This window comes from Amphiprion ocellaris, chromosome 18 (assembly GCF_022539595.1).
Source record: "Amphiprion ocellaris isolate individual 3 ecotype Okinawa chromosome 18, ASM2253959v1, whole genome shotgun sequence".
Taxonomy (NCBI): domain Eukaryota; kingdom Metazoa; phylum Chordata; class Actinopteri; family Pomacentridae; genus Amphiprion; species Amphiprion ocellaris.
In genome coordinates, this window is record NC_072783.1 from 13,333,823 (window position 1) to 13,405,911 (window position 72,089).

The 72,089-nt window shown below is 42.3% G+C and overlaps 1 protein-coding gene across 1 annotated transcript; it reads right to left on the reverse strand.

The window, feature by feature from the left end:
* Positions 1-27,035: 27,035 nt before the first annotated feature.
* On the reverse strand, positions 27,036-36,676 carry LOC118470660 (uncharacterized protein C6orf132 homolog). The gene is made up of 10 exons (XM_055004821.1): positions 36,481-36,676; positions 36,150-36,360; positions 35,526-35,749; positions 35,248-35,395; positions 35,027-35,136; positions 34,610-34,788; positions 31,570-31,583; positions 29,650-29,844; positions 28,242-28,845; positions 27,036-27,048 (listed from the first exon to the last, which is right to left on the reverse strand). The coding sequence occupies exons 1-10, from the start codon at positions 36,607-36,609 to the stop codon at positions 27,036-27,038; spliced, it is 1,827 nt and encodes a 608-aa protein (XP_054860796.1). The 5' UTR covers positions 36,610-36,676.
* Between the last annotated feature and the right edge of the window lie 35,413 nt (positions 36,677-72,089).

A 72,089-nucleotide genomic window follows, 5' to 3' on the forward strand; every position in this document is an offset into this window, starting at 1 on the left:
TAATATGAATTTTCAAGTCAAACTATCAAATAAATGCTTTTTAATATTTCATTCTTCAAAAACAACATAAAATGTGTGATACATTGTAGCATTGTAGCTAGCATGGTCGCCTCGTGGTATTTCCACATACACACTCATTAGAAAACAAGCAGAAGCTAGCTTACCAAGAAGGCAGTTTTCATTAGGAGAAGGCAGGACAATTAAAAGTGCGTCTTCAACGGTTCTCCAACCTCTAAAATGGAATTTCGATCAGTTTATAAAATCGACTAAGAAATTTCTTGATTTTCGTGCACGACGAACAGATTTTTATACCTCTTTCAAGCGAAAGAGGTATAAAAATCTGTTCGTCGTGCACGAAACAACTTTGGATAAGAATCCAAAGTTGTTTAAATCAATCCAACTGGACTTTAAGAAGGTTCAGTTGGATTGATTTAAACAACTTTGGATAACCATGACCTGGATGAATGAGAACCTACATAGACACCTCTTTCTCTTGTTTTCAACTCTCATGGTAGCAGCATTAGAGATGTTAAGTTATGTCGAATGTATTAGCGCACTACTTCCTGTCTCATCCAAAATAAAGTTCCGGTTTTCAAACTAAAACCCACAGTACTCATAAATGTAAGGTGAAAATAACTAATGATCAGAAATGAATAAAAATGGTTATTTAACAGTTCTTTAGGCGGGTTACACAGTCTTTGTCACAAATTTGCCACAAACTGCCAGTTTCCAGTCAACTCATGCATCATCCATGTATAGAAGTAGCCTATGCTGATGTTGGGATGATGCTGAAAATTCTCACAACTCAAAACAGTTCAGTTTAATAAGCTTATGTCCTTTTTTCACTTGTCTCTGTACATTGATAAAAAAGATATAAAGCCTTGAGAACATGAACAGGTTTAATAATGTGGATGCATCTTCACGTCAATTTCCATCACGCAGAGCTAAGTTGTTTGTTTGTTTTTTGGTTGTTTTTTTGTTTTTTTTCCATGTGTCCATTTGCATTGACTTTATATGAATTTGCAGTGTCACTAAAATTAGTGGTTCAGTTTTCCTGTCATCTCAGTTAAATAAATAGTGGTCCTGAATGTCATGCACCACTAATACATGTCTTCTGTAATTAATGTATTTTTGTTTGGACTCTTTCGTTGTTTGGAGCTCTAATTTAGCTGTGTGTCAAGAGCAGAAGTTGGAGATATTCTGTTTTCATAGCAAAAACGCTCTCTCTTGATTGTGAAGGATAAAGTAAATAAAACAACAAACTGTGGAGTGAAGCAGTGGAGAGCACTTGAGAGATTTTGTGAAGGAAGATGGCTTGGGAATGTATTAATGGCCTGGCAAGTTATGGAGGGTTGTTTTTAATCCCTTTGCCTGGTTTCATTAGAGCGAACCGTCATTCGTCATCGATCACTGGTTGTCACGGAGGATATGTGGCAGCCTTGAGCCCATCGGCTCTGTTCCATTCTGCAACATGCTGGGATCTTAATGGAATGATTCAGTCAGAGAGAGAGGGAGAAAGAGACAGTCACAGAGACGGAGAAAGGTCACAGAACTGTTTAACCCCTCTGGCTGACAGCAAAATAGTAAGATAGGCGCATGGTATCGCAGCATGGCCTTAATAGCATCCACTGGTATGAACGTGTGCCAGAAAGTACATTTCCTTCATGGGTTAAGAAAGTCTTTCAGTGGGCTAATTATCCATATTTTCAGAAATCATTTAAATTAACCTGCAAAAATCTTTAAGGTCAACTGTTTAATAGTGAGGGACAAAATGCATTTTAGGTCAACACTAATTTATTAGAAAGAAACCAAGAGGCGTAAACTTGACATCTTACGGACTCTTTGTTGGACAAATGTGCTGACTGTTATCAAACTCTGGCTCAGCTTTGCCTAAAGACATTAAATCCTGCTAAGAATGTCACTGTCCCTTTAGCTATACCATTATCATAGGCTGTTGTCTGATGATGGGGTTGCATATAACTGCTGTACAGTGAGTTGCCCTGTCTCTGTCTGACTGAGAAGTCCAAAATCAATTGCTGTATGTTGGTGCGCATAGTCATGTGTTAGTTTAGAAGTCTTTCGAAGATTTTAGGAAACTTAAGTTGGTGCTTCCAGCTATAGTCTTACCTAAACAGCCTTAAAAGCTATGTTTCCATCCATCCATTTAAAGACTGATTTGTCCTTTTGTGAAGGCATAGCTACGTACTATAGGGAAAAGTTGAACGTAGAATGTATTTCTGGGACCTACTCTTCTTGTACAGTTCCACTAAAAGTGTTGAAAGTGTGACAGTCCAAGATACCTAATGTTCAGGGTAATTGTAACCAAAAGATGAATAATTGTGAAACCTGCTAAAAATGAATTCTGTTTGAACGCAATTAATTAATAAATTGATTAAGTAATTCTACCTTTATACTGTATGTAGTGGCTGTTTATGGATCCAGCTTTGTTAGATATGTAACAATGGATTTAGGTATGATTATGTTAATTTACATTTACTTTATTTTGTTCATTATTTTGGGGTTTATTTATGTTGTGTCTTGAATCTTTATTTCACAGATTATTTTAAGTATTTGATAGTTACTGTTTTAGGGTTTCCTTATTACCATATTTAGTGTCCCATATATTTGTTCCGGTTTCATGTTGTTTCTGTTAGGACCTTTTTTTTTTTTTTTTTTTTTTTTTTTTTTTTTTTAAAGTTAATTTTTTTTTGGCCTTTTATCGGCTTTATTGGATAGGTGCAGTGAGAGAGAAACAGGAAATGGGAGAAGAGTCAGGGGAAGACATGCAGCAAAGGGCCGCGATCGGGAATCGAACCCGGGCCAGCTGCGTCGGGGACCAGGCCCTGTACATGGGTCGCCCGCTCAACGCGTTGAGCTATACGAGCGCCCTGTTAGGACCTTTTTGAGGGGAGCGCAGTGAGGGGCGCCAGAAAAGAAAAACGTTGTGCTGCCAAGCTGGAATAAAGCCGACTGATAACTGTCCTGCTGTTGTGGTGATGTTATAGCACAGAGACAGCAAAATATCAAAACAGGAAAATATAAGAACAGTACAAAATTGTAAGCCGCCTGACCCACAGCCCTGGAGAGGTGAGCATCAACTATTCAGGCTTACAGACTGGTGGCAGCGGTGTTTTTGCTCGTCTTCGTCGATGCTAATTAGCCACGGCAGTCAACTAGCTACGTCGGTGGAAAACTTGCACGGGCGATACAAGAATATTGTCTAGGGATATCTTTTTGTGCACACCCAGAGTTTCTACCTGGTCGTTTTAGTTGGACAGTGTTTTCATGTCGCAGCAGCAGCAGCAGGCAACGGCTGGAGGAGTTGAGGACAACTCCAGCGCTAATGGCGATGCTCCGGCGGGCGCGGCAGCCCTGCAGGACACATTCAAAGACAGTATTTCACTACCGAGTGGAATTGCCGCCATGTTTTCACGACGACGGTAAGGACAAAGAAAATTTTACTCTTTGGAAAACCAGGTTGGAGCTGGCAGTTAAAGCCTGCGCAGATGGACAGCAGCCAGATATTGCTACAATACTTCCCACTCGCCTTAGTGGAGATGCGTTAGCATACTGGTTATCACTTTCGCCACAAGTACAACAAGACTATGAACAATGTGTGGCAAAACTCGATGTTTTTGGCAGGAAGGAATTTTTGCTTCATTTTCAAACTTTTGTTAATGCAAGACAACGCCTGCCCAAAGAACCATTAGAAGTTTATGCTGCAGAAATCACAAGGCTAGTACTGGAAGCTTTTCCCAACTATGGTGAGGCAGCTATTGCCATGGAACGTTTCAGAAGATTTGTTGCCGGACTTGACCCTGTTCTTCAATCAAAATGTCATGAGCATGGTGCAGCTACACTGGAACAGGCTCTGGCAGTGGCATGTAAATGTGAACGTGCCCAAGAGGCTCTGAGACTCCTTCCACCTCCTTCCTCCAGGCACGGCAATTTTCCGCCGTTCCGCGGAAATCCGCCGTTTTAATTTTCAAATTGATCATTTCTGTGAATCGTCCAAATCCGTTGAGAAAATTTTAGGGGGGGTGAGGTATGTTTTTGTTACTCTTGCTCCCGGTTTTTGAGAAGCGCTCGGCGTTTCTCCCGCAGCGTAACAGACGAAGAGAACCAGTCTTGCTCCTGCTGCATTGTAAAAGGCCTTGCGATTGGTCGAAATTGGTTAGCTGCCAACGATTGGACCAATCAAATTGCTCGATGCATTCTTTTGTTACAATTCATGGCGGCATGTTCCTGTTGGAATTTTGAGCTATTGGGATCGTTTTCGGTGGAATCATGAGGTTTTTATCGAAAGATCAAGAGTCATCGGTGCTAGAAATAGATAAAAGTGTCAAAAACAAGTTCCGATGGAATTGGCTTGAGAGAAAAGTCATTAGAGTTAGTTAACAAAACACTGGGTATTTGACTCATGACTCAGGGCAAAATGAATCACTGATAGTGTTTAAAGAGTGTTCTGGAAATGTAAAGAAAACTGACACAGCTGACTCCATAGAGCAGGGGTTACTAACTGGCGGACCGCGGTCTGGATCCGGACCCAGATGCCGTCTTATACGGACCGGACCTGTAATGAGTAAATTGTAACGGGATTTTAAATTTGACCGGTCGCTTCTGTTTTACTGGCACAGCTTTCCCAGTGTTTACGGCATTAGTTAGCAGCTCAGGAAACACACAGACCAATTACGTACGAGTTCAGCCATCCCACGTGACGCTACTCAGCCAATGAAGTCTCTGCATTCAGCTGCTAAACATCACAGCTCTGTGTTCAGAAAACAGTTGAGAGATGAGAGACAGACAAAAAAGGAAATGAATAAAGCGACACCGAGAGGGAAATAGTACTGCACATGCTGACCATGTTTGGCTCAACATACAGCTGAAGGCACCTTTCTCAACTATGAACATAACAAACATGACAAAACTGAATATCGTTCCAGACTGACCAATGAGCTCCAAATGTGTTTGAGAATGACCCTGACACCATTCAGACCACAATATACAATTCAAAAAATACTGGCAGGGCAAACTGCAGCTCAGTTCTCCCATTAAGCAGCAGGGATATAAAGGGAGTAACAAGACAGGAAAAAAATGTTAAAGTGTTCAATTGTTTACATTTTTTGAGATTTAGGTATTGTTAAAGATGTATATAAGCTGGTTTGGGTTGTTCAGTCATTATTTTTTCAAGTTCTGCACTTAATTTTAAGATGTACAGTTATATCAAAAGTCATTTGTTAATAAATGTCAAAATGTTTTTGAACTGTACTGAATTTATTTGATTTGATGGTCAGCTATTGATTACATGCACAGGCTAATAAAACTTCTAGGTTACATCAACATATGTCGCACTAATTGAAGGCAGACTTTATGATGTTTCGGACCTTTGCTTTAATACATTTTCTCTGACTGGACCACTTTGAATTTTAGTTGAATACCCCTGCCATAGAGGAAACTGTGACATTAGAAGTGACTTTGTGACCAGTGTAGAACTCCAGTGTAAATAGTGTTAAAAGACCTATAGAACTGTAAAAATTGTAGGACTAAATGCAGTGAGACAACACTGAAGAAAAAGTAAGTTAACTTTTCATTAAATTAACATTCATTACAATCTAGTCTTCTGTAATTCTATGCATGTTTTTCATTCTAAATCACCTCTACTTTACTCAAAACCTCTCAGCTCAAGGGGGGGCTGCGCCCCCCTGGACCCCACCTGAAGGTTGTATACCGAACATTTTCAGCTGAAATCAAAATTTGCTGTTGCCATGCCTGTTCCTCAGTGAGTACCACACTGTATGCTACACCTCCTGTATCCAGAGAAGAGCCGCTGTCTGCTATGGTGTCCGCAAAAAATGAAAAGAGCCAGACAGACCGCTCTGATGAACTTTTTGATGCAATAACGCAGCTTTCCAAAGATGTTCAGACTCTGAAGCTGCATGTTGTTTCACAAAAACATAATGTGAGCCATTCCAGACGTGATGAACACTCTGACTACTCCAGAGGTGATCGCGGCAGAGAGAGGTATCGACGCACTCCATCAGTGTCTCCTGTTCGAGACGCCCGCTCAACTACACCCACCTACAACCGGTCCAGCAGGTCTCACAGTGACTACAGCTTCTCCTGGCGTTCACCAGACTACCCCTGCTGTCAACACTCAGGTGGACCATCATCTTCACCTCGCCACCAGGACCGTGCCTACGGCTATGAGAGGCGCTCCAGACCCCGTAGCCCAGAGAGATGGCACTCTCCTCATCGTGGCGGCTCTCTCTATGAATGTGAGGCTAGGCAGTGAGATGTTTACACACACAGTCCAGGTTGTCAGGAATGTTACACAGCCTGTCATATTAGGCTGGGACTTCTTACTTGCACATTTTGCTGTCTTAGATCTGAAAGAAGGTGTTCTCAAAGTGGGTAACCGTGCAAGTGTTCCACTTTTGTGTGCTACAGAAACAGCCCCTTTAAGTTGCAATGCCATTACTGTGACCCCACTCTTAGTGCCTGCCATGTCACAAATGACTGTTCTAGCTCAAGTACAACCCACCACTGGCGTGCCTGACTATAACATGGACTATACTGGTGTTATTGAACCAGGGCCACCCAGTTCCTACGGCTTACTGGCTGCACGTACTGTTGCTCCAGTTCAAGTAGGTTTTACATATGTTAGAGTTATGAATCCAACTACCTCTGACTTAAACGTACCTAGTGACACTAAACTAGGTGATTTTTATCCCGTAGGCCAGGACAGTGATGATGACTACTACATAGTTGAGACCAATGTAGATGCAGTTACTACCCATGTTGAGCCATCTACACAGCAGTTGTTGCTAGACGTTAACCTAAATGACTCAGTTTTAACAACTGAGCAGAGACAAAAGCTCCAGGCTTTACTTTTATCTTACTGTGACGTGTTTAGTGCACATGACCATGACTATGGGCGAACAGACCGAGTTAAGCACAGTATCAGGACTGGTGACACTCCCCCAATCAAGCAGAGAGCGTACCGGGCCTCCCCAAACATCCGAGCAGAGATCGACAGGCAAGTCCAACAGCTCCTGGAACAGGACGTCATCGAAGAGAGCTACAGCCCATGGTCCTCCCCGGTTGTTTTGGTATGTAAGAAGGACGGTACCTACCGATTCTGCATTGACTACAGAAAGCTAAATGCAGCCACTATCAAAGACTCATACCCCCTGCCACATCCAGCAGAGGAGGATGATGATGTGGAAATGATTAATGAAAACATTCTTGGCAAATGCTTTCACTTTCGTCCGTCTTGCGCCAGTCCAAGAATTTCACCTCTAGCGGCACAATACGAATGTTGGTTCAGCTTTTTAATCAACTTTAAACGTTGTCATGTTTTAATTTTTAGATTTTCATCCTCATCCTCGTCGTCCTCATCAAAGTCATTAACTGGTATCGGTCTGTCAGGCTCCTGTTGGTTCAGCACCTTGGACTTGTCAAGTGGATATTGGCAGGTTGAGCTCGAGCCGCAGGACAGAGAGAAGACAGCATTCAACACTGGGAGCGGTCTCTATCAGTTCAAAGTTATGCCAATGGGACTGACAAATGCCCCCCCAACATTCCAGAGACTAATGGAATTAGTCCTTCATGGCTTGCATTGGAAGGACTGCCTAATCTATTTAGATGATGTGCTAGTCTTTAGCCAAACCTTCAGCGACCACCTCAAGACCCTTAGTGAAGTTTTTGACCGGTTCAGATCGGCTGGTCTTAGACTAAAAGCGAAGAAATGTCACCTGGCCCAAACTGAAGTGACTTTTCTTGGACATGTTGTCTCCAGCCATGGACTCCAGCCAGATGTGAAGAATCTGGAAAAAGTATGCAAGTGGCCATCTCCTAGGACTGTCACAGAAGTGAGAGCATTTGTTGGACTGTGCTCCTACTATCGTAGGTTTGTTAAAAACTTTTCTATCATTGCTGCTCCACTTCACTCACTGACTCATAAAGGTGCTACTTTTAGATGGACAGTTGAGTGTGAGGATGCTTTTCAGTCACTGAAACATGCTCTTACTAACCCACCAGTTGTGGCACATCCTAGCTTTTCACATCCCTTCTTGCTATACACTGATGCATCACTAGAGGGCATAGGGGCAGTGTTAGCCCAGAAACAGGACAATAAAGAACATGTTATTGCCTATGCGAGCCACACCCTAAATCCCTCAGAAAGGAAATGGTCAACTTTTCATCGTGAACTCTTTGCAGTTGTTTGGTCTGTGAGAAACTTTAAACACTTTCTTTCAGGCAGTTCATTTGTTGTGATCACAGACCACAAGCCCCTACTAAGCCTGAAGAAGACCACAGTGGACAACGACCCCACAGGCAGATGCAGTAGATGGATCCTGTAACTGGACGTCTATGACTACACTATCACACATCGGAAAGGTAGACAGCATGCTAACGCTGATGCCTTGTCCAGATGTCCCAGCACAGACAATATTGACAAATCTGAACAATGTGTTGCTGTGGCTGTCACTGACACACATACCACTGCAGACACTGACACACATGACAGTCTAACTCGGGACATCAGCAGTACACTGTCTATTGACACTGAACACTTACAACGACAGCAACAGAATGATGAGTGTCTTAGTACAGTCATTTCCTGGGTAAAAGACAGGGAAAGTAGGCCCCCGATTGGTAAACTGAGGAAATCCTCCCCTTCATTGAGAAAACTGTGGCATGAGTATCCCAACCTTACCATTAGACATGGGATTCTCTGTAGAAAGACTAAGCGGAGTCCCAACTCACCTGTGAACTTTCAAGTTGTTCTTCCAAAAGTACTTGTCCCCACAGCCTTAGCAGCCTTACATGGGAATCAGTTAAGTGGACATTTAAATGCGGAACGCACACTTCAGAGAGCTAGACATATCTGTTACTGGCCTTACATTGCTCGGGACGTGCACACTTTTCTTCCACAAGTGGAACTTGCATATAACTCTAGTGTACATTCCAGCACAGGGTTTTCCCCACTCTTCCTGGTACACGGCAGGGAATCTAACTTGCCACTGGACGTTATATTGAACTGTAGTCCAACAGTGACCTCACCTACACCAGGTACACCTGCGGCTTATGCGGCTTATCTGTCTTCACGTCTGACACATGCATTTGCAGATGCAGCTCAAAGCTCAGCACTTAACAAGTTGCGTCAAAAGTTACAATACGACAAGAAGGTTGTTTTCCGTCCACACGAGCCAGGGGACCTTGTCCTCCTGGATGATCCAGTTCAGAAGATGAACAAACTGGCTCCAAGATGGAAAGGGCCATTTGTCATTTTGAAACGCATGAAAAAAGATGGACATCCCAGTGTTACCTATGAGATTACAGATCCTAGGAAAGCACATTCACAGACATGGATTGTACACCATAACAGACTCAAAGAGTACAAAGGGACTTTGCAAAATATCCCAAGAGAGACATTTTCACCCGGACTGGACAATACCCCCTCAGCAGCACCTCCTGTTACTGCTTTGTCAGGTGCTTTGCCTTTTCGGCCACCCACCCCTCCATATATGCCACCATGGACTGGGCAGTCCACTTCAGCACCTGTAGTTGAGATAGCTCCTCCGAGTGCACCACCCTCTCCTCCCCGTTCTCCCATGGTTTCCCAGCCCAGTGTGTCCCCACCTGCTTCTTCAGTTGCCCACCCTGTTGTGTCCCGCTCTGGACACAGGATTTGTCACCCACACAAGGACAGAGACTTTGTTACATGATGAGTTTCATACTGATGATGTTTGTAGTTTGTGCCCGTTGTTTATTGTACAGCACTGGTGTGGTACTGTTTTCTATGTATTTTCTGGTTAATGATGTTCTACAAAACTGAATGAGAAACAAAAAAGAAAAAAAAATTGTACTCCACTGTAAGGAAACGGTGAGCATTCATTGCGGATGTCTGCATCTGTTATATTGTTTACAGGGTTATACAAGACCTGTTTACCTGTATATATCGGTCATGTTGTGCCTTTTGCACACCTTTGAGCTCTTTCATTGAAATGTGGACATTTCATCTGTGGCAGAGGAAGACTGTAACAATGGATTTAGGTATGATTATGTTAATTTACATTTACTTTATTTTGTTCATTATTTGGGGGTTTATTTATGTTGTGTCTTGAATCTTTATTTCACAGATTATTTTAAGTATTTGATAGTTACTGTTTTAGGGTTTCCTTATTGCCATATTTAGTGTCCCATATATTTTTTCCGGTTTCATGTTGTTTCTGTTAGGACCTTTTTGAGGGGAGCGCAGTGAGGGGCGCCAGAAAAGAAAAACGTTGTGCTGCCAAGCTGGAATAAAGCCTACTGATAACTGTCCTGCCGTTGTGGTGATGTTATAGCACAGAGACAGCAAAATATCAGAACAGGAAAATATAAGAACAGTACAAAATTGTAAGCTGCCTGACCCACAGCCCTGGAGAGGTGAGCATCAACTATTCAGGCTTACAGATAGATATCTACACATTAATGCATCTCTTACCAAACCATCCATCTATTGTGAATGGAAAGATCAATACAGTAGATGATAGATATATGTAGATGTTATGTACACACGTGGACAAAATTGCTGGTACCCCTCGGTTAATGAAAGAAGAACCCACAATGGTCACAGAAATAATTTGAGTCTGACAAAAGTAATAATAAATAAAAATTCTATGAAAATTAACCAATGAAAATCAGACATTGCTTTTTAACCGTGGTTTAACAGAATTATTTTAAAAAATAAACTCAGGTCCCTGAAACAGACCTGGACAAAAATGATGGTACCCTTAGTTTAACATTTTGTTGCACAACCTTTTGAGGTAATCACTGCAATCAAATGATTTCTAAAATTGTCAATGAGATTTCTGCACCTCACAGCAGGGATTTTGGCTCTGCAAACTGCTCCAGTTGTCTCAGGTTTGAAGGCGTACCTTCTCCAGATGGCATGTTTCAGCTCCTTCCACAGATGTTCTGTCAGGAAATTATTTCTGTGAGAAAAAGACTGTATTTTCACTGTTAGTTCGTACCACAAAATTTCCCAACACAAAATCAAAACTCAGTGAGGCTTTAAAGTCTTTCTAATGGTTTACTTGCAGCAAGGAGTACAGGCAATGGGTTACACCTGCACTGAGGCAGTCTCAGTGTGTTCACGAATACATATACAAGAAATCTCCCTCCCCAGTACCCTTTATCACCTCTTTATCTCTGGAATGCTAGCTCAGCCGGATACATCTCAAACACTTCACTCTTTAGTCAGTATTAGGGTCACAACAACAATTCTCACACAGTTCAACAGATCAGGCTATAATAAAATTTCATGTTAATAAAGCAGAAATGTATTAATATATATAAACGTGTCTGCATATTTCCTAACATGTTCAATAGAATTTAGATCAGGGCTCATAGAAGGCCACTTCAGAATAGTCCAGTGTTTTCCTCTTAGCCATTCTTGGGTGTTTCTAGCTGTGTGTTTTGGGTCATTATCCTGTTGCAAGACCCATGACCTGCGACTGAGACCAAGCTTTCTGACACTAGGCAGCACATTTCTCTCCAGAATACCTTGATAGTCATGAGATTTTATTGTACCCTGCAAAGATTCAAGACACTCTGTGCCAGATGCAGCAAAGCAGCCCCAGAACATAACAGAGCCTCCTCCATGTTTCACAGTAGGGACAGTGTTCTTTTCCTGATATGCTACATTTTTGCGTCTGTGAACATAGAGCTGATGTGCCTTGCCAATAAGTTTCAGTTTTGTCTCGTCTGTCCATAGGACATTCTCCCAGAAGCTTTGTGGTTTGTCAACATGCAGTTTGGCAAATCCTAGTCTGGCTTTTTTGTGATTTGTTTTCAACAATGGTGTCCTCCTTGGTCGTCTCCCATCAAGTCCACTTTGGCTCAAACAACGACGGATGGTGCGATCTGACACTGATGTACCTTGACCTCAGAGTTCACCTTTAATGTCTTTACAGGTTGTTCTGGGCTCTTTTCTTACTATTCGTATTATCCGTCTCTTCCATTTGTCATCAATTTTCCTCCTGCAGCCACGTCCAGAGAGGTTGGCTACAGTCCCATGGATCTTAAATTTCTGAATAATATGTGCAACTGTAGTCACAGGAACATCAAGCTGCTTGGAGATGGTCTTATAGGCTTTACCTTTAACATGCTTGTCTATAATTTTCTTTCTAATCTCCTGAGACAACTCTCTCCTTGGCTTCCTCTGGTCCATGTTTAGTGTGGTACACACCATGTCACCAAACAGCACAGTGACTACTGTAACCCTATAAATAGGCTGACTGACTGATTACAAGTTTGTAGACACCTGTGATGCTGATTAGAGGACACACCTTGATTGAACATGTGTCTATGGTCACATTATTTTCAGTCTTTTCTAGGGGTACCATCATTTTTGTCCAGGCCTGTTTCATGAGTTTATTTTTTCAAATAATTCTGTTAAACCACGGTTCAAAAACAATGTCAGATTTTCTTGGTTAATTTTCGTAGAATTTTTATTTATTATTGGTTTTGTCAGATTCAAATAATTTCTAGGACCATTGTGGGTTTTACTTTCATTAACCGAGCAGTACCAACAATTTTGTCCACATGTTTATCTCTGTTCACCCATGATAGATGGTGAATAAACAGGAATAGGTGACCATCGATTTGTCCTTCCATCAATGGATCCACACACATCTATTTATCCATCATCTGTCATATCCATCATCAATGCATATTCAAATGGATGGACAGATGGATGTAGATGGATGAAGTATCTTCAAAAGACAGATTCCAGGTCCACAAATCATGAAATATTTATGAATATTGACAAGGGACTGTGCCAAACATTGTCATATTTATTTTTGTCTGCAAGGTCGAGAGCACACATAAAAATCATATATTAAAAACACATTTATCGGACACACAACACTGCTTGGGACTCAAAAGTCTAACAGAGCTCAATCTGATGGAGGGATGTCTCATACACTTTGGGTGGCTCAGGTGTAACACTGTACTACAACTAACCTCAAGGTGTGGAGTTCTTCTCAAATTTAGCCAACACTTTCTATGAGTTGGTTACAGGTTTAAAAACAGCACTATGGTTTACACAAGACAGTTATTAAGATAACATAAGGCTGCATTCAGATCCTTACATGCATTGTTTGTAAATTGAAAAAAAAAAGCAGAGGAAAAATATTTTCATGCTGCCAAAACACTATTTGCCATAGAGCTCCATGTATCTCCAACATGTGTAAACTCTCAAAAAAAAAGTTTGTGGAAAACCATCGTCTGGCAGTGTGCTAAATTGATCGGTCTGCTTAGCAGTGACGTGCATACAGTGTATTGATCCAATCCATGTATAGACTCAGTCAGCTCCAACATCATCTCTCTTTTCTGCTTTTTAGTAGTCTTGGTAAAAGTTATGACATTTATTACCTCCAGCTCCAACATGATCCGCTTCATTTCAGCCACCAAGTAAACAGAGAAACTCACCACAATCACAGAAACCCAACCGCTAACCAGTATTTTGTAACTGCAGAGTGACACTGAAACACCAGAGACAGAGTATAAATGCAAAGGTCACTTACATAGTTTATAGCTTAGATTCACTGCAGGAGTGTAAATCAAGGTAAAATTGCACAGACTAAATGTATAAATAATGACGTACATGAAGTGTGCAACTTTCCTCCAATGCTTTTATTCACAGGGACAGAAAATAGAATAAAACATCACATCTGTGTGGTGAAACCTGTAGCCCTCCTCATAGTGATACATGAAACAAACAGAAATATCATGTATTCCTTGTACTGAGCACTCCAGCTCTGTAGCTTCACAAGTCAACTCCTAATATATAATATAAATATAAATTATACAGAATATATCCCCTTTGTGCCCCACAAGTTGTGTCCTTTTCCACAGTGTAAGCTGATCCGTTCAAACCCCCCAGTATTTGGAATAGCATCCCCATCTTCCAAGCATGATATCCCGATTTTCCTAACTGGAATTCTGAATGGATGGCTGGTTTTATTCTTTTGGGAATCAAGAGAAAGAAAGAGGTAGTCATTTGCATTTTCTCTTTCCAGTTTTCTCAACATTTGCTAATAATTTGGAAAACTTAGTGCTCCCTTTGTATAGAAGTCTCATATGACCATGAGAGTCATCCTGTTCTCCCAGCTGTCTCCTCACCTCACTAATGATTGTCATTTGGACTTCACTGCCCAGCAACGTGTGTTCATGATCTTCACAGGAAGACTCAGACTGTCGCTCTATATGAACCCCACAATGGCAGGAGACTGTTTATATGCCTGACAGCAGCCGCAGCATCCAAAAGGAGATAATGGATCAGCTGTGCTGTTCAGGAAAAACAGGATCAATAATCTGTCTTTTCTGATGGGCATAAAGGGGCTGAGGGACGGAATGAGAGGAGGAGGGGGGAGGAATGAAAATGAAAATGAGCAAAAAATGTAGACCAAGAGAGTTACAAACTTGGCTCCTCTCCTCATCATACATCATTAGATAATATAATATCAGGCTGCCAGCTGGGATAAATATTAGGCCACGTCAAGTATCATCTTACATGTCAGGGCATGACATCAGAGATTAGAGACACCTTGGGAGGGTGACAGCGCAGATTTAGCATTAGTCTCAGGCATAGTTTAAAGCTCTTTACATTTACTGTCTCACACAGTCTTTGTCATCTTCTTGTAGCACTTAGAAACCTTTGACAAAAGGCTTTGTGTTTTTATGGCTGCAACACTGAGCTGTTGGCAGAAGGTTTTTTAGTTGGCTGTAACTTAACATATGAGTTAATGTTATTCTCACAGTGACAGTACCTCTGTGCCTTTTAATGCAGCATTTTGTTACGGGGTTAGCAGGGGAACCCAAGTGCAGACTGACAGACAGCTGAATGAAGGCTTATAGATTTATTTAATCAAAAAAACAAAACCAATACGTAAATGGAGAACTGAACTGAGAGAACAGAATTAAACCAAACAACTCAAAGCTCGACAATAAACACTATGAATACCAAAATGGAAGTCAACCAAAACTAAACTGAACTTACAAAACTAAATAAAGGAGGAGTACTCACTAGATGGGGAACTGAATACAGAGGGGAAAACAGGCTGAGGTAATCCAGGGGCAAATGGGGAAGAGGAAGGAACAACAGGCTGGAGACTGAAGCTGAGCTGATGAGAAACCGAGAGAAAAACCGCGTCCATGCGTGAGAAAATCCAGGAGGGGGGAAAACGGAGTCCAAAAGCAAATTCAACAGAATATCTTGAGTCCGTGACACGATGTGAGTCTTTGAGGGTATGTGGGTCGATGATCCGGCAGGGAGTGAATGAATGAGTAGGGTTTAAATAGTGGAGGTGAGGTGGAGAACAGGTGAATGGTGTGACCTGATTGCTGCAGCTGAAACTCATTGTAGCAATCAGCAAACCAGAGTGCAGGCAGGTGAAGCAGGTGAAGCAGGAGGACGAGAGACAGGGAGAGAGAGAGAGAGACATGAGGGAGAGGTGACAGACAGAGGGAGCCAAAGAGACAGGTCAACACAGAAACAAATCAGGACTCGGGAGAAAGGAGGAAAAAGAGGAAGAAGGGAAAGAAGGGCAGGGGCTAGAGCAGGATCCTAACAGTACCCCCCCCCTCTACGTGCGCCTCCTGGCGCACGAAAAAAAAAACGAACAGGGAGCTGGTCACTGAAGAGGAGGGGATCCAGAAACAAAAACCCAAGAAGAGCAGGGCGGGCGGAGGGGGTCAGGACGGAGGGACAGAGACGAAAGTCCAAGAGGAGTTGGGTGGGTGGAGGGGATCAGGACGGAGGGACAAAACAAAGTGTCCAGATCAGTCTGGGGCAGCACTGAGGCTGCAAAACAAAGTTCAAAACCAAAAACAGACCAGAGAATAGTTCAAAGCCTGGTCAAGCCCAAAACAAAAAATTCCAAGGCTGAAGGACGGCCCGGGTGCTGGACGGGCAGACGAGGCCATTCCGGAGGACGGCCCGGGTGCTGGACGGGCAGACGAGGCCGTTCCGGAGGACGGCCTGGGTGCCACTGTGGAGGCCGGCGACGGAGGCGGCGGAACCACTCTGGAGGCCGGCGCGGAGGCGGCGGAACCACTCTGGAGGCCGGCGGCGGAGGCAGCGGAACCACTCTGGAGGCCAGCGGCGGAGGCGGCGGAACCACTCTGGAGGCCGGCGGCGGAGGCGGCGGAACCACTCTGGAGGCCGGCGGCGGAGGCGGCGGAACCACTCTGGAGGCCGGCGGCGGAGGAGACGAAACCACTCTGGAGGCCGGCGACGGAGGAGACGAAACCACTCTGGAGGCCGGCGACGGAGGAGGCGAAACCACTCTGGAGGCCGGCGACGGAGGAGGCGAAACCACTCTGGAGGCCGGCGACGGAGGAGGCGAAACCACTCTGGAGGCCGGCGGCGGAGGACGAGACGGGGACCCTCTGGAGGCCGGCCTGGGAACCGGATCAGGTGAAGGCGGGGACCCTCTGGAGGCCGGCCTGGGAACCGGATCAGGTGAAGGCGGGGACCCTCTGGAGGCCGGGCTGGGGGCCGACGAAGGCGGGACCCCTCTGGAGGCTGGGCTGGGGGCCGACGAAGGCGGGACCCCTCTGGAGACCGGGCTGGGGGCCGACGCAGGCCACTGCAGACAGAGACTCAGGAGCAGGGGTGGCCACTGCAGACAGAGACTCAGGAGCAGGAGTGGCCACGGCAGACAGAGACTCAGGAGCAGGGGGTTTGTCAGCTGGCACAGGCTCACTCTCTGGGCCTGGGAATAGAACAGCAGATTTGTGGAGAACAGTCTCTTGGCTGGGGAGTTGGTCAGCAGACTGAGGCTGCACAGTCTCTTGACTGGAAGATCCGTCGGCTGACGAGGGCTCAACAGTCTCTGGGCCGGGGATGCTGTCAGCTGACGAGGGCTCAACAGTCTCTGGGCCGGGGACGCTGTCAGCTGACGAGGGCTCAACAGTCTCTGGGCCAGGGATGCTGTCAGCCGACACGGGCTCTACAGTCTCTGGGCCGGGGATGCTGTCAGCTGACACGGGCTCTACAGTCTGTGGGCGGGAGGATTCTTCAGCTGATATTGACTCGACAGTCTCTAGGCCGGGGGATTGGTCAGCTGGCTCAGGCTCGACAGTCTCTAGGCCGGGGGATTGGTCAGCTGACTCAGGCTCGACAGTCTCTAGGCCGGGGGATTCATCAGCTGACTCCAATTTAATTCCTCTGCCGGGAGGAACACCAGCAGATTCTGGTTGGTTCCGCTCGGAAACTAAGACGGAGGCGGCGTCGAAAGCGTCGACCTGCTTGGGAACTGAGACAGAGGCGGCGTCGACAGTCTCTGGGCCGGGGATGCTTTCAGCTGACACGGGCTCGACAGTCTCTGGGCCGGGGATGCTGTCAGCTGACACGGGCTCGACAATCTCTGGGCCGGGGATGCTGTCAGCTGACACGGGCTCAACAGTCTCTTAGCCAGGGGATTGGTCAGCTGACTCCATCACAATTTCTCTGATGAGGGAATCATCGGCTGGCCCTGGATGGTCCGAGGCAGCGTCGACAGCGTCGACCCGCTCTGGAACTGAGGCGTGTGAGGCGGCGTCGACAGCGTCGACCCGCTCTGGGACTGAGGCGTGTGAGGCGGCGTCGACGGCGTCGACCCCCTCGGAGACGGAGGCGGGTGAGGCAGCGTCGACCCCCTCGGAGACGGGTGAGGCGGCGTCGACGGCGTCGACGGCCTCGACCTCCTCGGAGACGGGTGAGGCGGCGTCGACGGCCTCGACCCCCTCGGAGACGGGTGAGGCGGCGTCGACCCCCTCGGAGACGGGTGAGGCGGCGTCGACAGCGTCGACCCCCTTGGAGATGGGTGAGGCGGCGTCGACAGCGTCGACCCTCTTGGAGATGGGTGAGGCGGCGTCGACGGCGTCGACCCTCTTGGAGATGGGTGAGGCGGCGTCGACGGCCTCCTCGGAAACGGGTGAGGCTGCGTCGGCGTCGTCGACCCCCTCGGAGACGGGTGAGGCGGCGTCGTCGACCCCCTCGGAGACAGGTGAGGCGGCGGCGTCGACCCCCTCGGAGACAGGTGAGGCGGCGGCATCGACCCCCTCGGAGACGGGTGAGGCGGCGGCATCGACCCCCTCGGAGACGGGTGAGGCGATGTCGGCACCGTCGACCCCCTCGGAGATGGGTGAGGCGGCGTCGGCGCTGTCGACCCCTCCGGAGATGGGTGAGGCGGCGTCGGTGTTGTCGACCCCCTCGGAGATCGGTGAGGCGGCGTCGTCGACCCCCTCGGGACAGGCGGAGATGAAGCATTGATGCCGCGGGACCTCAGCGACGCTCGGCGGTGGCGGGACCTCTGCGGCGCTCGGCGGCGGCGAGGTCTGGGGTCTCCTTGAACCTCTCTTCCTTCTGGAAGACTTTCTGGAGGGTGGCTTGTCGGAGTGCTGGGGTCCAGGTTCAGGCGGGGAACTGATCTGACTGGGGTGGAAATTGTCCAGTCCAAGGGCTCTATCGAGCAGGAAGGAACACAGGGCGCTAGAGGAAATGGAGATGGGGGGTGACTGGGAACTCCTGTGTCGGGGACCCCGCTTTCGACCAGAGCTGGGCTTAAAGGCAAGACGGGTTCCCCAGAAAGGAGACTTGCTGCAATCATCGGCCACGGGGCAAGGGGAAACAGGATATGATGGGTAATCAGGTGGTGGTGTAAGTCCATCATTACTCGCCAACTGAAGGTTTAGTACACCAACACTAACACAACGTGGAGTGGACTCAGTGTTCGCAGGAGAACTGGTGGGCTGGTGGCTAGCAGGTGAACTAGCAGGCGGGTGGCTAGCAGGTGGATTAGCAGGCTGTGTGCAGGTAGGATATGTGGCTGAGTTAGGATGGGTAACGAAAGGCAAGGGAGTGTTCAAGAACTCTAAAACGTAATCAGGCAGGTGGCTCATTAGCCAGGGCATCTGGGAGGCCGCCCTGCGACCCAAAGACACAATTTCACCCTTGAATTCCTGGTCCCGAGCCTTCGTCCACTCACCCCACAATTCAAGCAGGAGGTCGAAATACTTATGGTATTCCTCACAAGTAAAGAAAATGTCTAGGGGGGAACTCAAGCACCAGGACCGAACAGGACTGAGCGACTCACCCTGGCCGGTTACAGCCACCCTGCTCAGCGGGGAGGTTGGTGACGGGTCAGAGCCAGTCTGTGAGTCTGCTAGGTTCATTTCTGGCCGGATGTTACGGGGTTAGCAGGGGAACCCAAGTGCAGACTGACAGACAGCTGAATGAAGGCTTATAGATTTATTTAATCAAAAAAACAAAACCAATACGTAAATGGAGAACTGAACCGAGAGAACAGAATTAAATCAAACAACTCAAAGCTCGACAATAAACACTATGAATACCAAAATGGAAGTCAACCAAAACTAAACTGAACTTACAAAACTAAATAAAGGAGGAGTACTCACTAGATGGGGAACTGAATACAGAGGGGAAAACAGGCTGAGGTAATCCAGGGGCAAATGGGGAAGAGGAAGGAACAACAGGCTGGAGACTGAAGCTGAACTGACGAGAAACCGAGAGAAAAACTGAGTCCATGCGTGAGAATATCCAGGAGAGGGGAAAACGGAGTCCAAAAGCAAATTCAACAGAATGTCTTGAGTCCGTGACACGATGTGAGTCTTTGAGGGTATGTGGGTCGATGATCCGGCAGGGAGTGAATGAATGAGCAGGGTTTAAATAGTGGAGGTGAGGTGGAGAACAGGTGAATGGTGTGACCTGATTGCTGCAGCTGAAACTCATTGTAGCAATCAGCAAACCAGAGTGCAGGCAGGTGAAGCAGGTGAAGCAGGACGGCGAGAGACAGGGAGAGAGAGAGAGACATGAGGGAGAGGTGACAGACAGAGGGAGCCAAAGAGACAGGTCAACACAGAAACAAATCAGGACTCAAGGGAGAAAGGAGGAAAAAGAGGAAGAAGGGAAAGAAGGGCAGGGGCTAGAGCAGGATCCTAACACATTTTACATTATGACACCTTTTCCTTTATTACAGTAAATTATCTGAGTACTTCTACCACTGAAAACATCCATTTGAGACAGTTACCGACATGCAATTCAGACTGGAAATAAATTCAGATCCAGATTCAGATTTGTCATTGGTTACATGATACAAACAACAATTAGATAGCAATAATAATGGCAGACAATGGTACCAGGCTGGAATGAAGTGGAACATCATTCATGTAAACAAAGGTAGAAGAAACAAAAGAAGCACTGTAGTATCTGATATGGAATCTGGGATGTATGGCCTATCACAATGGAATGCGTTCTCCTTTTAGAAGGTACCCTTATTAGGGTACCTATGTCCAAGATATTGAATGCCAGGGCTCTTGGGTCTAGGAGAAAGATCAGCGGGGCTCTCTGTTTGCTATTTTGGTCTTTTAGCTGAAACCATTTGTTGTGACTGCATATTTGACCTCCTTGTCTAGAGCATATAAAAGTGATCTCCAGTTGTGGTTCGGGGAGGTTCATTTGGCTGAATTCTCCCAGACAGTCTCTGTCTGACTGATGCTGTTCTTTCTTATAATAAACATATTATTGAGTAAGTCAGTGTCAACGGACGTTTCTTCTTCACCTGCACTTCACGGACATCAGAGAAACCATGACAGCACCTCATTTAAAAGAAATTGAGACTCAAAATGAAAAAAACAAAAAACATTTGAACACAGTTTGGTCTACAAAGCATGTGAGGCAATGTTGCATGTACAGATAACAACATCAACAAAGAAATTACCAGTTTCTAGTTTCCATTACTGGGCTGGATGATGGATGACCAGTTAGATCACTGAAAAAACATACAGTGTAATCATTTCCTTCCTGTCTTTAGTACATGACTTCTGAGGCCTAGAGATGTCATGATAAAACAAAATCATTTGTGGACACAGTTTGACTATTTATGCTCTCCAATGTATACTGTGTATACAGTACTAGGTTGTCTCAACCAATCAGGAGTGTGATTTTTTTTAGTTAGACTAATCTTGCCAGCAAGAGCAACCAAAACAAAAGAGAAAATGGAACGAAGGAAAAAGATTCTAAATTCTAAGTATGCTTCTATTTTATGAATAGAGTAGGTCCCTCAAGTCCCAGAAAATGAAACCTTCACCATATTCATAGAGGTCATTCCAAAACAAGAGACAGCGCATCAGGTCTTTGTGCTGCTTAAGAACACAACAGTCTGCCAGCTGAGTGGTGATCGCACAAGTTTGGGACCTGGGTCAGAACACAACTGAAGACAAGGAGTTAAAGGTTGGTGTGAACAAGAGAGACAGTTTTAATAACTGTTCAGTCTCATGAAATCAAAAAACATAACAGTGCTAATACGCCATCAGTATCAGTATCAGGGTGGGAGTTCATTTTAATTCTGTAGGATGCTAAAGGCATGACCTGACCGAATCTGCTTGTCATTGGTTTAATCTCACATTCTTGCCCTTAACCGTAACCAATCATACTCCTCACATCCTTATTCAGTGGCCAATCAGGTAGCACTTTGTACATGAATGTTAATGAGTTGTCCCCAGACACCCTGCACAAATAAAATCTGCATCTGGGATTTAGCTCTCTGTGTGAGGAAAATCTGAAGCAACCAGTCACAGAGCAACCTCTGGGATGCGTGGTGTTTTGTAGTGACCAAACTGCATCACTATGACTTTTGCTTTCATCACATGAAACATTAATGTGTCTGTACAATGGAGCGCACAAAAACTGGTGCAAACCCGCAAATTCTCCAACTTTCTTGGCTGATTTGTTAAGTGATCAGTTTTCATTCGTAGGAACAGACACCATCTTTAAGTCCAGTATCCTGTTATCCAGTATGTTATGGCCACAGCCCCTGGTTCTAGGTAATTGCAGCTTTCTCCCTTCCCCCTCCCTTCCCTGTCCTCCTCAGGTGGACGCGTGTGTATGTCACTGGAGATGGCAGCGGGCCAGCGGCCTCTGAGCATGAGCAGGTGGGAGTGATCCAATCAACCACTTCTTCAGTCATAAAAGCAGACACCGCTCACCACTTGATGCTGGACTGAAGACTTTCTTCAGTCTTGCGCACTTTGCTTTTGAGCCCTGTTAGTTCCTATTTGTGCTTCTTTCCAGTCTGGACTCTTGCCTGCTTGTACCTTTCTCTGGATCCACCTGCTCCAAGCTTCTGCCGTCCATCGCCACTTCAGAGTTTTGGAATCACCATTCATCCCCCCACCATCTCTGGACCTTCCCCTCACACCAACCTGGTTCCAACCGCTGCATTACCATCTCTGTCAATGCCACGCCAATGCCACCCTGGCGCCACAGACCCACCGCCAACCACTGCCACACCAACGCCACATGCCAGCAGCCCTCTCGACTTCAGCCTCCCTTACCCTCCTGTCCATATCCTGCTCAGCTAAATTCCCAATAATTTCTGAGCCAGACTGGTGGTTGCCTTAGCATTTCATATTTGTATAGTTACTTTTCTTGTAGTGTTCTTCTGTTTAGTGTAACATTGCATTCCTGCCCGGGTATTACCTATTGCGGGCCTATGTTAATGAATTTGTTCTATTTGTATCTAGTGTGATAGTTCGCCAGCCCTCTAGAGGGCTCCTGTTCCTCTTGATGCCTTCTGCAGGTTCTAGTTGTGATGTTTCGTCACTTCTGTTTGTAGTCATTCTGTGTCAGTTGTAGTTCCCTTGTTGAATGGATTTTCCATTTGTAAAAATTAAAGCCTGTTGCCATTTATTCTCTCGTGTCGTGTCTCTTACCCTGCATATGAGCTTAATAGGAATTTGTAACACAATATCCTTAAAACTCCAGCTCATGACTGCAGAAACAGTGATGATTTTGGCCTTGTAGTTAAACACATCATGACTACTAGATGCACACTAAGCCATTAAGCATTATTCCCATTCACATTGAAAAGGGAAGGACTCAAATTTAGTGAATACATTTTGTTTTCACAATCTCCTGAAAGTGACTCATCAATAGACTCGGTTCTCTAACACTGGGGAAGTCTAGAAACCATATATGTTTTATCCTGTTCATGGTTGAGTCACCAATTCATTGGCTGAGAAGGACGCTACTAAGCATGCTCTATGGATCCAAAATTGTACAAGTATATGGAACAGAAGTGGCACCATCTTGTAACTGATTGCTGAGATCTCCTTACAACATCCAACACCTACGTGCACACTTACATTGCTGGCACCCTTTACACAGAATACATACACTAGAGTTCAAAAGTTTGGAGTCACTCAAATGCCCTTATTTTTGAAAGAAAAGCAGCTTTTTTTCAATGAAAATAACATTAATCAGAAATACAGTCTAGATATTGTTAATGTGGTAAATGACTATTCTAGCTGGAAATGGCTGATTTTTAGTGGAATACCTACATAGAGGCCCATTTCCAGCAACCATCACTCCTGTGTTCTAATGGTACATTGTTAATTAATCGTGTTGAAAGGCTAATTGATGATTTCAAAACCCTTGTGCAGGGTTACGTGAGTACATGAATAAAAGTGTGAGTTTTCATGGAAAACATGAAATTGTCTGGGTGACCCCAAACTTTTAAATGGTAGCATATTCACATAGATATAAATGAATCACACACAAACTAAAAACTGCTTTTAAAAATAAATCCTGACATGACTGCTAGATGCATAGAACAACTAAACTGCTTTTAATTCAGTATCATTTTACAATATTGATTTATTTTCACCCTTCATCTCTGCATAATTAGATCTAGCTGACACTGGTCAAAGGCAGCATATTGCCCATTAAAAATAGATTATTTGGCAAGTTGACTTCAATCATGTACCACATAAAGCCCTCCTTGTCATCTTCTCACTTACTCAGTGGACATGACAGTGTGACAGTAACAACGATATGCCTTAGTCAGATAATGAAGGTATCAACTGCTTTGGTCGACTTTGTTTAGAGCTGACTGAGCCAATTCACACTAAATGTGATAAACCTTTCCTTAACGGCTGTCATTTTAAAAGCTGCAGTCTGTAACTTTCTTTCTTCCACTGACATTCTGGGGGATCCTGTTGTTGAAGTTACAGGTTGTCTATGATCTGTTTTCATTTTACTGTTTAAACCTGACATAGAGACATACCATACACCCTGCTGTCTCTCTCTGCTCTAGTGTTTGAAACTTTGTTCAACAGTTGGTTTCAATCAAATGATTTTGTCACGTTTGCAAAGACAGAAAGTAAAGCAAGCAGTCATACCTGATCTGACCGAGCTGAGTTTCTTTACTTTCCAGCAGAAGTCAAGAATTCTCTGTTTAACTTTGGTATTTCTCTTCTGATCATCTCATGAACCACATCAGCAGAACCATTCATTACTAGAACTGAAGGTAAACACACAGTTTACCCAAAATCCAAAAATTTGCTGTAAACAGTTGAATGTTGAAGCTTGGTCACTGGATTGGTTTGTTTGAAGGGCACCTTGGGAGTTTCTCCTAAAGCTTTCACCTCATATCGCTGATGTGTCATCAAATAACTGCATATTTTCAAGTGGAGCTGGGTATCTTTTGTACTTGTAGAGCCTTGAAGACCTGGAATAACACAAACAGAGGTATTCTACCTTTTAAGGGAAAGTTTGTCTCTCTGCTGAGTTTTAAAAAAAGTATTTGCTTGGTGGTGAAAGGAATGCTTGGATGAGTGTGTGCTGATGGACTCATATGTGGGTTTGTATCACTCCATTTATTGCTGCTCTTTCTCACACTAAAACCTGGGCTGCACTTCATACTGTATGTTTTTTTTTTAATTTGTAGAATAAAGATCTCCTCAGTTTCATGGAGACTTGAAGTGCACTCATGTATTAGAGATTTGTGCTATAATTCATTTTCTTTGTGACACAAACAAAAATGCAGCATAGATGCTGGTAATGTACTGGTGGTGCAATACATGTTGCTCCCTCTAAATAAGCACCATACCATACTGTATGATACTATTCTTTAGAGGAAATGCACAGAACAAAAACACAAGAGTTTGACAGAAGATGTCTCGAGGCTATGGATGAGATGATGCTGGGAGCCACAGTGCAGGGAAATTCAATCCCTCACAGTGAGACAAATTGTTCCATTAGCGGCTCGCTGTCCTTTCAATTTCTCAGCCTGTTGATTAATAGCTAAGGAGCACTGTCTGTCACAACAAGAGTCTAACTTGGCATGTCTTCCCAGCTACTCCTCAGCCAAGGCCCCCTATAATGAGCCTGTGCTCTCGGCGTCCAGCAGCAGATTGCTTTGATGCTCCTATTTACCCGGCTTCTCTTGGCTCACCATACAGAAACGCACAAATCCACCCACTCACCCGCCCCTCCGACTGGAAATTAGAACAGTGCAGTAATGGAAAAAAATGAGACAGTACGATCGCTACAAATGAAAATCAGCGTGGTATTGTCACTCACTTTAATGTAATGCAGTAAGACGTGCATTTCCAATTTCCATCACCTCCTTGGTTAGAGTTGTGCTCCTGTGGCTCGACCAAGCTCATCAAGAGCTTATATTTAGTAGACGGGCGAGCGCACAGAGCTGCATATTTCACCCGTAAGGATGAAATAAGAGAACGGCAGCAAAAATCAATTGGCTCTGGCTTAGACGTTCAGTAAAGCCCCAGTGTCAGGGTGGAATGCTAATGTTGTTCTAGCTCTTGATCAGTGCCCCGTGGAGACGGACAGCCAGTTCTCTCAATCTGTCTTTCCCTCTTTTTACTGGTCTCACTTTACCTTATTGACTTTCAGGACAATTTAGCCAATTTTAACGCAAATCTTATTTTCTTATTACAGAATTATTGTTCCTTTTTATTTCTATTTTGCATGTATTACTGAAAGATATATATGAAAATGTGGTGACATAGAAATATAGAAATGAAATTAACTTCACAAATGTGACATAAAGCTTTCTGTATCATGAACTCACTCACAGAAATCAGCACTTCAGCATAGGTAGAATGTAACTAAGTACATTTACTCAAACACTGTACTTAACTCTTTCCAGGTCCCTGTTCTCATATCTCTACCTGTATCTGACTTAAAACAACTAGAAGGCTGCAGTGTGTGTGTGTGTGTGTGTGTGTGTGTGTGTGTGTGTGTGTGTGTGTGTGTGTGTGTGTGTGTGTGTGTTTGTGTGTGTGTGTGTGTGTGTGTGTGTGTGTGTGTGTGTGTGTGTGTGTGTGTGTGTTTAGAACAGGTTCAATAACGTCAGTGCGTGCGTCTGACTCATTGCTATAAAGCTCTTATTTACTCTGTATTTTACAGTTTGACAAGGTTGAATTTAAAAGTTCTTTTTGGCCTCAGCTATCTGACTAGACTTGGGGATGTTTTGAAAAAAATGTGTCACGGGGGGCGAGGAGTCAGAGAACCCAGGCGCAGACACAGATAGTGGCCGACAGGAGGTTCAAGGGAAAAAGGGTTTTATTTTAACAAAACAGGAACTAAATCAGTCACAGAACTCACCAACACAAAGATTACAAAAACGAAAGTCTGCAATACAAACTAAGCTAAGAGGGATACTCACAAAAATGGGGGAACTGAACGGAAGGGGGAAACAGAGTCCAAAGCTGAGTCCAAAAGCTGAGTCCAAAAGCAGAGTCCAAAAGCAGAGTCCAAAAAGCAGAGTCCAGGTGGGAACAGAGTCCATGAATGTATGTGGGTTACTGAAACTCAGAGGGCAACAGAATCTCGAAGGGAATGGGAATCTATGATCCGGCAGGGAGTGAAAGAACGGGCAGAGCTTAAAAAGGTGCAGGAGAGGTGGAGAACAGGTGAATAGTGTAAACTGATTGCTGCAGCTGAAACTCATTGCAGCAATCAGCAAACAGAGTGCAGGCAGGAGAAGCAGGTGAAGCAGGAGGGCGAGAGACAGGGAGAGAGAGAGAGACACATGAGGGAGAGGTGACAGACAGAGCCAAAGAGACAGGACAAAACAGAAACAGATCAGGACCCAAGGGAGAAAGGAGGAAAAATGGGGAAAAGGAGGAAGAAAGGCAGAGGCTGGAGCAGGATCATGACAGTACCCCCCCCTCTACGTGCGCCTCCTGGCGCACAACAAGGTTGAACAAGAAAATGAACACAAAGGAGGAGGGGGCCTAACATAAAAATTCAAGAAGAGCAGGGCGGGCGGAGGGGGTCCGGAAGGAGGGACAGAACCAAAAATCCAAGAAGAGCAGGGCGGGTGGAGGGGGTTTGGATGGAGGGACTAAAACAAAGTGTCCAGATCAGTCTGGGGCGGCACTAGGGCACGCAAAAAACAAACAAGTCCAAAACCAAATCAGACCAGAGGTCAGTTCAAAAAGGCTGGTCAAAAACTAAACATTCCAAGGCAGGCAGGCAAGGCACCCAAGGCCGTTCCGGAGGACGGCCCGGGTGCTGGACGGGCAGACGAGGCCATTCCGGAAGACGGCCCAGGTGCTGGACGGGCAGACGAGGCCGTTCCGGAGGACGGCCCAGGTGCTGCTCTGAAGGCCGGCGACGGAGGCGGCGAAATCACTCTGGAGGCCGGCAACGGAGGCGGCGGAACCACTCGGGAGGCCGGCGGCGGAACCACTCGGGAGGCCGGCGATGGAACCACTCTGGAGGCCGGCGACGGAGGACACGGAACCACTCTGGAGGCCGGCGACGGAGGACACGGAACCACTCTGGAGGCCGGCGACGGAGGACACGGAACCACTCTGGAGGCCGGCGTCGGAGGACACGGAACCACTCTGGAGGCCGGCGACGGAGGACACGGAACCACTCTGGAGGCCGGCGACGGAGGACACGGAACCACTCTGGAGGCCGGCGATGAAACCACTCTGTAGTCCAGCGACAGAGGAGGCGAAACCACTCTGGAGGCCGGCGACGAAGGACACGGAACCATTCTGGAGGCCGGCAACGAAACCACTCTGGAGGCTGACGACGGAGGAGGCGGAACCCCTCGGGAGGCCGGCGGCGGACGAGACGGGGACCCTCGAGAGGCCGGCAGCGGTGGACGAGACGGGGACCTTCGGGAGGCCGGCAGCGGCGGACGAGACGGGGAGGCCGGCAGCGGCGGACGAGACGGGGACCCTCGGGAGGCCGGCAGCGGCGGACAAGACGGGGAGACCGGCAGCGGCGGGCGAGAAGGGGACCCTCGGGAGGCCGGCAGCGGCGGGCGAGACGAAGGCGGAACCCCTCTGGAGGCCGGGCTGGGGACCGATGAAGGCGGGACCCCTCTGGAGGCCGGGCTGGGGACCGACGAAGGCGGGACCCCTCTGGAGGCCGGGCTGGGGACCGACGAAGGCGGGACCCCTCTGGAGGCCGGGCTGGGGACCGACGAAGGCGGGACCCCTCTGGAGGCCGGGCTGGGGACCGACGAAGGCGGGACCCCTCTGGAGACTCGGGAGCAGGGGTGGCCACTGCAGACGGAGACTCGGGAGCAGGGATGGCCACTGCTGATGGAGACTCAGGAACAGGGGATTTGTCAGTGGACACAGGCACAGTCTTTTGGCTGGAGGGTTGGTCAGCCGACTGAGGCTGAACAGTCTCTTGACTGGTGGATCCGTTGGCTGACATGGGCTCAACAGTCTCTGGGCCGGGGATGCTGTCAGCTGACACGTGCTCAACAGTCTCTGGGCGGGGGATGCTGTCAGCTGACACGTGCTCAACAGTCTCTGGGCGGGGGATGCTGTCAGCTGACACGGGCTCAACGGTCTCTGGGCCAGGGGGTTCGTCGGCTGACCCGGGCTCTACAGTCTCTCGGCCAGGGGATCGGTCACCTGACCCGGGCTCTACAGTCTCTGGGCCGGGGGATTCGTCAGCTGACCTGGGCTGGTTTGAGGCGGAGGCGGCGTTGACAGCGTCGACCCGTTCGGGAACTGAGGCGGAGTCGACAGCGTCGACCCGCTCGGAGACTGGTGAGGCGGCGTCGACAGCGTCGACCCCCTCGGAGACGGTGGAGGCGGCGTTGACAGCGTCGACCCGCTCGGGAGCTGAGGCAGAGGCGGCGTCGAAAGCGTCGACCCGCTCGGGAGCTGAGGCGGCGTCGACCGCGTCGACCCGCTCGGGTGCTGAGGCGGCGTCGACAGCGTCGACCCGCTCGGGTGCTGAGACGGCGTCGACAGCGTCGACCCGCTCGGGTGCTGAGACGGCGTTGACAGCGTCGACCCGCTCGGGTGCTGAGGCGGCGTCGACAGCGTCGACCCGCTCGGGTGCTGAGGCGGCGTCGACAGCGTCGACCCGCTCGGAGACGGAGGCAGGTGAGGCGGCGTCGACAGCATCGACCCGCTCGGGTAATGAGGTGGGGGCGGCATCGACAGCGTCGACCCCCTCGGAGACAGAGGCGAGTGAGGCAGCGTCAACAGCGTCGACCCCCTCGGAGACGGGTGAGGCGGCGTCGTCGACCCCCTCGGAGACGGGTGAGGCGGCGTCGTCGACCCCCTCGGAGACGGAGACGGGTGAGGCGGCGTCGTCGACCCCCTCGGAAACGGAGACGGGTGAGTCGGCGTCGTCGACCCCCTCGGAAACGGAGACGGGTGAGGCGGCGTCGTCGACCCCCTCGGAAACGGCCAGAATGAAGCTCGGCGGCGGGCCCTCAGCGACGCTCGGGAGCGGCGAGGTCGGTGCGCCGGGGAGCGGCGAGGTCGGTGCGCCGGGGAGCGGCGAGGTCTGGCGTCCTCTACAGCCACGCTTCCTGGGGCGAGGCTTCCTTACAGGTGGCTCAGTTGACGGCTGGGGGGCAGGTTCTGGGAGGTAGCTGGGTGGTGAGGGACTTACTGGCGGAGTGGCAAGAGGGTGGTTAACTGACGGACTAGCTGGAGGGTGGCTAACTGGATGCGTTAAAGACTGGGGAGGTGTCAGACGGGTCAGAGGGGGGTCTACAAATTCAAAAACAAAATCAGGCAGAGAGCAAAGGAGCCAGGGATTTTGGGCAATTTCCCTGTGTGCCAGCGATGAATAAAGTTTCTTTTGGGGAGGATCTGTTGCCCCCTTCCACAACCCATAAAAGCGGGCAAGGGAATTTAACAAGTCGTTATACTCTGACCCGAACAGGGTCTTGTGGAGAAACGGAAGACTGGGGCTGACTACTGCGGTAACAGTCCAATCCAAGGGCCCTGTCCAACAAAAAAGAGCACAAGGTGCTGGAAGAAATGCTGACAGGAGGTGACTGGGAATTTCTTGTCTTTCGGGAACCACGCTGTCCCTTAGAAGGAGTTTTTATTGCTAGACGGGTCCCAACAAAAGCAGACTTCCAGCCAAAATCAGCCATGGTCTATGAATGGGGAACTGAATACCGGAATCTAAAGAGGATCTAAACTCGACAATGGTGAATAACAAAAATGCCAAACTAACTAAACAAATTCTGGGCTGTGAACTGTGTCTGCTGGGTTCTTTTCTGGCCGGATCATACTGTCACGGGGGGCGAGGAGTCAGAGAACCCAGGCGCAGACACAGATAGTGGCCGACAGGATGTTCAAGGGAAAAAGGGTTTTATTTTAACAAAACAGGAACTAAATCAGTCACAGAACTCACCAACACAAAGATTACAAAAACGGAAGTCTGCAAAACAAACTAAGCTAAGAGGGATACTCACAAAAATGGGGGAACTGAACGGAAGGGGGAAACAGAGTCCAAAGCTGAGTCCAAAAGCTGAGTCCAAAAGCAGTCCAGAAGCAGAGTCCAAAAAGCAGAGTCCAAAAAGCAGAGTCCAGGTGGGAACAGAGTCCATGAATGTATGTGGGTTACTGAAACTCAGAGGGCAACAGAATCTCGAAGGGAATGTGAATCTATGATCCGGCAGGGAGTGAAAGAACGGGCAGAGCTTAAAAAGGTGCAGGAGAGGTGGAGAACAGGTGAATAGTGTAAACTGATTGCTGCAGCTGAAACTCATTGCAGCAATCAGCAAACAGAGTGCAGGCAGGAGAAGCAGGAGAAGCAGGAGGGCGAGAGACAGGGAGAGAGAGAGACACATGAGGGAGAGGTGACAGACAGAGCCAAAGAGACAGGACAAAACAGAAACAGATCAGGACCCAAGGGAGAAAGGAGGAAAAATGGGGAAAAGGAGGAAGAAAGGCAGAGGCTGGAGCAGGATCATGACAAAATGTGCTTTGGGCCTATGGGTTAAATTACCCAGCAGCAAGCAGAAACAACTATTTATTTGATAAGTCGACTTAAAACTGACTGATAAAACCAACAAAGTCATCAAAATACCAAAATACCCCAAATTTCATGGGTACAGCTGTTGAAATGTCAAGATTTGCTGCAGATCCTTTGTAGTATTTTCATAATTTGAATTTCTTTTATTATTTTGTGAGTTGGGCTGTTGGTTGGACTAAACCAAGGGTGTCAAACTAATTTTAGTTCAGCGGGTGACATTCAGCCCAATTTGATCTTAAGTGGACCAGACCAGTAAAATCATAACAACCTGTAAATAATGACAGATAAATTTTTTCCCCTTTGTTGTAGTGCATAAAAATACACGTTTGAAAATGTTCACATTTAATGAACTATCATTTACATTATGAACAACCTGAATTTTTAAATTTTAAGTTCAATTTCATCAATATTAAGCCTCAGTTTTTCACTGACACATTACAACTTACAGATCACAGTGCATCTGCAAGGGCACAAAACATTTAGTTGCAGGTGTCTGGAACTGAACAGTATAGTATTTTACACCTTGTCAAGATCTATAAATGATTTTAAATTTACATTAATTTCCACATGTGTTTAGTAATCCTGACCACATGAACTGACACACTATACAACGTAAAGTGGGAACTCCATCCATCCATCCATCTTCTACCGCTGGTCCGGGTCGGGTCGTGGGGGCAGCAGCTTTAGGAGGTAAGCCCAGACCTCCCTCTCCCCGGCCACATCATCTAGCTCCTCCCGGGGGACCCCAAGGCGTTCCCAGGCCAGCTGGGAGACATAGTCTCTCCAGCGTGTCCTGGGTCTTCCCCGGGCCTCCTCCCAGTGGGACGTGCCCTAAACACCTCACCGGGGAGGCGTCCGGGGGGCATCCTAATTAGATGCCCGAGCCACCTCATCTGGCTCCTCTCTACGCGGAGGAGCAGCGGCTCTACTCTGAGATCCTCCCGGATGGCCAAGCTTCTCACCCTATCTCTAAGGGAGAGCCCAGCCACCCTGCGGAGGAAACTCATTTCAGCCGCTTGTACCCGCGATCTTGTTCTTTCGGTCACTACCCAAAGCTCGTGACCATAGGTGAGGGTAGGAACGTAGATCGACCGGTAAATTGAGAGCTTCGCCTTTCGGCTCAGCTCCCTCTTTACCACGACGGACCTGTACAGCGCCCGCATTACTGCGGAGGCCGTAGCAATCCGCCGGTCGATCTCTCGCTCCATCCTTCCCTCACTCGTGAACAAGACCCCGAGGTACTTAAACTCCTCCACTTGGGGCAGGACCTCATCCCTGACCCGGAGAGTGCACTCCACCCTTTTCCGGCTGAGGACCATGGACTCGGATTTGGAGGTGCTGATCCTCATCCCAACCGCTTCACACTCGGCTGCGAACCGATCCAGTGAGAGTTGGAGGTCCTGGCATGATGAAGCCAACAGGACCACATCATCCGCGAAAAGCAGTGACGGAATCCTGAGGTCACCAAACCGGACCCCCTCAACACCCTGGCTGCGCCTAGATATTCTGTCCATAAAAATTATGAACAGAATCGGTGACAAAGGGCAGCCCTGGCGGAGTCCAACTCTCACTGGAAACGAGTTCGACTTATTGCCAGAGATGCGGACCAAGCTCTGGCACTGGTCATACAGGGAACGGACAGCCTGTATTAGGTGGTCCGTTACCCCGTACTCCCGGAGCACTCCCCAGAGGGTTCCCCGAGGGACACGGTCGAAAGCCTTCTCCAGATCCACAAAACACATGTGGACTGGTTGGGCAAACTCCCATGCACCCTCAAGGACCCTGCTGAGGGTGTAGAGCTGGTCCACATTTCCACGGCCGGGACGAAAACCACATTGCTCCTCCTGAATCCAAGGTTCGACTATCCGGCGGACCCTCCTCTCCAGTACCCCTGAATAGACCTTCCCGGGGAGGCTGAGGAGTGTGATCCCCCTATAGTTGGAACACACCCTCCGGTCCCCCTTTTTGAAAAGAGGGACCACCACCCCAGTCTGCCAATCCAGAGGCACTGCCCCCGATGTCCACGCGATGTTGCAGAGGCCTGTCAACCAGGACAGCCCCACAACATCCAGGGCCTTGAGGAACTCCGGGCGGATCTCATCCACCCCCGGGGCCCTGCCACCAAGGAGCTTTTTAACTACCTCGGCGACTTCGACCCCAGAGATGGGAGAATCCACCCCCGAGACGCCAGGCCCTGCTTCTGAATCAGAAGGCGTGTCGGTGGGATTGAGGAGGTCTTCGAAGTACTCCCCCCACCGATTCACAACGTCCCGAGTTGAGGTCAGCAGTGCACCATCCCCACTATACACAGTGTTGACAGTGCACCGCTTTCCCCCCGAGACGCCGGATGGTGGACCAGAATCTCTTCGAAGCCGTCCGGAAGTCGTTTTCCATGGCCTCACCAAACTCCTCCCATACCCGAGTTTTTGCCTCGGCGACAGCCGCAGCTGCAGCCCGCTTGGCCAGCCGATACCTGTCAGCTGCCTCCGGAGTCCCACAGGCCAAAAAGGCCCGGTAGGACTCCTTCTTCAGCTTGACGGCATCCCTTACCGCCGGTGTCCACCAACGGGTTCGGGGATTGCCGCCGCGACAGGCACCGACCACCTTACGGCCACAGCAACGATCGGCCGCCTCAGCAATGGAGGCACGGAACATGGTCCACTCGGACTCAATGTCCCCCACTTAAGAATTTATACCTTAATTAAGATTTTCAGTTAATAAAAAAGCTTACAATAGGACAAATTTTCTTGAAACAGAACATTTTCATTCTTGATTGAACTGATTTTGAGAAATTATACCTCAACAATAAGAATAATAATTAGCTAAAAGTAGCTTAGTATAAGACACAATTTCTTCCAAAAGGATACGACAAACAAGCTACTTTTTCTTAAATTAAGTCACCAGAAGCATTCTTCATTTATTCATTTTTTACTAAAGCAAATCAGGACAGCTGAGTTTGACATCACTCAAGTCCAACAACTGCATAATAAATCCAACTGCCACTCTCAAGAAGTGCATTTTCCAACTACTTTAACATAGTACTATACAGTACAACGTTGTCAGTCACAAGTGCTTATTCCAGATATTTTAACAGGATACAACACTGCAACTGTCAAAAAGTGTGTATTCCATTATTCTAGCAACATAACAATTATGTAACATTCTAGCTGCCAGTGTCAAAAAGGATTCCAGCACCATATGTATGTTAAAAGAAAAGACATTCCCACTGCTGGTTTGCAAAGTATCTCAGAAGAACTAATTTAAAATGACACCAACAAACATGTGGCTAACATTTGACTAACTTTTTTTGAAACACCTTCATGGCATAGAGAAGGAAAAAACAAGAAAAGACAAACTCACTCAATGAATGACTTCCACTCAGCAAGAGCTTTTTTGTAGGAGGGGGTTGAATCTCGGTCATGGATGGAATCTTGAAGAATTTCAGTTTGCAGTACAGACAGTAGTGTGGAAATACACTTTGGGTACGTGAGGTGGAGGGCATAATAATATGCCATGACATAGAACAGTCCCTCATAAAGATCCTCCCGGTCGAACGTCGTCACTGGTGTGCTTCCCACGGTGATCATGCAGTTGTCTTCAGAGACAAGCACAAATGGACAAGACAGAGGTCGCTGGCGCAGGAAACAATCAGGGTCTTCTGAAGTCTACATGACAGAAGACAAAGAAAAAAATTAGAAAAAGACCACAAGAAATGCACCTGACTAGAACACTGAATAATAAGATGATTATCAAAAAAAAAAACCTAGCCACATGAATCCATCTAAGGAAAATGAATGTGAATGTCGATTGCAAATACTAAACACACCACAGCAAGCTCCAATGAAGCTACACAACACATTTGTAAAAATCACCATAACAAAACAACAGTGCATACAGCCCCACCGTAAGGACATGGAAAAGAGCCTCACTGCTGGCACCCAACTTCTTAGGAGGCACAGTGCTGGATGGGAAGAGCTGTGGCAGGGCTCTGAATACAGCTGTGGCATGCTCCACTGGTTTGAGAAGAGTTTTGAGTTTAGAAGAAACAAGACAAGATGTCACCATAAATAACTGCTTATTATGCAATCTCAAAAACTAAAGAGATCAAAGTACTGTGACCATACCTCCATTCAATGTGTTTGGAGGCTTCACGACTTTTTTCATCACACCATAGAACTGCACCTTTGAGTAGAAGTTTTCCCATCTTTCCTTCATCTCAGAGATGTACCGGGAATTGGATGGTTGAATAATTCTCCGCAATTCATCCAAAACCTGAAAAATACATTAAAATACAGAACGAAAAAAGAAAAAGAAATATGAAAACCATGCCAAGATGCCCCCAAATGTATAATGGGACAGCTAAAATGTGAGGACTGTTGAAACGGGGAAAGCAACAACTTACATGATCCACTTCTCTGAAACATGGGTAAGCTTCGAGAATCTTTGTTGGTCTGTCTTGTTCCTTTACAGCATCGGAGTCTATGAAGAGTCTTCTAGACTGAAACTCCAGGTCCATTAGTTGGGTCACTGCAGCTTTGTTCGGCTTCTTGGTCTTGTACAATTGTTGGAGAGTCTTGTAGTGTCTTGCCTGGGTTTTCTGGCTGCTGTAGAAGTCAGTTGAAGGAGCTGAAAGCATAAAGCAGGGGTGAAGATGTCAGAAACAAAATCATGATTTATTGCCAAGTAGGTCTTTACATATTTGCTGTGGTACATCGGTGCATAAATAATACACAGAATGTAAGCAAACAACATCAAAAACATAACAGAAAATACATATAAAAGAAAATGTGTAAAATATGACTGTAGGGAAACATTAGATTTCCAAGTTAACAAGTTAACAGTTAGGAGGAACTTGAGAAGGACCAGATTTATTACTTTATGTGTGTAACTCGTCACAATATGGAATGGAATACAAACATCCCTTGAGAAAAAGTGATGTAGTTATGTTCATTTGGTAGTGTTTCAAAATGTTTTGTCTACCCCCAAACCCACAGATGCTTACAGGATGTATTAATGCAATACATACATGCTTCATCACTGCTACCCTGTTGTTCCACTGGGGTGCTGGCTCGAGCAGGTGATAAAATAATAGTTGATCCACTGGAATCTCCATCGTAGTCAGTTGTTGCAGCATCTGCATCCCCATCCTGTCGTGGCTTCTTGGAAGGAGGGCCCTTAGCCTTTCTTGGACTTTTGACATTTGAGAGTCTCTTCATGAGCTTTTTAGCAACGTGCTCCTGTCAGGTACAGATAATGAAAAATTGATGATGATTTTTATCATCTTAAAAATATGACAAAACACCCAAGCTAACACCATGAACATAAACCAAAGTATTAGTGTGCCAATGACTACTTACCCATTCACCACACCTTCCTGTTATCATCGGGTAGTACTCCACCAATCGCTTCGCCATAGCATTCACCTCATGTTTGCTGGGGTATCTGAAGTCCTCAGTGGCTCTTGCTATTGAAATCATGTTAGTCATTGTGTTTCTGATGAGTCGGCAGAAGAGGTCCTTTGATAAAGGCTCAACGTGGTCTGTCCCCAGTCGTTTCTGCTCAAAGCAGTAGCGCCGTGCTTGTTCAAGCTCACTGTCTGTGAAGACTATATATTCTGGGTTGGATATCGTCACAAACTTCGAAGTGTTAGGCTCCTCTTGGGAGAGGTCACTGGCTCCAGTGGTTGATGGTGGTACTTTCTCAGCATGAGTCTCTTCCTAAAATACATTTACATTACACGAACAACTTTAAAGAATTTGAAGAAAACTGCATAAACCAGGAGAGAGTATGGTCCTGTGCAGTGCCAGGAAAAATGTTAAATAAGTACAAATGCTGTACATTTAATACATTATTTGTTTCAAGCCAAAGCACAAGAAGATCACATTCACTCCTCTTAGGCATCTGCTGAAATTTATTTATTTTGTTGAAATAATTACAAATTAATTACTTTTAATTGTAATAATGAAATGTTTTGTCATACTGCAATAGACAAGGAACCGACCTCTTGTTTATTTACCACAAGCCACAGAGCCCGACGCCTGAGGAAATTTTCAGGACCAGGAAACAGATCTTTGATGTCATCTCTGGAGAGTGAAGGCAGTATGTCTTCTCCAATATTTGCATCTGCAACATAGAAGTTCCAAATTATCACTAGATTAATTCAGCCAAATGTAAATAACAGGTGAGGATCTATTTTAGACTGATTTCTACATTGTGACACTTTCTGTACAACTAGCATAGAATTCTGATATTTCACTGATTACATGCATAAATGTTGCACTCTTAAAACAGGGGAGATAGTAACTGGAGAAGATGGATGAAATGCACACGCAGCTTCATCTTCACTCCTCTATAATGGGTGTAAAACATCTCTTATCTGTTTGTTTTCTGAAACAGAGAGCTTACCTCTGACTATACTGTGCAGTCTAAACAGAGAAGAGATGTACGTTGGAATAAAACCCCAAAGTGAGAATTAAAAATAACTTCAGAAAAGGAAAATAATTCAAATTCTTACTTTGAAAACTACATGTACTTCAAAACAATAATTCACATAATGTACCCACACATTATTGTACATCACATGATGAAAAATAGTTTTAGGTTCTTTACAGAAACTAGTTTTAACCAGTGCTTTTAAATGGTCTCATTTACTCACTTAAATGCAACTTAAAACAATGAAACAATGACAGTAGATGGAGTTAGCTTACACGGTGACCAAGCTAGACTAATATGTTTTACTCCACACTACTCCACGTTAATCATGAACTCTATGTAAAAAAGATTCACTAAAATTGTTTAAAGATGAAACAAAGACGGTTACAATCCTTATATGCCCCCCACCTCCCCTCCCCCCAACTATGGCGGGCGACGAGCGGCACATGAAGGCCAATGCCATGTCTACCAAACAACTTCTATGCATTACAACGCCTCTTTTTACATCATGAAAAATAGCTAAAAGCAGTAAAAATAAATGATAGAACAACACCCTGCAACAAAATACAGTATAAGTATCGAAAGTCACTATATTCGACAATCGCCCCCAACCTGCCAAGTTGGTTTAGCTACATACAAGATAGCAGAATGTAAAGACATAACGACTTACCTTTAAGTGTGGCGGTTGTAATTTCATCCAGTGTATCCATAGCTTGACTTCACTTGAATCCACAAACTAGAACTCACCAAACAATCCTGAAAACAGCAGCAGTTTGCGTAGCTTGCCCATATGTATGTTCCACTCGGCGCTCTTCTCGTTTTTTTCGGTAACGGTCTTCTCCTCCGGGCGCGCAGTACATTGGACTATACCATCTTCTCCAGAAAGGCGGGTGGGGGGGGGATGTCATCAGCCGAAAAAAATACTTTGCATTTCCCCAAGTAAATTTTAATGAGTAAGACTGTTTAATTAGATTACAGTCAATATTTATCTACGTACACATGTCATGTAGGGTATGATTATTTATCGCAGGCACACAATTATGATAAGAAGCCCGTCTTACCCCCTAATGGACTAAACCATATAATCTTGGGTTCACGGGAAAAAACGCGGTTCATCATGGGACAAAAAGCCGGGCAGCTTAGTTCAGACAAGGGTACAGAAAATGATTTGGCGCTGTGTTATTTGCTTTGTTTTTGTGGGTCTAACCCTCAAATCTTTACTGAGTCATATTAATTCTGCACATAGCCGTAGTCCAGATTTTCGTGTCATTTGCGGGATTGATGGTTGTGTCAAAGAGTATCGAGTTTACAACTCTCTTTGGTATCACATTCGAAGAGGCCACTCTGAACACCTTGACAATGGAAGCAGCAGCAGATCACGGAGCGGGAGGACACTGACATCAAAACGGTAAGGCTGTTACTGTTACTATTATTATTTTATTCATCTGTCAAATATTCTTAAAACATGTGGAAAAATATAAAATATGTATGTGAATATTACAATACTACATATGATAATATCTAAAAAACAGAGTAAATCATTTATTGCTTATTCATCCTAGCCTTGAATTGTTAGATACTTTTTCGGATTTAGTAGCAGACTAGCATGTGTCTGTATGGGATTGGATAAAAAGACAACAAATCACAAACAGCTAAGGAGGACTTTTAGCTCACGTTAGTTTAGAAATCATACGTTCAACCCCAACCAGCAGTAAAACTGTGACTTAAGTTCACATTTACTATAATTTATTTTCCCCCATGTCACACACATATTTCCTGTGAACAAAAGCCGTGCGAGCAGCTGTTTGTCCTTCTAAAAATACAATATAGAGCGTCCAGTTCGTTCATTTCCGTTCTGATGGCGGCTGCCATATTTGTTTACAAAGATGCTTCAGTGGTGCTGCCCTGTCAATCACCACATAAAGCCCGCCTCATTTCAAATAAACGACTGTCATTTGCTACTGGGCAAATACACAAAACTCAGGAAAAAAAACAGGATCACTTAAAAGATTGTTTTTTAACTGTTTCACTCAAAATCAAATCTGACAAACGTATTTCACAATAATTAAATATCTAAATGTTGTAGACATGACTTGACTGTCTATTACAAAAACACATAATACTTATTTCTTACTTGAATCTTTACAAATCCTGTCCAAAAATATTTGGATGTTAGGTTAAAGTGATGGAATTTTGCAAATGTGGATCTTACAGGGTAAATGAACTGAAACCTGATAATATTGACATTTTTTCCTTGAAAAATGAAAATACGCAAAATACTTTACAGTTAATTTTCTTTTTCTCATCTAATCAATTATTCAATTCATCCTAATTGCAGTTCTACAAGAAGGGAGCCCCCATCAGTGGCAGACAGAAACACCAGCAACCTTTGGACATGCAGGCCTGCTGATTCAGTGGTGGAAAACAGACACCAACTAACAGAGTGTACAACATTGGAGAACAGAGGCCAACCAATGACGGATGCAGCGGTGGACAACAGAGTACAGTCAGTGGAAGATGCAACAATGGAGGATAACAGAGTGCAACCCTATCCGGAATGTGACGATCCTGAACATTTTGGAACTTTTGATAGTAATGTGTCATTGTACTCCGGTTTCGACAATGGTCTCCATACATCTCCAAAGCACCCTGCACTGTCCCAGACCAATGACGATATTCTGAACATCCCGGCGGCTTGTCCAAGTGAGTTTGCAGATGGCTACCCATCTGGCCAACCTAAGGCAAGTCTACTGATAGTTTTCTTCAATGCACAATAACATGCAATTAAGTAAGTACATACCTATATTTAGGCTGCACAGTGGCGTAGTGGTTAGCACTTTCGCCTTGCAGCAAGAAGGTCCCTGGTTCGCGTCCCGGCTTTCCCGGGATCTTTCTGCATGGAGTTTGCATGTTCTCCCTGTGCATGCGTGGGTTCTCTCCGGGTACTCCGGCTTCCTCCCACAGTCCAAAAATATGCTGAGGTTAATTGATTATTCTAAATTGCCCGTAGGTGTGAATGTGAGAGTGCTTGTTTGTCTATATATGTAGCCCTGCGACAGACTGGCGACCTGTCTAGGGTGTCCCCTGCCTTCGCCCGAGTCAGCTGGGATAGGCTCCAGCCCCCCCGCGACCCTAGTGAGGATTAAGCGGTGTATAGAAAATGGATGGATGGATACCTATATTTATTTCCCCCTTTTTCCCTGAAGGATGTCCAATGCTGCAATGTTCTGACAAGACAAGCTACTGCTATTGTGCTGACTGCCAGAGAAAAACACCATCTTTCACAGGTTTGTCTTCATGCAAAATTATTATTATTATTATTATTATTATTATTATTATTATTATTGTTATTATTATTTTTATTTAATTTTTTTCAACAAATGGTGATAGTTATGTGTTTAATCCAAATATAGAAACATATAGGTGACAATAGTTACTTCTGTTGCATACCATGCATCGCATGCATGTGCTTTCAGTTTTACTGTCTGCTTGTGTAACTTATTCTCTTTGTCCCAGCCTGCATGGACATAAAGGCCACATGTAGCCCTCCTATCTCGTTTTTTTTTTTTTTTTAACTACACATACCGTCTGTATTTGCGTTCTTTTTCTGTTACACCACTGATATATTTATCAGAGATATAATATTTTAATGGGTATTTTCTTTTCTTGCTCAACACAATCTAGATACACATTTTATAATATTTATTTCCCCATCATTCAGATTATAAGTTGAGGTTACCTGGTTGTTTATCATAGAGTTACTCATACTATCATTAATCCTTATAAAATGGGGTACCTAGTCTATAGGGGGGCACACTACAAAATATTTTTTTATCGTCAAATACTGTGATCTAATTTATTGTCATTTCTGGTTTGTTTTTCAGAGTGGTGTAAATGATGTCTTAGTGGCAATGCAGCAGTACCAAGCTCTCTTGGTGAAAAATCTGAGAAGTCAGCTGCAAACAGTCTTCCAGCAACATCAAGGAAGTGGACTTGAAAAGGAAGCTATGGAAGTATTTGACCAGATCAAGGACCCATTTGCCTCTGTTTCAACAACGTACAGGCAGGATAGTGTGATTAAGGAGAATTTCAATTTTGTTGAGTCACAGGAGATTTCTGTTGGGTATAAAGCTTGCATGGTGAAAAAAGGGAGAAAAAGACACCTTGCTACAGTGCCCAAATGTTTTCATTATATACCCCTTATCAGAAGTTTGGAACAGTTACTATCCCATCCAAAGGTTTTGGCAATGATAGATGAGCCACAGAAATACAGTGGTGCGTATTTGTATGACATCAGTGATGGCGATCTCATGAAGTCACATTCTTTATTTTCTGTTCGACCTTCTGCTTTACAGATAATCCTTTACTCTGATGAAATTGAAATTTGCAATCCACTTGGGTCTCATGCCTCCAAAAATAAGTTGCTAATGTTTTATTATACTTTGGGGAATATTAATCCTAAATATCGATCAAAACTAGCTGCCATTCGCCTACTTGCCATTGCCAAAAAGAGTGAGCTCTCTGAATGTGGTGTAGATGGAATCTTGGGAAGGTTGCATGAGGATTTAGTAATGCTATGTGATGGAGTTACAATTCAAACAGGGAATGGTGAACGTGAAATATTTGGAGCATTGGTTTCAATATGTGGTGACACTTTGGCTCAGCATGAGGTTTGTGGATTTAAAGAGGGTGTTGGTTTTGCTTATAGTAAATGCCGGCAGTGTGAATGTTCATTTGAGGACATGCAAATCCATTTCGATGAGGATAACTTTGAGGGAAGGACAATAGAGAGACATGTCCGGCAGTGTAGCAACATTGAGAAGGCCAGCACAGAATATCTCAGAAACAGCTTAAAAACAACATATGGTATCAATAGAAGAAGCAAACTGGTAGATTTCCCAGCCTTTAACTTGATCCAGCAAACACCCCAAGACATGATGCATATCATTCTTGAAGGGATTGCCCCATTAGAAATAAAATGTGTGATGAAACAGGTAATTCTTTTGGGACAACTAGACTTGGATGTCTTCAATACTGCATTGACTGGGTTCCCCTACTCTCCAGTTGATATTAGAGATAAACCAAGCCCTATCGCTTACAGCACATTGGCCCCCAGTGATAATAAGTTGAAGCAGTCCTCAGGGCAAATGATTGTACTCCTAAAGATACTGCCATTTCTGATTAATACAGTCAAAGATACTGAATACTATGCAGTTATTGTTGAACTCATAGAGATTGTTCAAATATTGTTTGCTCCTGTTATTGGTCTACAGACAGTTAACAAGTTGAAAATACTTATTGAACAGCACTTAAAACATGTGAAGAACATTTTTCCACATAACAACATCACACCAAAACAACATTATTTGATTCATGTTCCATCACAAATTAAACTGCTGGGACCAATGGTTCGTCACATGTGCATGAGATTTGAATCAAAACACTGCTTTTTCAAACAATGGGCTTCAAAAGTCAATTTTAAAAATGTCTGTAAGTCATTAATAAGGCATAATCAAATGTATGAATGTTGTCAGAATGTAAGTAGTTTTGACCACACCATTTTTTCAAATGAGTGTGCATTGGGACCAACATCAGAAATAAGCAATATGTCATACTTAAAAGAAAAAAGTGAAGACCTTTCTTGGAAATGATGAAATAAAACATGCAGTATCTGTTAAATGGATAATTCTAAATGGCAACAAATACATGCAGGAGAAGTCATTAATTGTGAGTGCTGTTAATTCTAATGATTTACCTGAATTTGGACTTGTGAGAAATATCTACATAATAAATTCATCACTGTATTGTTTTGAATTTCAGCAGCACGATACCATTTGTTTTGACAGAGATTTCATGGCATATAAAATAGAGATTCCAAACATGGCACAAGCAACACAACTAATATCTGCTGATAACCTTGTAGACTTCACTCCATTTTACAGTTTTTCTCACAAAGATATGACATATGTCACTACAAAATATTACCTGGGTGATGTCATTGGACTACACAAAGCCTCTCTCTCTCGACCCTATAGTGCCTAAGTGGCACATAGGGCTCATTCCACTTCTACAGATTGCCACAGTGTTACCACTCTTGGCAGTTGGTTGTTTGGCATCTTTGTCATCCTCCAGCATTCACTTCCATGGAGTTACAATCTTTGTTTTCAGACTTGCTTTTAAAAGTTCAGATTTTGGTTGTGACTTTCAGATGAGTGTAGATCAGTGTATGGTTCTGTTAATGTGAAATGTGAAGCTTGTTGTCAGTGTTGACAGTGAATAAAAACAGATGAATTCAAACTTCTTAAATTGAGAACGTGCGATTTGTCTTACTCTTAAAATAAGAAAAACAATCTTGTTCCTCTGCTGGGATTAAATGTATACCGTTGTTGTAGCTTATTACTAGTAATTCTAGCTCAATATTAGCTGTAATATCTTATTGAGAAAAAGCTAGATATATTTTCTTAAAATTAGACTCATTTTCTAGAACAAAACTTGCTTGTCAAGATTATTTTACTTTTTAGACAAAAAATAAGAACAATTTCCCAGAAACAAGACTTTTTTACTTTCTTAAAAGTCCTTTTTTGCAGTGTATGGAGCAATTAAGACACACTACCGTTAAAAAGTTTGGAGTCACTTAGAAATGTCTTTATTTTTGAAAGAAAAGCATTTTTTTCAATGAAGATAACAGTAATCAGAAATACAGTCTAGACATTGTTCATCTTGTAAATGGTTTTTCTAGCTGGAAATGACTGATTTTTAATGGAATATCTACATAGGGGCCCATTTTTAGCAACCATCACTCCTGTGTTCGAATGGTGCATTGTGTTAGCTAATTGTGTTGAGAGGCTGATTGATGATTAAGAAAGCCCTTGTGCAATTATGTTAGCAAATGAATAACATGAAATTGTCTGGGTGACCCCAAACTTTTGAAAGTAGATGTTATAACGTGCAGATGTTGGAACCAGAAACTGGTTGTGAAGAGGAATAATCAGACAGAAAGCCCCATTCTGCAGGCTGACAGGTTGGTTCTTTAGGTTTATCATGTATGACACTTTAAAAGTCTGAATCTGTGGTTTTCAGACTGACTCTGGTACACTGCAGTTTCAAGGTGGAAATACTCATTCACGGTGTTAACTGCCTATTTCATACATGAAAAAAAACACAGACATGTTAACAAGGTAAAAACAGCATCACAATGTTTGTATCAAATCTGGATGACATTATGCTTCTTGCAAAATATGCTTGCTGCCATAATTCAGTACAATAGTAATGTCATTTTAATGAGACAGGGTTGATTGCTTGTAAAACAACAGACAGCAACTTCTCATTAGCGCCTCTCTGCCTGATGAATCTTCATGCCCTCATCAGACATCATCAACAGTAGTGGTGGAGGAAATATTCAGATCTATTACTTAAGTAAAAGAACAAATACCACACTTTAAAAATACTAGAAATTATGTCCGACAATGAAAATATTGCTTAAATATGTGGGTATAATCAACGCACTTAAACATTTCATGTTGTTAAGAGGTTAAATAGTATCATATTTCATAAGTTGAAGGCTAAAATGATAAAAGTAACAAAAGCCGTGCATCTTTAGTAAATGACCTGAGTAAATACACTTCGCTACATTCTACCACTAAGGTTAGTTTCTCACAGGAGACATTATAGTGCTGTTTTCACTCACTGAACAGAAAAATCCAAGCAGATTTTACTAGATCTCTGTCAAATCTTCGGTTTACTGTGCTCTGCTGTGTTTAGTCCACGTTAGCGTCTCTCACTGCATATGAGAGTGAAAATTAAAGTGTGTGAAAGTGAAAAACGATCTGGTCACAGCGGTGATTGACTCTGTTCTGACACCAGAGGTTGGTAAAACTCTCTAAGCTGCTTAGCTACTCCTTTCTCTGTTCGTATCAGAGGGGAGGAAGCTGCTTCTCATTTTGGCTGCTGTTGAATGTAACTTTTATTTCTACTGAAACTGACAACCATCACTTGCAGTGTGTCACATTTACTATCAATAATTAACACTAACTTAATGAATAAGTTGATTGAGGCCAACATAAAAATATTGTGGGATTTGTGTCTGTGTTTCAGTACTCTTCTTATGAGGCGAAACCACAGTGTTTTTGTAGTCCCAACATTTCCAACTGAGAAATCTTCTCTCTAGGTCAGGGGTTTCAAATTAATTTTAGTTCAGGAGCCACATTCAGCCCAATTTGATCTTAAGTGGGCAGGAATAGTAAAATCATAATATAATAACATCAACTATAAATTTTCCCATTTGTTTTAGAGCAAAAAAGAACATCATGAAAATGTTCACATTTAATGAACTATTGTTTTTACAAAACATTATGAACAACCTAAATGTTTTAAATAAAAATAAGTGCAGCTTTATTATGCCTCAGTTTATCATTTGCGCATTACAACTTACAGATCACAGTGTATCTACAAAGGCACAAAGCATTTAATTGCAGGTATCTGGAACTGAACAATATAATATTTTACTGCTTGTCAAGATCTAGAAATAATTTTAAATTTACATTAATTTCCACATCTGTGTAGCAATCCTGACCACCTGAAATGACACACCACACAAACTAAAGTGGGAACTATTCAGGAAAAGGTTGTTTTCTCCCTGCATTGTAAATGAATCAAATTTATACATAAAACAAGGATAAAAGTTGTGGCAGTGCATCAACAATGAGTTCCACCAAACCAAACCCTGTCAACTAAAACTGCTGACTGACATTATATTTGCTCAATGTCTAAATATTTTCACAGTAAAGGTTCATTTTCACCTTTGTAGTTTTTACACTTTGCAAAGTCATCCTGTGGGCTGAATTGCACTCTCTGGTGGGCCAGTTTTGGACCGTGGGCCGTATGTTTGACACCTCTGCTGTGGGTGATTACATCTCATCAGTTTCAAGAGTGAAATTCTTCCAGTTAAACTTTTTTCTTTCTTCATATCAGATCAATAATATAAGCTAATATAAGCAAAATAGTTATTTTCAGTATTTTGAACATATAGCTTCCAGGAAAAAAAGTGTTTCAAATTTAGAAGACAGCAGCTGTAGTGTCAGATACGTATTTATTTAACATATCAGATTGAACTGAAATAATCCATTGACAGACAAACCCTCTCTGACATCACCCACCTGTTACTTAAAGTGTGATTATGAATAACCTTTTGCCTTACAATATAATAATCAGTCCCTCCAGGAATTTGCAATGTTGCAATTGCACCAATTCACGCAAATTCAACCAATCTCTGTGAATTTTGCACAACCTTGCAATTTTGTCCAATGACTGCACCTTTTCCACAATCTTGGCCAGCCTCCCATGAGGTCCACCAATCATAGCAGTCCCCAGCGCAAACGTAACGCATGTACATCACCAAATTCACTTCCTTATTATGGTCTCTCATTTACCAACAAAAATTACTGCTAAAGACCTGTTAAACAATTCCCCGATGTTCTTCATGAAAGCGAAGGTAAACTGTTTTGCACCCCGTGCAACACTGTGGTAGAATGCAAAAAAAAAATCATCGATTGACAAACACTTTTCTACCACGAAACACATTAGGAGAATGGCTGAAACGAACGGACCACAGACCAGATAAATCACCATGAGGAAAGCTTTTGCATCCAGATCTGTTGCGAACACTGAAAGAATGAAGGTAAGTGTGGGATTTCTATGATATTTCTAAATGGAGTTCTTATACTGTTTTTATATTAACTGCTTGCTTTTATAGAATCATATGTTTTTATATTAACTGCTTGCTTTCATAGAATCATATTCCTATTGTTTTGCACTGTTTATGATGATATTTTACACTGTCTATGAAGATGGAAAAAGAATAAGGGAGGTATGCAAGAGTAGAAATTACTAGGTGAAAAGTTATGATGGAGACTCTTTTTCAAGGTTGTGCTGGAGACTCTGTTTCACAGATAAGAACAACTGCTGAGGTTTCATCCTCCCCCACAAAGAGAGGGGAACCATCTTCAGGGCTGTGAGGTTCGGAGCATCCAGATCGGGACAACAAGATGGCTGCTCATATGCAAAGGAGGGGGTTAGATGTGCAGAAGACAACCAACCAGAAGAAAGACACACCCTGAATGCTTATGCACCTGTGAAACTAGATATAAGGCTGGGTCAGGGGAAGAATAGTGTGTCAGACTTTGTGAACTGACAAGAACTCTGTTGTTGTCAGGGATAGAAGTTTGGACCCAGAGCTCTGTATACTATATTTAATCTGCTGTTAAATAAACATGTTTAATGAGACCTAAATACCTTCTCCTATCACTTCATTCAACAAATATGCAGGAGCTATCTCACACATAGTCTGTTTTCCTGGTAGAATGAGATTTTGCTCCAACATAAGTTAGATTAATTACTCTGCCAAGGAACGCAGCGGAGCTATGTGACAATCGGCGTATGTGAACCATTCCTTTGTTAGCAACATTACTCAAAAATAGACCAACGGATTTGGATGACATTTTCAGTGAAGGTCAGAAATGACACAAGGACCAAGCGATTAGATTTTGGCAGCTTATAGTCTAGATCCAGGGATTTGTTAAGGATTTCCCTCTGAGATAGCGGCACGGCATCTGATAGCAGTACAGTGACCATGACAACAAGTAAACACTACCTTATCAGCCAGCTGACAATCACATGATTGCGATCCTACTACAAATCAGGCATTATCGGCCACAACAATCTTGAAAAATGCCTGTGAAATCCTGAAGGCACTGAATAATATTAAATCATACTTTATTTATATAGCACCCTTGAGAACAGCGTTCACAAGGTGCTTTGACAGTTAAAACACACAAACACAAACAATCAAGCAGACATAAGGAGACAAGGCAGAGCAGTCAAATAAATAAATAGAAAAATTATAAGTTAAATGAATAATTAGTTATATTAGCATGCATATCAAACAAAGGAGCTAGGCAGTTTATAAATTAAAGAATAAGATTGAAGATTAAAAGTTAGAAATTAAAAATCCAAAAATTTAAAGAATTAAAGATGACATCACACCAAAGAACTAAGGAGTTAAAATTAAAATAAGACAAGAGAGAATATTATAAAACAAACAAAAAAAAAAACACTCAGAGAGCGCAGTACTCTGCCAAGGCTGCTAAGTCGTATCATTTCTGAAGGATAAAGTGTTGAATAGATTTGTGGCAGAAATCACAGCACCATAGAATGTGGCCATTTAATATAGATGTACCCACAAACAAAATGACCTTGCACTGAAGGTTTGTGTTATGCATGTGTACGTTATGTACAGATACCAAATCGCATTACTGTAATATGTAGCGGGTGGTGGGAATTGATGGGACTAGGAAACACCCCCTCAATTTAATGAATTGTTCCTTGTATCATTTTCGACGGGTAAGTCCCAATAAGTCCACAACAGTTGATTTGTAGTAGGATCACAATCATGAGATCGTCAGCATGCAGCTGATGTAGTGTTCACTTGTAGTCATAGTTACAGCACCGTACCGCTATCTCACAATGATATAGAAATCTTTAACAAATTAATTCATCCAGACTATAAGCCATCACTGCCAAAATCTTGGTCCTGGTGTCATTTCTGACCTTCCCTGAAAATGACATTCAAATCTGTTAGTCTGTTTTTCAGCAGTGTTGCGAACAGACAGGCAGACAGACAGACAAACAGACAGGCAAACCAAGGTAGATCGTTACATAGCTCCACCGAGGCTCCGTCTCCTTGGCAGAGTAATAAACAGGACATAATACAAAATACAACACTAAAACTAATTCAAGCTGAAAGTAAACTTCACATAAAAGCAAGTGTATAAAAGTGGGTGTTCAGAAGTGATTTAAAAGAAGTTACTGACTCTGCAAGCCTTATCTCCTCAGGCAAGACTTAATACAATTTAAATAGGTGAGTTTTTAAAATTTCAAATATCATACTGTTGTCATGAATGAAGAAATTAGCTGTAGAGAGCAAAATTGTTGTCTCTACCAGGCTGTAAACGTGTTTACTTCTGCTGTAAAGTTGGACAGTTTAACATGAGCGTCTATGGGAACTGACTCTGTTTTGGATTCAGCCTCAAATGGCCATTGAAGGAACTGCAAGTACACAATATTTAAGGACTTGGAAAACAAACTTAATCTGGTTATCTTCATTGAGTCTAATGGCTCGTAAAACCCTAGCTTTATTTTTAAATTTGGTGGTGAGTCCCTTTAATGAATCTATAAATCACTGCAATGAAGGCACATTATTAATCAGGCTGTTCAGTCAGGACCAGTTAAGGAAACATGCGGATGAGAGAGTAAGAATAGCTCTCTATTTCCTGTGTCCAGTCTCATGATGAAGAACACAGCCTGACACCAAACCCACACACTGCAGAGCTGACATTATAATCCATCAGGTCAGAGAGCTGCACAATAAATGACTGCTGCATTGCTCTAGAAGTCTGCCTGGTAATTGATACATTTGTGTATATGGCTTTGTTTTGGAACTGAATGACAGCAGAAACATGTTTCATCTTCCCCAGGAAACACAGGACATGTGCACTTTTAAGACCAACCTGCTGCCTTTTGCATTCTGCTGACTCTGCTGTCTCTCTCTGAGCAGATGGTGGCAGTGGTGGATTTTTTAAATGATTGTTCTTCCAATTTCTCCCATGACAACTAAATGGAATAAACTTTCCTGATTGATTGCAGTGAAATCCAGTCACTTACAAGCCGGCACGAGCTGTCACCCACAGATAAACTACTTACTTGCCTGAAATGGAAACTACCTGACAGGAATCATCTGCATGTGGGAACATTTCTGGCCAAAATTTTTTTTTTCCTCAAGCCTAAAAAACAGCACAAAAAGACAGCAGTGAGGTAAAACCAAGCTGCAAGCATGATTTCAGTTACACTGGAATTGCTGGCAATCAGCTCAGTGAGACAGACTCCTTTTTAACAGGCATCCTGATTTGCAAGAAGATTAATAATAAAAAGCTCCAATAAAATATTGATAAAAAGTAAAAAACGAGAAACTTTTAAAGGGCTGAAAATCCAGGGTGTAATAACACTCTTGGTCAGTAAAAATAGCTCAGTAAAGGAAGCTTCTGGGAGGCCTGTATTTCGGATGATATTAGCACCGGTGGGTAGGTCATCTCTGGTGGGTAACATTTGGGAAGAATTACTGTCACAATGTAATCTGTCATCCGCTTAGCAACATAATCTACTGAGCTGATAAAATACAGTTGAGTAATCCAATTTCTTTGTTAACTATGGAGCATCTTACTTCTATCTGTAAAATCTTGTTATGTTAATCATCTAATATCATAATGAATACGAACATTAAAGCCATGAAATGTCAAGGTGTCACATGTGTTGATGAATGAATGAATTATCACTTGACTCTGCAGTTCCTTCTCTCTCTGTGAGGCATTTTTTTTGCAACTTTTAGCTTATTACAAAAATCAGTATGAAACACATTCTTACTCCGCCAAGAAGCAGAGTTATGTGACAATTAGCATTGGTTTGTCTGTCTGTCTGTCTGTCTGTTCGCAACATTACTCAAGAAGGGATAAATGGATTTGGATGAAATTTTAAGGTAAGGTCAAAAATAACACAATGACCAACTGGTTAGATTGTGGAAGCGATGCGGCTTGTAGTCTGGATGCATGGATTTGTTAAAGATTTCTGTATCATTGCAAGATAGCGGCACCGCGTCACTGTAACTATGACTACATGTGAACACTACGTCAGCTGCCTGCTGATGATCACATGATTGCGATCCTACTACAAATCGACCATTGCGGACTTATCGGGACTAATCCGTCAGAAATGATACAAGGAACAATTGATTAAATTGTGCAGGTGTTTCTGAGTACCATCACCTTCCACCATCCGTTACATATTACTGTAACGTGGTTTGGTATCTGTACATAACGTACACATGAATCACAACCACACCCGTACTCAGCAAGGTCATTTTGTTTGTGGGTACATCGATATGAAATGGCCACATTCTGTGTTGCTGTGATTTCTGATAATCAATAACTAATAATAAATAAACAAATGTTGCATTTAAAAAATAATTTTAAAAAATTAAGGCTAGGAGGAGAACAAACTCAGAAACGTCATTTGTGCAGTATAATTATTTATTTTACAAAAACTGAAAAAGTGCCCATATGTTTTACTTATACCGGGGGGAAAAAATCCACATACTGAAAACATTTTAACACTTACGTTTTGAATTTGCCTTCAAACTTGTCTCCTGTCTGCTCAGAGAAAACACAGCCTGCAGTTCAACCAAAAAGCCTTGAATTTTTGCCCTGTGCCCCTGAGTCACTAAAGGATTTTTACCTGTGGTGAGCAGGGCAAAATATCACAATTTTAGGCATAATGGCAGCTAAAAAAACCCCCAAACTTGCTAGCTAAGCTGATGCTAGCAAGCGCCATGCAGCTTTTGAAAACATCTGACATTTACATGAAAAATTAAAAATGTTTATTCTAGGGCTGGAACGATAACATGTAAATTTTGATTAATTAATTACAGAAAAAATTACGCATTAAAAAAATGATGTATTTAATCTCACTCTTCTCACTTCCTGAATATCTGTCAGGGCCGGTAACACCGATGCACACTCCAGCCTGGAAGGTACCGGTAATGCACCTTAAGTCTATTTGCCAGCTGTGAAGAAGATGCACAGTGCACAGAACGCATTGAGTGAATCAATTCAATTCAATTCAATTCAATTCAATTTTATTTATATAGTGCCAATTACAGTCAAATTGTCTCGAGACGCTTTACAGAACCCATATGCCTGACCCCCAGAGCAAGCCAAAAGGCGACAGTGGCAAGGAAAACACCCTTTTAACAGGGAAAAAAACCTCGAGCAGAACCTGGCTCTAATGTGGGGGGACCCATCTGCCTGCTGGCCGGGCGGGTTGAGAGGGACAGAAGAGGTAGAGAGGTAGAGATAGAGGGATGGAGGTAGAGGGGTAGAGGGATAGAGATGGAGGAGTAGAGGTAGAGATAGAGGGATACAGATAGAGGGATAGAGGTAGAGTGGAAGAGGTAGAGGGATAGAGATGGAGGGGTAGAGGTAGAGATAGAGGGATACAGATAGAGAGATAGAGGTAGAGGGGAAGAGGTAGAGGGGTAGAGATAGAGGTGTAGAGGTAGAGATAGAGAGGTGGGGGGTGGGACACAAGGACCATAAAACACAGCCACACATCTGAAGCATCCAGCTCTGGGACCAGGGACACTCGGAGAAAGGACACAGAAAGAAACAGAGTGAATTTAATGGAATAATGGTATATATAGTAAATACATAGGTAGTTAGAGAAGGGCTCAGTGCATCAAGAGAGGTTCCCCAGCAGCCTAGGCCTATAGCAGCATAACTAGGGGCAGACTAAAGGGACGTCAAGAGGAGAAGTCAGTTTTGCAAATGAAAACACCAGCTCACCCTGTCAGGGTCCCCCAGTCAGCCCTAACTATAAGCTTTGTCAAAAAGGAAGGTTTTAAGCCTGGTCTTAAAAATAGAGAGGGTGTCCGCCTCCCGAACCCAAACTGGGAGCTGGTTCCACAGGAGAGGCGCCTGATAACTGAAGGCTCTGCCTCCCATTCTACTTTTAGAGATTCTAGGAACAACAAGTAAGCCTGCAGTCTGAGAGCGAAGAGTTCTGCTAGGATAATATGGTACTATCAGGTCTTTAAGATATGATGGAGATTGGTTGTTAAGAGCTTTATATGTCAGAAGAAGGATTTTGAATTCTATTCTAGATTTAACAGGAAGCCAATGAAGAGAAACCAGTATAGGAGAAATATGATCTCTCTTGCTAACTCCCGTCAGTACTCTGGCTGCAGCCTTTTGGATCAGCTGTAGATGTTTCAGAGAGCTATTGGGACAACCTGATAATAAGGAATTACAGTAGTCAAGCCTAGAAGTAACAAATGCATGGACTAGTTTTTCTGCATCACTCTGAGACAGGATGTTCCTGATTTTCACAATATTTCTCAGGTGGAAAAAGGAAGTCCTACAGATTTGTTTTATGTGCGAGTTAAAGGACATGTCCTGGTCAAAGATAACACCGAGGTTCCTCACAGTAGTACTGGAGGCCAATGTGATGCCATCCAGAGTAACTATATGCTTTGAAAGCAATTCTCTAAGATGTTTGGGGCCAAATACAATGACTTCAGTCTTGTCTGAATTTAGTAGTAAGAAATTATAGGTCATCCAGGTCTTTATGTCCTTAAGACAATCTTGCAGTCTAGCTAGCTGATTAGTTTCATTTGGCTTCATAGATAAATACAATTGAGTGTCGTCAGCATAACAATGGAAATTAATACAGTGCTTCCTAATAATATTGCCTAAGGGAAGCATGTATAATGTGAACAGTATTGGTCCTAACACAGAACCCTGAGGAACTCTATGATTAACCCTAGTATGCTCAGAAGAGTCATTGTTGACATGCACAAACTGGAACCTGTTTGATAAGTAGGATTTAAACCAGTCCAGTGCTGTCCCTTTAATGCCAATAGAATGTTCTAGTCGCTGTAATAAAAGTTTGTGGTCGATTGTATCGAATGCTGCACTAAGGTCCAATAAAATAAGTATAGAGACCAGTCCATTATCTCACGCTATGAGAAGGTCATTAGTAACTTTCACCAGAGCTGTTTCTGTGCTATGATGCACTCTTACTGACTGAAACTCTTCAAACAAGCTATTCCTTTGTAAATGTTCACATAATTGATTTGCAACTGTTCTTTCCAGAATTTTGGAGAGAAATGGGAGGTTGGAAATTGGTCTATAGTTGGCTAAAACATCTGCATCTAGAGTGGGCTTTTTAAGTAAAGGTTTGATTACAGCAACCTTAAAAGCCTGTGGTACATAGCCTGTTACTAGAGAGAGATTAATCAGATCTAACATTGAGGAATTAATTAAAGGTAAAGCCTCCTTGAACAGTCTAGTTGGGATAGGATCTAAAAGACATGTCGATGGTTTGGATGTAGAAACTATTGAAATTAGTTCAGAGAGATGTATGGGAGTGAAAAATTCTAAATATCCATCTGGTCTTACAGCCAATTCTAAAGTATCTGTACTCGATGATACATCTGTGACATTTGCAGGAAGGGCCAGATAAATTTTTTCTCTAATCGTAATAATTTTATTTGTAAAGAAGCTCATGAAGTTGTTACTGCTCAAAGCTAAAGGAATACAAGGTTCAACAGAGCTCTGACTCTTTGTCAGTCTGGCTACAGTGCTGAAGAGAAACCTGGGGTTGTTCTTGTTTTCCTCTGTTAAAGATGAATAATATGTTGTCCTGGCATTACGAAGAGCTTTTTTATAAATTACTAGACTATTTTTCCAAGCTACATAAACTTCCTCTAAATTAGTGGAGTACCACTTCCTTTCCAGCTTTCGGGACGCCTGCTTTAAAGTCCGCAGCTGGGAATTATACCAAGGAGCAGGTCCTCTCTGAGATAGAACTTTCTTTTTTACAGGTGCAACACTATCAAGTGTTGTACGCAGTGAGGCTGCAGCATTATTAACAATATAATCCACTTCTGTGGGGGTAAAATTATAATATTTCCCTTCCATTATATCAGTAAGTGGTGCTGGACTAAATAGAGAGGGTATTATTTCCTTAAATTTAGTCACCGAATTGTGAGACAGACATCTACTGTAATGATATTTATTCTTAACTCCTATACAATCTATTGTTGTAAACTGAAATGTTATCATAAAATGGTCAGAAAGAAGAGGGTTCCGGGGAAATACTGTTAACTGTTTGATTTCTATGCCATAAGTCAGAACGAGGTCAAGGGTATGATTAAAACTATGAGTTGGTTTATTTACATGTTGAGAAAACCCAATTGAGTCTAATATTGAATTAAAAGCAGTCGTAAGGATCAGTGCACAAGAAAGTTTGATGAACACTGAAGGAAAACGAGACTGCACTGAGATTGTTGGGTGGAAATTTCCTTTTAAAAATCTTCCCGATGGCAGCTTGGATAAAAGCGTGGTGAAACAAAGAGTTTACTTATCACCGCAGCACTTCAAAGCACATCAAGTTGACGGTTTCTCTTCAAGGCAAAACATGTTGCTGTGACACCAGAGCTAACAAACGTTAGACGACAGTCCTGGTACAGGCTAACAGTCTAGCCAGCCCACAATAGGCCCTTTTCAAGACATTTCAAGGGCAGTGTTTTGTGTGACTATTCATTTCCCTGAAATGTCCACAACACGCTAAGACACCACAGTGTAATAAGTGTTGATGTTGTTATTAACATAGAGTCAATTACTGTATATGTAATTGCAGCACTCTACAGTAAAATATGTAGTTCAGTGTTTAAAACTGTAATTAGACTTTCTGAATTTATACTGTATCGATATGGAGTTTTCACTATAGACTGTACTTACCTGTAAATTACAACAGTTTGGCCTTTTAAAATGTATGAACTGTGAATTCTAGAGATATGTTGTAATTTTTAAAAAATATCTATGATCCAGAACTGAGATCTATCAAGTCTTACATTTAAAAATGTACACTACCATTTAAAAGTTTGTGGTCACCCAGGCAATTTCATGTTTTCCATGGAAACTCACACTTTTATTCATATGCTAACATAACTGCACAAGGGTTTTCTATTCATCAATTAACCTTTCAACACGATTAGCTAACACAATGTACCATTAGAACACAGGAGTGATGGTTGCAAATGGGCATCTGTACCTCTATTCCATTAAAAATCAGCCATTTCCTGCTAGAATAGTCATTTACCACATTAACAATGTCTGTACTGTATTTCTGATTATTTTTAATGTTATCTTCATTGAAAAGAGAATGCTTTTCTTTCAAAAATAAAGACATTTCTAAGTGACCCCAAACTTATATACACCACTAAAACACCTGGAACAATAAAGGATGAGGCAAATTACATTCTTATGGGTGGAATAACATTTATTCTGAGGCAGCAATTTATAGCAAATTGTAGTCTGTTGAATGTATTTAGGAAACCAAATAATTTACCTTAGTTACTACATATATACCTTAGTTACTACATACATACATACATATATATATAGATACATATATATTATTTGGTATATATATATGTAGTAACTAAGGTAAATTATTTGGTATATATATATATATATATATATATATATATATATATATATATATATATATATATATATATATATATATATATATATATATATATACAGCATATGGACACCATTTAAAAAATTTATCTAATTAATTACAGGCGTTGTAATTAATTAATCACAATTAATCGCATTGTCAAATCGCAATATTTGAAACAATGAGTAACTACTTTCAGTTCAAATAAATTTTGGTTGACAGTTGAATCAATGAATAGATATATACATGTTTAGAATTTAAAATTTATGAAATTAATACCATTTTTAAATGGGACATTTAGAAAAAAAAAGTGATTTTGATGATTTAAGGCCTGGATTTAGTTAAGTTTTTCCACTGTATGGCACATAACATCAGCATAAGCAGTTCAAGGGGCTTCAAAAAGTTGAAAATCCACAGATTCATTCTGTTTTCATAGTTTCTGGTCCTGATAAATGGTGTCATTTTGATGGTTCTGTTTTTAGGAATATAATTTCTATTTATAAACAAAAATATTTTTTCATAAATTAAAAGTTTATAATTAAGTTATTTAAAGACAGACAATGTTTGCTTCATTTCCACTTATATGCATTTTTTTATATGTTTACTACATTCACAGATTACTGCAAACTCAAAATGAAATTATAGCGATCATATTCAACATTTTAAGGCTTTTTGTAAACTAAAGCACTTTCAGTGTCTTCTAAAGTGGTCTATTATGGGATGACTACACCATTAGCCGTTAGCAGGACTGTTGAAGCTAACGTTAGCTCTGGTGCTGACAGCAACATGTTTTACACTGAGGTGATCAGAAAACTCTTTGTTGCAAAATTTGCACACAACCAGGCTTTTATCACTATGGAGTCACAGGAGTGCCACAATAAAAATGAATAAATAAATAAATAAATAAATGTGGAAATAAAAAAATGTGGAAATATAAAGAGAAATAAATAAATAACTGTTGAAATAAATGTGGAAATATTAAGAGAAATAAATAAATAAATGTGGAAATATAAAGAGAAATAAATAAATGTAGAAATATAAAGAGAAATAAATAAATAAATAAGGAAATAAATGTGGAAATATAAAGAGAAATAAATAAATGTGGAAATATAAAGAGAAATAAATAAAGAGAAATAAATACATAAATATGAAGAGAAATAAATAAATAAATGTGGAAATATAAAGAGAAATAAATAAAGATAAATAAAAACGAAAATTTTGTCTTTGCTTTCCCCTTTTCTTTTTTTTTTCCCTTTTTTTCCCCCCCCATTTTGTCATTGTATTTTCCGTTTTGCATTTGCCTTTTCCTTTTGGCACTCCTCAGTCCACCAAGTAAAAACAAAGACAAAAGACTCTGCTTTCACTTGGTGGACAGAGCTGTCAATCAAATGGCTCTGGGCGGGGCTTTCTGTAAAGGGTGGGTAGGCCTACCTGATCAGATCTGACAGCTTTAATGTGAATTAGCGATGCTAACCGAGCTAGCTGCTCAGTCACAGCCTGATTAAAGCTAACATAGCATTAAGCTAACGTAGCATTAAGCTAACGATGATTGTGTTGTGTCATGTAAACAGCTGAAGTGTGTTGTGTCACTGTAATGTGGTACATTTAGTTAATAAAGCTGTCAGTGGAGACGCTGGTTCACATTAATCAATCAATCAATCAATCTTTATTAGTCATTGCACACTTTCATATACAACGAAATTTCATTTGAGCTGCCCTGCCAATGACAGCTCCGGCTGCTGCGCAGTGCTGCGCGCACCTTTCTTGAGGAAAAAAAGAAAAAGACATGTTGGGATCTGGTTAGGGATAGCAGAGGGTAAATGAAAAAAAAGGCTCGTTGTACCAAATGAAACCTCCAATGTTGGGAAATTCAATTTGAGAAGGAACCTAAAAAAAAAAAAAACTCGCAACAGGCAAAGCATGACATAAGACAAGGATAGTTGGGATAAGGATGTGGGGTGGTGGAGGGGGGAGCACCGCACAGTTAGTCGGTTCCTGTGCAGCAATTTCTGCGCACGGATTCCTGACCCCTGCGCATAGCGAGGGAAGCTTGTGGAGGCGGGGGGGATATGGGCATGTGTGTGCGAATGTTTAGCTCAGTCCTCAGTTCAATGAGTCCGATGTGTGTGTATGCGTGTAGCCCATCTACTTCGGTCTCAGACCCCCGGTGTCTCAGTTCGCGAGGGTGGAAGCGCGCTAACACAGCAGGTTGCTATGGAGACGTCCTTGGTTGGCCCAGTCCAAAAGTCAACAGTAATGTGACATTTAGAAAACATAAATGTGATTAAAACAGTGAGGTTTAGGGTCTGTGTTGTCAGTAGTCCTGAATATCTGCTAAGTCTCCAAAGTTAAACTGGAGAAAACAGTAAATTTGCTCTCTAGTCGTAAACATTGTTTAATGACTGATTTACATATTGTAGTACGTATTCCTGCAGTGTAGATTGGAAAAATAAACTCCCAGAATATGATCAAAGTAATGATGAACACTACAGTTATTACATTTAATGTTCCAGCAGTTGGACTGAAAGAACCTTGGAGATCTTTTCCTCACTTTTCGTGTCTTTTGCTTCCAGCCTTGGTCTGGATCATTGGGAACGTCTGGTCTGATGTGGACTGAGAGCTACAGAGAACATGAACATCCAGCTGTGGTTGTCTGAAGAGTCTTTTCTCCTTCATCACTGAGGAAGAGCAGCACTGATGTCCTCTTCATCCTTCCAGTAATAACAATAATGCTGCAGATTCAGGTCCTCTCTTCATAATACAACTTGTCTTGTGACTGTTCAGTTTTTACACTTCACTGTCAGCAACACGTTGTTTATTTCATCCATTTATTTCATGTGTTTACACATTTTTACAGTTCACAATTGTTAAATAATGTAGTTTTTAAATGTGCAATAAAGGTAATAATGAAGCTCCTTCCCTGAATGTGTTGATGTTTTAATGCTGTATATATCTGCTTTATATAACATGGACTTTTTATATTGTATTTCTGCTCCAACAGCAGAGATGGTGATAAAGGTGATAAATAGAACCCCTGAATACTAAGAATAGAGAATAATAAACTGCTAAGAGTTGGTCTGTCCTTCTGTAACTGAAAGTTAAACAGGAAGTGGTTCACGGAGGATGTCGTCCATTCAGTCTCCTTCTTCACAACCAGATGAGGTTTTCCTTCTGTTGGCTTCACTCAGAAGATCCTCACAGTGAACATGAGACATCTGAGATGAAGACAGACGTCACAATATCAGCATCAACAGCAGAGGTTCATTTTAAAGTGACCCTGGAAAGATTTCCTATTTCATATAGTTTTCCAAGCACTGAAAGACAGAAAGGCCTGCAGTCATGTTAGCTTTAGGGGAGAGGATTTTATTATCCAGCTTATCTGTGCTGTAATTTAAATGTAATAACTGTAGTGTTCGTCATTACTTTGATCATATTCTGGGAGTTTATTTTTCCAATCTACACTGCAGGAACACGTACTACTGTCGCCTTTCTGGGCGATATGACGATACATAGCGTGAGAACGATAGAAAAGTGTCTATCGTGCTATTTCTCTTCTATCGTTTCTATCATTTCTAACCTAATTTTATCAATTATTACAGCAGATATATCATTAAATAGCCTGCGACGATTGTATTAGTGTTTTCTTGTCACTATGCATACTCTAAGTTTATATAAGTGAAAATAAAGAAGAATAAAAAAATGATTTTTCGCAAAGAAACTCCGTCTTGTGGTTTTTGCGATATGACGCTGCTTTACGTTCTTTGATTCTCACGCGGGTTTGCGACATGCTTTATGTTACTTAACTCATGAGTGCTGAGCGATGGACACGCAACAGGTAGGGCTGGCCCGAATAGCAGTTTCTGGGCTCCGGATATTCGGTCCCCTCCTTAACGTCCGGGTAGGGGGTTGACGGACGGACGGAGAAATGACCCCAATATTCGGTTCGGTCCGTGAAGTCAGAGGCGGTGAGCTAATGGAGGAAAGAGCCGAATTTTCGGCTCGGTTCGTAACGCCCGACGGGGGGTGTGGGTGGAGGTAGGAGGGGGCGAATATTCGGATCTCAAAATCAATATCCGCATACCACCATGGGGACCGAATATTCCGGTCCAGCCCTAGCAACAGGTTGAAGTTTCATGGAGAAAAGTAAGCAATGAAATTTTTGTCAAACTTTTCAGAGAATAACTGAAAACATACTTTGTTGTGGTATATCGTCATATATAAAGTTATCGCGATATAAAATAATCTATATCGTGATATATGATTTTTTCCATATCGCCCAGCACTATGTACTACAATATGTAAATCAGTCATTAAACAATGTTAACGACTAGAGAGCAAATTTACTGTTTTCTCCAGTTTAACTTCGGAGACTTAGCAGATATTCAGGACTACTGACAACACAGACCCTTAACCTCACCGTTTTAATCACATTTATGTTTTCTAAATGTCACATTAATGTGAACCAGTGTCTCCACTGACAGTTTTATTAACTAAATGTACCACATTACAGTGACACAACACACTTCAGCTGTTCACATGACACAACACAAACATCGTTAGCTTAATGCTATGTTAGCTTAATGCTACATTAGCTTTAATCAGGCCATGACTGAGCAGCTAGCTCGGTTAGCATCACTAATTCACATTAAAGCTAATATGTACTGGATGCTAACTCTCTTCTCTGGTCAACCCACACACAAATAAACGCCATCGACATCTGGAGTGCACCGTACAAATTATATCTGACGCTACAGGTGTATATGAAGTGCATTAAAACTGGCACCAATAAGAAAACAAACATTAACTTACTGAACTATCAGAGCCCTTTCAGTGTCTGCTGGTAGAATCAGTTGAAGTGCCACGGTGCCATCACTTGACTTCAGCCGTGCTAGGAGCTGGCGTCAGGCAGGAATCCTGTGATCAGGTACGACTACCCATCCTGGACAGAAAGCGCCGCCCAGAGCCATTTGATTGACAGCTCAGTCCACCAAGTGAAAGCAGAGTCTATTGTCTTTGTTTTTACTTGGTGGACTGAGGAGTGCCAAAAGGAAAAGGCAAATGCAAAACGGAAAAGACTGACAAAATGGGGGGAAAAAAGTAAAAAAAAAAAGAGAAAAGGGAAAAGCAAAGACAAAATTTTCCCTTTTATTTATTTTTTAAAATTTATTTCTTTTCATATTTTCACATTTATTTGTTTCCCTTTAAGTTTATTTATTTATTTGTCTTTATATTTCCACATTTATTTATTTATTTCTCTTTATATTTCCTTATTTATTTATTTATCATTATATTTCTACATTTATTTATTTCTCTTTATATTTCCACATTTATTTATTTCTCTCTATATTTCCACATTTATTTATTTATTTCTCTTTATATTTCCACATTTATTTATTTATTTATTTCTCTTTATATTTTCACATTATTTATTTATTTCTCTTTATATTTCCTTATTTATTTATTTATTTATATTTTATTTATTGATTTATATTTTATTGTGGCACTCCTGTGACTCCATATTATCCAAGCTGCCATCAGGAAGATTTCTAAAAGAAAACTTTCCTCCCAACAAGAAAAATGTGTTCTCGTCTTCCTTCCCTGATCCTATGCGCTGACGTCTCTCCTGTGTATCTTCTTCGCTGCCGACCATAGACCGCATGCTGCAGACATACTTTAGGTTCATTACCGCCACCTGCTGGGCTGGAGTATTCATCAGTGTTACCAGTGTGCCACGAATTAGGGAATTTGAGAAAGGTGCGATTAAATGCGTTAATTTATTTACACTGTAATTAATTAATCGAAATTAATGCATTAAAGTCCCAGCCCTAATATATATCTTAAATGGTAAATTCTCAAAGCATAAGTGTAAAGTTAGCAATAATATTCTGAGCAGCCTGAATCAAGTAGCTTCTCTAAACAGTGCTTCATGAACTGCTGTTTATTTTAAAAACCAGTACGCTATGGTTTGGCTGTAGTTTTACTGAAATTGTAATCATGCAGTTTAAAATAAACCAAAATTATCCTTTGTTAAGTGTAATTGTGTGTATTCTTGCAATGACACCATCTGCATTCAGCGTCTTACTTTAATTCTGTCATTAGGAGACCTCAGTGCTGCTATTATTTATCTATTGATGTTCTGTTTGATTGTTATTGGGGATATCAGTTGTGTGATAATTAAGCTACATGTTTGTGGTGAGACTTAATAAGACTAAAACATCAGACTGTTAAGTAACTTCATTTTTAGTCTTAACCAACAAGCATCATCATTCAGCATACATGCTATTTACACCACTGATTCATAAAATACACACCACTGAAAGGATTTTATTTTGAGTCAGAGCAGAAATGTGCCTGAGCCCCCCATCACTGCACTCTCCACCGTACCACACTGTTCCATAAACAGCCAAAGGTTCCCAAAAAAGACAGGATAAGTTGTCCAACTCCCCTAAGCTTCATTCAAAAAGCGAAGCCTCCCCAGACAAAGACAGAAACTTCTGATGCATACTAAATGTGGATATACCCGCAGCTTTTTCTGCTTTCCCATCCTCTCCTCAGCTGCCTGTGACATTTTGGCGCTCATTAGGATGCCTGGGCAGCTGGTGCTGAGACACTACACTCCTGAGGTGCTCCAGGTCGGATTAAGAACAGCGCACCCGCTCTCACCTGTAACCTACATCCTTTGATTTATTCATGTAGTTATAATTCAGGATGTATATTCGCTTCCAACTGCAGCCGATGTAGCACAATTACTTATTAATATACAAGTGTTTTTAAGGCCAGCTGAGCCCTAATCCCCTTAACCACGATGGAGCGCTTTCCAAAAAGGAAGTGACAGCAAACTAATCCATAAAACTTTGGTACACAGGGTGAGGTCATGCATATAACTAATATGGCACAGCAGCCTCACAGATCCAGTCAGTTTTTTTCTGGGCTCATAACAAACTGTCCATGTGCTCAGTTCAAAATCCACCTCCTATTCACTGTATCTGTCAGTTCAGTTCTTTTAAAATATAAACCAAACAAGGTTTAGTAGTGTGATGACAACAACTCTGAAAATGGCAAAGCAAGCACAATAATAACTACAGCTAAAAACAGATAATCTGCTCCGGGCATCGTTAAATTTCAGTCAAAAATCTAATCCGCCACTTAATCCTGCTAAATAACTTTCCTCTCAGCCACAGAGCCCCTGGGCTCCTCGTGCAACAAATTATCAGACAAAGAGCACAGACCAAGTGATCTGCCATTTAATCCATTCGCCTGGTGTGTGACTCTGAAGCAATGAGGAGGCTGATTCGATGCTGGGACTGACACACACATCTCACTGAAGCTGGTAAATGACCTCTCCATCTGCTGCTGGATTAATGATGTTGCCTGGGATACTGGGTTAAACGCATGACTCAAAACAGCCAAATTAAAGCTAAACAAAGAAACTGACCCGAACTGACCCAAACAGGCTTCAGAGCGGTGGCCTGGAATGACCCAGAGAAAAACATGATGAAACTCTTTTAAAACATTCATCAAAATAACTGCACATGAAATGTACATATATGACAAAAGTGACTTTACACCACTGAAAGCTGCATTCATTTTATCTTATTTTTTCTGTCACATGGTGGGAGCTTTAAACATAACTCTGATTTTTCTGATTAATTTTATTTTAATTAGTTTTATTACACTCTAAGTCTTGGCTATATTTTAATATGATACGACCTAAATATTTTATCGTATGATGCAAGACAGCCTGCCAATATGTTGTTTTGGACCTATAGTCGGCTCTATCAGTATATTTAAGAGGTAAACTACTATAAGAAACTTCTCCAGTAATTACTTCCAATTAGGCAATTTTTTTTTGAATTGCAAGTTTTCTCTGATTTTATGTTAAAATATACAAATTAGGTATAATACTTTAAAAATTCCCAAATTTGCATACATTTCCAGAAAAGAAATCTAAACACTGGATGAGCCAGGTTCAATATTTCTCTTTGACATTTGCAGTGTGACAGAGGAGAGGCTTTTTATCACTCCTTTGCAAAAAAAATCTTCAGGATATAGACAGGAGAGGGAGGAAAAAAATCAAAGAAATAAAATTTTTTTTAAAATACAATAAAGTATTTCAAGTTATCTGTACTGTTATGCGTTGTCTCTTTGAAATAAAGAAGAAGACATGAAATAAAATAGCCTAAAATCTCCAATAACTACGTTTTTGCCTTCAGTGCCCACTTTAATACCACAGCATATTTTTTTTGTTAATTTCATTGTTTGTTCAGAAAATATGTGATATACTTTCCAAGGCCTCCATAATGGTAACAGTAGTTTGCAGTTTGTTGAGCACACTGCCACATTGGTGCCATTGCTTGATAAATGTATATTGTGCCACTCCAACCAGCAGTTAATAGACAAAAAAACCCAATAATAAAGTTTTCTTCATTTTTTTGGAGCTAGTTAGCTTGTTGGAACTGACTGTGAGAGACAAAATATTGTGTCTTTATTGGGAATAAACAGCGATATGTGCTGGTCTGTGCTTTGTTTCATGTTGATATTTATATTTTATTTGTATTTTCTTTTAAATTGTTATACAAAATATAATCACCATCAGTGACACCCCTGCCTCCTCCCATCCTCCCCCCACCCACCCATCCATCCTCCGGCCATCCCACCATTGTCTGTAAACAAGTCCTTGTCTAGTGGCAATATTCATTAGTCCAAGGCATGTGTCCAGGCCTGAAAAAAGCCAGTGAGAGTCCAAAGCCCCTATGCATTGTCCCATATTTACACACACACACACACACACACACACACACACACACACACACACACACACACACACACACCACACACACGTAAATGTATTAATTTTAGCACCAGCCTTATCACAATAGAGAGGATTTTAACATTTTTGTCAAGGGTGCATACAATTTAACCAGAAAACAAATTTCACATATCATCCCTACAAAGTGATCACACTGTGTTTTCTAAATATTCAAAATATTTGCTCCATTTTTTTGTGAAGAAGGAGACTCATCCTATCTGTTTGTAAGACATTCTTTCAAAAGCTGCCACCTTTGCCATTTCCATCACCCATTCATGAAGGAATGGTGGTCCCTCCTTTTTCCAATTTTTAAGAATGATTTGTCTACCAATCATGGCACTAGTTTGGATCCAACTCTTAATGCATATATCATGTTCATGCAATATGGAATCATCTCCCAAAATAAATAATTTTGGATCAAATGGGATCGAAATATTACAAATTTCACTAATTTATGCTAAGGTTTTGTGTATACCTATCCAGAATTCTTGTATTCTATCACAAAACCATAAACCATGTGCTAGATTTCCCTCCGCTTTATTGCAACACCAACATTTAGGTGATTCCCTTAGTCCAAGGCGAAACAATCTTAAGGGAGTCCAATAGTAGCGATACAAGATTTTAAACTGTATGAGACGCACCTTTGCATCCCTTGACATATGCTTTATTTTTTAAAAATCCCTTCCCAAGTCTTTTGGTCTATTGAAAGCTTTAGGTCCTTTTCCCATACTGTCTTAATTGCATTAAGCGAAGTATCCTTTAAAGTCTGAATCAATATTGCATAATATGCCGACACCTCATGTTCTTTTTTGTATCTTAAGAGAATGTTATCATAAAAGTCACACTTTATCGGAAATGGATTAGATGGAGTAAAAACTTTGGACAAGAGGTGACGAAGTTGTAAATATTTTTTAAAAAATTACATTTAGAGATATTATACTGTTCGACTATTTCTTCAGATGATTTTAATATGCCATGATTGTACAAATCAACCAAAGTCTGAATGCCCTTATTCAGCCAATCTGTCTACAGAATTGTTATTTTATCGATACATAATTTGGGGTTTTCCCATATGCTAGATCTAATATTTAAATAAACATCAAACCTCATTAAGTCAGCAAGCTTATGCCAAACCGACTTAAGATGTGATATAATTGGGTGATGCTTAAGGCTGTCACTCCGTTTAGTGGATATACTTTGTAAAGGATATATTGGATCTAAAATAAATGTTTCCACTTTAAACCAGGGTGGTGCCCTTTCTGGTGGCAATGACCAGTGGGCCAAGTGTCTTAAACTAAAAGCATAATAGTAATATAGCATTTTAGGAAGGCCGAGCCCACCACTCTCCACTGGTTTGTGCAATTTATTTAGATTCATTCTAGGGCGTTTTCCGTTCCAGATAAAACGTTTTATTACCTTATCAAATTGCTTAAAATAAGACATAGGAACCTCCAGAGGCCTCCCTCTCCCTCCAGAGGCCTCCCCCTGAAGAAGATAATTGATTTTTGGAGCACAGTTTGTTTTTATTGCATTAACTTTACCTACCATTGATAGATTGAGTGCCCCCCCCATCTATTAATGTCGCAGGAAATCTTTTGCATTACTGACTCATAATTAACTTTTATTAAATCTTTTAAGGAACGGGGAAATAAAATGCCCAAGTAATTAATTCCTTTTTTTGGCCATTCAAACTCCCCTGGTTTAAAAAGATCTGGTGGACAATAAGCTGTCAAAGGCAAGGCTTCTGACTTAGACCAGTTAACCTTGTATCCAGATATATTTGAGAAAGACTCTATAATTTTAAACAAGGTGGGTATGGATCTAGCAGGTTCTGAAACAAACAATATAATGTCATCTGCATATAGCATTAATTTGTGATCATTGCCACCAACCTGTACCCCTGGGAAGTCATTTTCCATTCCATACAATTATTTGTTTGTACTGCAGCCCGAGGGCAGTTATATAGCAGGTGGATCCATTTCAGAAACTTCTCACCAAAACCAAATATTTTTAAAACAGTGAACAGATAGTTCCACTCTACCAGGTCAAATGCCTTTTCGGCGTCAAGAGATATAGCTGCTATTGGTGATTTTAAATCAGCCACAGACCACATGATGTTAACCAATCTTCTTATATTATCTGCAGAATTCCTACCCCCAATGAATCCCACTTGATTGTTATGTACCAGTGAAAATATGACTTTCGATAAACGAGAAGCTAAAATTTTTGATATAATTTTAACATCTATTTGCATGAGAGATATTGGATGGTAATTTTTAGCTTCTGTTGGGTCTTTGCCTTTTTTGGCAATTAATGTAATTATAGCCTCAGTCATAGTCTGTGGCAAAATACCGGTCTTCCATGCTTCATTATATACTTGAAATAGATATGGGGCAAGCTCTTTAACATATGTTTTAAAGAACTCAGATGAAAAACCGTCTGGCCCCGGTGATTTATTGACTGGTAGAGTTGAAATTACCTGCTCTATCTCTTCCAAAGTAACATCTGCATCCAGAAAACTCTTTTGCTTCTGTTCAAGTTTAGGTAGTTTCAATGGCAATAAAAAATTATAAATGTCATCCTCTGAAGCAGATGTTGTAGAGTCATACAGATTTATATAAAAGTCTCTAAAAACTTTATTTATACCTTTGGTTGTGCTGCTAACTCTCCCTTCAGATGTTCTTACTGCTGGAATCAGAGACGTTGATTGTTTTTGTTTTATATAGCTAGCCAACATCTTACCGGGCTTATCCCCAGACTCAAAAAAGAGTTGCCTAGTTTGTAATAACTTGAAAGCTATTTGATCTGAAAGAATAGAATTATACTGATACTTTAGTTTTGTCAACTCTTGCCTGGCATTTAGATTCATTGTAGATTCCTTGCTTTTAGATTCTATATAACTAATTCTATTTTCCAAGTCTACTAGATTTTTCATTTTTATCTTTTTTAGGTATGATGTAAACTCAATAACACGCCCTCTCAAGGTTGCTTTAAAAGCTTCCCAGGCTACACCTGGTGAAGAGACAGAGCTCCAGTTAATTTTAAAATAGTCTATTATTTCCATTCTTAACCATTCAACATTCTCTGATTCCTGCAGGAAAGACGCATTAAAATGCCACCTGCATGAAACTTTGTTTTTCAGCTGAGGCGTTAACTCCAGACACACCCATGCATGATCCAAGATAATTATATTACCTACATTACAATTTATTACAGAGGGAACGATTGATTTTGTAATTAGAAAATAATCTATCCTACTGTAAATTTTGTGTGCCGCAGAGTAGTAGGTATAATCTCTTTCTTTTGGATGGAGTATTCTCCAAATGTCTACTAACCCCAATGTTTTACTAATTCTTGGCAGCATTAACAAAGCCTTAGGTCTTCTAGCAATAGTAACCTCACTATGATCAAGTAGGGGATCTAATAGTAAATTAAAATCTCCCCCTAGAATAATTTCATGATTTCCAGTGCCCTGTATTTTAGCCTCCAGATCTTGAAAAAATGAATCATCATCCAAATTTGGTGCATAGACATTAGCTAGAGTTAACACCAGGCCCTGTATTTCTACAACTACAATAAGAATTCTCCCCGTATGGTCTTTAATTTGATTTAAACATTTTAATTGTATTTGTTTACTGACAGGTATTATAACCCCTTTACTCTTACTTGTCCCTGGATTACAAAACACCTGACCCACCCATCCTTTACAAAGTTTCTCAGCCTCCCCTATTGATAAATGGCATTCCTGTAGAAAAGCCGAATCAAGTTTCTTGTTTTTTTTGTATGTTAATATCTTTTTCCTTTTTATCAGATTCCCCAGACCATTTACATTCCAAGTGACTAATCGCAAGGGGCTTGATGTAAGCCAGTCAGATTTTATGTCTGTAATAGTTGCATATTTTTCCCGTGGTATTGCCACATGAAGGTTGTGATGGCCTCCTTCTCCGAGTACCCCTTGCCCCCCTCTATATCAAAGTGAAAAATAAAAAAAATATACACCACCACCCCCATTGAAAACCCTCCCATAAAAATAGTCCGTAACCTCCCTCCTCGCTCCAGCTGCCTGCATTGCAGGCTCTGCTACGTTCTAGAACATGTTGCCAGTGTAAGAAAAACAACTAAAACAGCGCATTTATCCTCAAAGAGTTACCATTTGTCCACTACCGTTCCATGTTTATATACATAAACGTCAATTACTCACGACATTGCTTCTATGAAAAGCATAGCCTTTCCTGGACAGTTAAACGTTTTCGGCCCTTCCTTCGTTGTGATAATCAGTTTTGCTGGAAATCAGTCAAAAACTTATTCCTCGTTCTTGCAGTTTCTTCTTGCATTCTCTGAATTTCTCTCGTCGTTGCTGGGTGGCCTTTGAGTAGTCAGCAAACAGTATAATCTTTCCCCTCCTCCCTTTATGTTTATTTATTTGTCTTTATATTTCCACATTTATTTATTTCTCTTTATATTTCCACATTTATGTATTTATTTATTTATTTATCATTATATTTCTACATTTATTTATTTCTCTTTATATTTCAATATTTATTTCTCTTTATATTTCCACATTTATTTATTTATATTTCCACATTTATTCATTTATTTATTTCTCTTTATACTTTCACATTATTTATTTATTTCTCTTTATATTTCCACATTTATTTCGTTATTTATTTATTTATTTATTTATTTATTTTTTATTGTGGCACTCCTGTGACTCCATATTATCCAAGCTGCCATCAGGAAGATTTCTAAAAGAAAACTTTCCTCCCAACAAGAAAAATGTGTTCTCGTCTTCCTCTCCCCGATCACCAAGCCTCCTATGCGCTGACGTCTCTCCTGTGTATCTTCTTCGCTGCAGACCATAGACCGCATGCTGCAGACATACTTTAGGTTCATTACCGCCACCTACTGGGCTGGAGTGTTCATCAGTGTTACCAGTGTGCCACGAATTAGGGAATTGAGAAAGGTGCGAAAGTTAGCAAACAGAACTATTTACATATCAGAAGTCAGGAACATTTATTACATTTACATGTTTTTTTTACATTTTTATTTTTATATACATTTATTTAAATCAATATTTCCTGTATTTATCTGTACACACATTTCCCCTTTCACAAATAAGAAACAAGAAAGGCACTCAGAGAGTGCAGTACTCCACCAAGGCTGCTCAGTCGTATGATTTCTGACAGAAGTATTTGTGGTCCCCAGCGGTGGATTTGTAGTAGGATCGCAATCATGTGATTGACAGCAGGCAGCTAACAAACACATAATTGCATTTTTGAGTAATGTTGCGAACGGACAGACAAGCAGATGAACAGACAAGCAGATGAACAAATGTACGCCTATCCTCACATAACTCCGCCATATTTCTTGGCGGAGTAACTATACTACGTAGACTACTACATAAAGCGGTTGAGCTGCAGGCTCACGCCTGCTGTATATTCCTCCAGGTGCTGATGGTACAGTCCTACTACAAGGGCAAAACACAGAAATGGAAAATTGGAATATTTTGTCTTTTGGGTGTTTTTTTTTTTTTTTTTAATAAACAAATTTTACATTTTGATCAATTTTTATGTTGCAAAATGAACAAACATGTCATTGTCCCTCCCTCCTCGGTGCGGCGCCCCGGGCCTGCGGACGATCCGGGCCGATTGGACACAGCTGCAGAGAGAACGCAGCTGTGCCCGATCCATCATCAGCTGTGGATAAAGCCGGGCTCGTCCTTCATCTCCCTGCCAGATCGTAGCGTCAGCTACACTCTGTTGTGAGTAGCCTGGATAACCTCACGTTCTGTTGTTTCAGCCACTGTGCTAAACCTGGCTTTCTGTTCATTCCTTCTAGTTCTCCGCTGGACCAACCGATCCACTGCCTGTTTGCTCCGCCGGTCTTCCTGGCTGCCTCTGTGTCGGTTTCCTTACCAGCTCTCTCCACTGCACATTCAGCCCCTGTTCACCGCGGCTCGTCTTGCCGTCACCGCAGCCCATCCAGCCATCACCGCAGCACGACCAGCCGTCTCCGCGGCATGACCAGCTGCTGCCGTGCACCGCGCCACTACCAGCTGCGCCGGTGTGTGTCTCAGGACCGCTGGTTTCCCGAGCCAACCAGCACCCCCTTTCCCTAAGTTAGCTCCTCGGTCTTGTGAGTATTGTCCGGACTCTGTTTTGTTAGAGAGCCTGCCCACTTTTTGTTGACCTTTGTTACAATAAACACCTTTTGTTGGAACCTGTACCTGGCTGAGTGTTTGCACTCTGGGTTCAAACCCCCCGCTCCGTGACACAAATGACTGCAAAGTGCTACATTGACCCTGGTGCATTAGTATTTGTTTTTTCTGTGAGAAATTTCACTATTCTAAAATGCCATAATACATCCAGCTCCCTGTTTATTGATCATGTCATGTGTTACCCAGCATGTCGGTGTCTAGATCCTGTGACGTGTGAGTGAATTTGACTAACTGGAAGCATGTTTGGTCCAGATGCACAATGTAATGTTCTGTGTCACTTGCAGAGCATTGTGACGGAGCACAGTTCAAATCAGTTCTGACACACTGCTTCAGCTGCTGCCAACAGTCCCAGAAGACTAGCACGCCATTAGATTCTT

Bases quoted from the DNA above. Each gene is read 5' to 3' on its own strand.
- LOC118470660 (XM_055004821.1), bottom strand. From the start codon at position 36,609: ATGACTAACATGATTTCAATAGCAAGAGCCACTGAGGACTTCAGATAC. The intron at 35,396-35,525 runs GTAAGTTGTTGC...TGTATTTTTCAG, and splicing joins GTTTCAGAGAAGTGGATCAT to GTTTTGGATGAATTGCGGAG. The intron at 35,137-35,247 runs GTATGGTCACAG...TTCTCAAACCAG, and splicing joins TCCAAACACATTGAATGGAG to TGGAGCATGCCACAGCTGTA.